Source organism: Nicotiana sylvestris, chromosome 5 (assembly GCF_000393655.2).
Source record: "Nicotiana sylvestris chromosome 5, ASM39365v2, whole genome shotgun sequence".
Classification (NCBI taxonomy): domain Eukaryota; kingdom Viridiplantae; phylum Streptophyta; class Magnoliopsida; order Solanales; family Solanaceae; genus Nicotiana; species Nicotiana sylvestris.
Genome location: NC_091061.1, coordinates 32,262,412 through 32,334,500, shown reverse-complemented (window position 1 = coordinate 32,334,500; position 72,089 = coordinate 32,262,412). Strand labels below are relative to the sequence as shown.

The 72,089-nt window shown below is 38.9% G+C and overlaps 4 protein-coding genes across 4 annotated transcripts; all 4 read right to left on the bottom strand.

The window, feature by feature from the left end:
* Window positions 1–14,375: 14,375 nt before the first annotated feature.
* On the bottom strand, window positions 14,376–15,543 carry LOC138869789 (uncharacterized). The gene is made up of 2 exons (XM_070147459.1): window positions 15,508–15,543; window positions 14,376–15,387 (listed from the first exon to the last, which is right to left on the bottom strand). The coding sequence occupies exons 1-2, from the start codon at window positions 15,515–15,517 to the stop codon at window positions 14,837–14,839; spliced, it is 561 nt and encodes a 186-aa protein (XP_070003560.1). The 5' UTR covers window positions 15,518–15,543; the 3' UTR covers window positions 14,376–14,836.
* Window positions 15,544–20,672: 5,129 nt separating this feature from the next.
* On the bottom strand, window positions 20,673–26,680 carry LOC104237058 (probable protein S-acyltransferase 15). Its single transcript, XM_009791131.2, has 7 exons — window positions 26,383–26,680; window positions 22,539–22,631; window positions 22,352–22,453; window positions 22,198–22,269; window positions 21,530–21,628; window positions 21,351–21,446; window positions 20,673–21,250 (listed from the first exon to the last, which is right to left on the bottom strand). Exons 1-7 carry the CDS (start codon window positions 26,653–26,655, stop codon window positions 21,155–21,157), a joined length of 831 nt encoding a protein of 276 aa, XP_009789433.1. The 5' UTR covers window positions 26,656–26,680; the 3' UTR covers window positions 20,673–21,154.
* Window positions 26,681–47,155: 20,475 nt separating this feature from the next.
* On the bottom strand, window positions 47,156–47,773 carry LOC138868471 (uncharacterized). The gene is made up of 2 exons (XM_070146026.1): window positions 47,315–47,773; window positions 47,156–47,230 (listed from the first exon to the last, which is right to left on the bottom strand). The coding sequence occupies exons 1-2, from the start codon at window positions 47,771–47,773 to the stop codon at window positions 47,156–47,158; spliced, it is 534 nt and encodes a 177-aa protein (XP_070002127.1).
* A 20,916-nt stretch (window positions 47,774–68,689) lies between these two features.
* Window positions 68,690–69,277, bottom strand: LOC104237059 (calmodulin binding protein PICBP-like). Its single transcript, XM_070146025.1, has one exon. It carries the CDS (start codon window positions 69,275–69,277, stop codon window positions 68,690–68,692), a length of 588 nt encoding a protein of 195 aa, XP_070002126.1.
* Between the last annotated feature and the right edge of the window lie 2,812 nt (window positions 69,278–72,089).

The following is a 72,089-nucleotide window of genomic DNA, read 5'->3' as shown; positions in this document are numbered from 1 at the left end:
TTTTTTGTAGCAAAATAAAATGCGATCGGATCCGATGAGGATTGCCTACGTATCACGATACTCACGTGAATCAGATCATTACGTAGTTCGAAAACACGAATGAGCGTGAAAGAAGCAAACTCTTTATTATTGAAGTAGTCTATTACAAACTACATTTTGCAAAAGAAAAAGCAAACTTTGGAAATAAACCTAGACTCAAAAATAGACTAAAAATCACCCTGATGAAAAAAAACAGGCAGAAGATGCTAAGATACAGATTTGACCTATGAATGCATTATGGTTTTAAAAATTGGTTTCCGCGGGGCGTCGTTCGGCCTCGCCGCGGTCCTAGGCGTGAGATCCCTCTCAAGTTGCTCTAGCTCGTGCATAGTCTGCTTGACATAACCCATTACTGCCGAGAGGACGGTAGCGCTGGACATGTTCTCACATCGTAGGCATCGTCTGGTGATGGCATGGGCAATGGCCTTGATCCTATCTCTGGTTTGCTTCTTCTCTACGAGCAGGCGTTTTGTCTGATCGCTGCATATCTTGAAAACTTGAGCATCTTGTACATGCTGATGCTTCAGTCGTCGTACTTCCAACTTCATCTGGGCTATTGAGTCATACCAGTATCTGCTCTCAATTTGGAAATCCTTGGCCTGATTAGCTGTTTTGATCTCAAGTGCAGCCATCTCTCTCTTTATCTTAGCAACAGTCTTCTCATGGTCGCTTTCCAATCGATTCAGGTACCTGCGATGCTTATCCGTTCTTGTATCCCACTGTGCTTTGAGCTCTGCTATGATGTTTTCAGATTTCTCCAAACCATCTCGCCATTCCCTGATTTCACCTTTTAGCCCTTTTATCAGCTGCTCGTCCGATCGACGCCTTGGTTGTCTATCTGCATCCAACCTTATCTGTTTGATCTGGGCTCTGAGCATTTCATTTTCTTGAATCAACCTGTTCCGTTCTCCCAGATCGGTAGCAACTTGCACGTTGTGTTCATATTTCAATTTTTCCACTTGTTGCTTTAACCCGCTGATTTCGGTGCAATAGCCTCTTTCTTTTGCTAACCAATCCCACTGCTTTTGTGATGATTCGGTAAAATTCCGGATGTGGGGTCTCTTAGCTGGCCTTTCGTGCTCGAGTTCCCTTCTGTACCATGCAAGGTAACCTGGCGCCGTTTCTCCTTTGGCTTGATCCCGCACGCAAGTATCTGATTTCAAATATTGACCCTCATTCCAGATTTGGCGAATCTTTGCTTCTGGGAACTGTCCGTTAGGACTTATCTCGATTGCTTGAGTGCTTAGATCTTCCTCATGAGGTACTGTCTGGCATTTTCCGAACTGTCTTAAAACTCGGCCGGGTGCGTAAGGTTGAATGCTCTTAAGCCCCATCAGCAAGAAATGAGTTTTAGTCGCTGACATATATAAGACCTCATCAACGGGCAACCATCCCAACTTCCATTGTATTTGGCTGGCAGTAAGAGCTTGAAAGAACGAGGTCCAAGCCAGGACTCCTTCGGGCAAACTGATCTCTTTGGCTCTTGCGTAAGATTCTTCTATGCGGGTCTTATCCGGGGAACCACGGCTCAAAATCTCGGAATGATGGCAAAGGTGCTCGGTCATCCATATCTGCAGGAGCAAGTTACAACCTTCGAAGAAATTTCCCCCAGCTTTACAAGCTGTGAGAGCTCGAAAGATGTCGGATACCACCATAGGCGCGAGAGTACTGTCACTTTGCGTGAGTAAAGTGCTGACGACCCCCGATATCTTCAAATCAATGTTTCCATCTTTCCTGGGAAATACCAGAAGTCCCAGAAACGTTATCATGAACGCCACCCGTCTGTGCTCGTCCCACTTCTGACGAACTCCTTTGCTGCACAGTTTGTTGATTGGATTATTGAATCCCCCCTCGTGACCGTATCTATCATATATGAAGCATGGAGTACAGAATCCGGCTGCTAGATCCGGGTTGTGGACTGTTCTAGGTATTTTCAATGAATCCAGGAACCGATGTACTGTGACGACTCTTGGGGCGACCAAGTATTTTTCCCTCAGCGGAAGTTCAGTATTCCCGATGTATCCGGCCATTTCTTCTAAAGTTGGGGTGAGCTCAAAATCAGAGAAATGGAAAACATTGTGCGCCGGGTCCCAATAGGTAACCAAAGCTCTTATGATATCTCCCCGAGGCTGGATTTCCAACAGACCCACAAGACCTTTCAGATTTTTCTTAACCTCATTTTGCCCTTCAACACCTAGATCATTCCACCATAGCCGTAACTTGATAGGGATTTTGGTCATTATTGAAAAATGTTCATTTTGCATCGTGCTCATCCTGCACATTTATTAAGGTGATTTTAACAAAAATGACTGACTCAAAATATTTTACAGAGGGGACCAAGCTTTGAACACGGCCTTTAAGCACTTCGGGGAAGAAGATTTTAAGGCTGTGTGGGTCTAAAAATGCTAAGGAAAACCCAAAAAGTGGCTATTTATGCAAAGTCAACCTTCCGGCGTCCCTTTCGGGAACATTCGGCTATTCATGTCAAAACAGCATCACCTGACTTATTTATGACTCTTTAAAAATTTGAAACATATATTTTTTTTTTGATTTTGGCTATTTTAGCAAAATGGGGGTTGAACCCGACGAGGGTTGCCTACGTATCTCACATCCGGTGAGAATCAAACCGGCGTAGTTCGGGGTATCGTAACGTAGGAAAAAAAATCGAATAAACCTAGAAATCAGGAATGCGTATTTTTTACATTTTTTTTGAAAAGAGATAAAGATTAAAGAAACTATATATATTTTTTTTTATATTATTATTTTTTTTTAAGAAAAATTTGGACTATTAGTCTGAATTCATAAAAGGGGTACTACGAAAGAAACAACTCATTTTTTTTGAATTATGAATTTTCGATTTTTTTTTTTTACTCTTAAAATAAATACCTTCCTTTTTTTGATCTTTGAAAGTGATAAAAGAAAAAATTTTTGTATATATATTTTTTTTAATAACTCTCAATAAACAAAACAGTTTTTTTTTAGAAAAATTCCGGCGAGGTTTTGACACTACTTGGACATTGGTTCTATTTTCCAAAAATAAGTAATTATCTCCCCTGCGCTGCTATTTTCCCTTTTTTTAGAACCGGTCGACATGCGGAACCGAAGCAGATAAATGCATAACACAGATAGGAATGCAGCATGATGGTCTTTCCATTTCAGGTTGCCTGTCCTAGACGGACCCAACCCCTGTGTTGAGTCCCCTAAGTCAAATGCCATATGATGCAAATAAGCGTTCCTACTAGGGATCCGGCATGAAGTTTCGTTATACTAGGTTTAAACCTTGGTATTTGCCCTAGACTGTGTACCCGAGCGGACAACTCGAGTCGAGGAGGGGGCTACGTACCGGGGACCCGCGAGATCGTCCGGCTTTGTAACTTGTCCGACCTCTTTCTTATTTCAAGTATTGACACTAACAGAATAGGGAGTCTCGACCAGCGAGCTTCTCCCCGGAGGTAAGAAAAGAAGGGTTTCGGCACAGTTTATATACAGTTCAGATAATATCAAAAGCGGTAAAAGACAACATTTAGCACTTTTATGCAAAACATGTAATAAAGATCAGATAATAAGCCAGATATAACAATTACTCTAAGCTCGAATTCTTGAACCCTGAACCAGTGGTTCTGGGTTTGAAATCCCCAGCAGAGTCGCCAGAGCTGTCACACCTCCTTTTTGCGCGCCCCGCCCCGAGGGGTAAGATGCGCGGGTGGGGTTTTTCCAATTTAAGTGACAATATTCGAAATGGGATTATTTATTTAATTCAGAGTCGCCACTTGAGAAAGGTTTGGTTTTTGGTGTCCCAAGTCACCGGTTTATCTTGAATCCCAAATCGAGGAAATTTTCGACTTTTCCAAATGAAGTCTGCAAACCAGAAATTCTAAGTAAGGAATTCTGTTGACCCGAGGGAAGGTGTTAGGCACCCTCGAATCCCGTGGTTCTAGCACGGTCGCTTAAATTGTTATAATGGCTAAATATCTGATTTAAATACATGTTATGATTTACGTGCTTTTATTAAGTTTTAAACCGCTTTTATTATTATCATTTATTTTTATAGAATCGCCACGTCGTAAAAAATGCATCTCGAACCACGTCACAATCAATGCACCCGTGGTCGTCGACATATTTTGACTCCGTTGAGGTGGATTTGGGCCACATCAATGTGCACCCGTGTTTAAGAAGGTTAAATTATTAAAGGTGCGCCTAAAGCAACTAATGTATTGTTATTTTGGGAAGGCCGTAAAATTCGCTAAACGGCATGTCCCGAATTCTAAATATTTTAATATATACACTTAGAGGGCCCCGAAGCTTGTGCATTTTTGTTTGTCGAGGCTCATCTCATTTTTAGAAGGGTATCCTACAGTGACTACATTTCTACTACGCTTGTTTCTAAAAATAAAAGAAAGGATTACGTGTTGATTACATGCTTGACCCGCTTTGGATCCTTACTTGATTATCCGATTTTTATGAGGCGTGAATTATTCAGTGCCTTATTTCATAGATGAGCACGTTGTTAAATTGTCAGAGGAAATCACCATACAAGATTAATATAACTGTTAAAAAAGGAAGCTTATGATAAACGTTCTTCAGATCTAAGTTTGAAACTTGCCTATTTAAACAAATCAGCAGAATTAAACTTTCGGAACCTATTACTAATAGAATTTGAATGTGAACCTGTGAGCTATCTACAAAGGTTCAATAAAACTAAACATCATATTTGGCAAAACTTAAAGCAATCTTTTCTATACATGCGGAATGTCAGCTAAAAGTTACCTAATTATCTATGTGTTAAAGAAAACTCATGCATTCCTCATTAGACAACCCCTTAAACAAATGAAATCACAGTTTAGGACGAACTAAACTATGGTTAAGTACAAAGCTATCTAAAGTGTTTCTTTATCGAATTACAAGCTAAACAAATTGCACATATCTTAATAACGTTTGTAAAACTGTAACTGCAGCAAACGAATGATTAAACTCCTGCACATCTTTGATTTCATGCTTTCATTGTTACATCAGATGCAAAATCTTAGTATGTACCTGGATGTCGGATACAACAGAAGAAAGCGAGGGGTCAGCAGGACAACAGAAGCAACACCAAACAACAGCAGTAACAGCAGGAACAAATAGGACAACTCCCAGTGCAAGATACAGTTAGAACCGGCAAGAAATGGTAGACAGGTAGCAGCAAAAATGCAGTAGGAACAAAACTCCAAGACAGACCAATCCAGGGGAAACGAACAATAGGAATCGACCAATGAACTCAGCTGATACTTGGAAGAAAACAGAGTTGATTGAAAAGGTGGAACAAGACTGAGAATCAGACCAACAAAGACAGAAAATGATTGCTGATTTTCTGTTTATACCTTTCCCTATTTTCTTTCTTTTCAAGCATCCAATATCAGACTGCTGTTTTGAACTTATACTTATGTTATCAGAAAAAGAGACCTTTTCCAGTTTTTTTTTTACTATTTTTCCCCAGAACTTCAATTCTCAAGATTTCAGTTTAGGCTCCCCTGTGTCTCTCTGTGTATGCCTGTGTGTGTATACTTCTCAGTGTATATTTCAGCTCTCTCTTTCAAAACTCCTCACCTTCTGTGTATTTTCTTTTACAGCTCTCTTTTTCAAAACTTCTCACAGTGTGTGTATTTTTCTTTTTTTCAGTTCTGATTCTCTCTATCTTTTTTCTTATCCTAATTCTGTCCCTCTCTATATCTCTGTGTGTCCTAATATCAGATGGTCCTCTCTTTATAAACCCCAACCTCAAACCTTTTACAGCCTGTTAGATTAATCAGACACCCCTCCCATGTGCCCATTACTTTTCAGTTTCCACTCAACTATTTAAGTATTAATCCCATGACATTCCCTTAGCAGGCTTTAACTTTTTACTTTATTATCAAAAAGCAAGTATGGGCAGTAAAATATATCTGACAGCATATACTGTCAGATTGTTTAAAACTTAAAAGCTTCGTAATGCAGAAAAACAGGCTGTGCACAAGGCACATGAGGTGCACCAATGCACATGCTGTGCACGAGTGCACATGCCTTCCAATTCAGGATTTAAACATAAACAATCCCTTTTTTACATTACTGATCAATTCAACAGCTATAAATGAACAAAATTGGTTCTTAATTGATTCAAAAATGTTTAACAGAAGCAAATCGATTTACTATGCTCAGACAGTTGAAAACTAATTGACGACTCATGTCGACTCGACTATATTAGCATTAACATACACAATCGTAGCCAAAAATCAGACATTCAGAAGTATGGGACACATGACTCAACTTATACTGATTAAAACAGAATTGTACTTTGAGGAATCAGTTAGTCAGTACAAATTCGGAATACCACCAATACACATGCCTTATCAGAATAGGAGGGGAGGGATTCAGACAAACACAGAGGTTCAAACAAAGTGGACAAACAAAAGTTGATAAAATTAAAACAAATATGAACAGTCTTTTAAAACAAATCACACGGACTAAAACAAATAAAGGAAAGAAAGCAGACTCACCTTAAACTTGAAAAGTTAAAAAGTTTGAACCCGGATTTGGACAGACCTTTCTTAAGGCTGAACGAACTTTAATCGAAGTGTTTCTCAGATGAGAAACACTTCGATTAAGGTCCATTAGACCTTAATCTCTTTGGCTCGGACTGGCATGGGCCAGCGATGAAGAACTACAAAGTTCTCAGAACTCAGATCTGGGATTCATGCTTCCCTGGTCAGATTCGGACCAAACCAAGTATGGTTCGGTCACGAGGGGGGTCTGGGGAGTATCTGGTGTGAAGCTGGGGTAAAACCGTGTAGATCGAGTTTGACTCGAATCTTCAAATGAAGATTCGAGGACCTGGGGGGTGATTCGAACCAAACGGCTAACAGGTCTATGTTCAGGGTGGTGAGGAGGTTCCATGGTGTTCAAGTGGAGGTCATCGGCGTTCAGGCCGCCGGGTTTTTGGTGAAGGTGTGCAGGGGCGGCTCTAGGGTTCGTGGGTTTGGGTGAAGACGACGAAGCTGGGGTATTGGATAGGGGGGGTAGGGTAAGGATTTGGGCTTATATAGTTAGTGGGTGGGTTGATCTCAACCGTTAGATCAATCTAGATCTACGGTTTGGATCTGATGGTCTTAAGTGAAACGGTGTCGTTTCAAGTGTTGAGGGTTTGGGTTTGGTCCGGGTGTAAACGGGTCGGGTTTGTTGATGGGTTATGGGGATTGATCTTGGACCGTTGGATCGGCTTGGTTTAAACGGTTGTGATGGGTTGGCATCGAAACGACGTAGTTTTGGTGTTAAGCTACGTCGTTTCATGGCCTGGGGGGTGGGCTGTTTGGACTGGTGGCTTGGGCTGTCCGTTTGGGCTGAGTTTGTTGGGCCAATTTTAACAAATTGGCCCAAGTCCGGAAGGGGTCTTTTCTTTTCTTTTTTTTTTATTTTTCTTTTTCTTATTTATTTTAAAACAAAACTAAGCCAAAAAATCAAATTAAAATTAAATACACACTCAAATACAATTATTTGCACACATACTAAAATATTTCAAAACAGGTAAGGTCAAACCAAATAAAATCACGGACGAAAATGCCTAATCACGATTTTCTATTTAACGACCGGATTACGGTTTGAATTATGCAGGACACATATTTTTTTTGAATTTTATTTTAATAAAGTAAATAAATAAAAATGGGCCAAAGTCATAAATAAATCAACAAAGTGCCGCACAGAAATCCGAAATTGTACAGCAGGGCCAATTTTTGGAGCGATTGTCGTGTGAAACAAAAATCACGTGCTCACACCATATATTGTTCTTTTCTCAGTTGATTTTATCTTCTCTGAAGCCCGAGGAGATACTAAATTTTGTTCAACTGCAACATTCGATGTAGGTTTTTCGTCGCTTGCTTTTGGAGACATTACCTTCTCCTGGTTGTCCGAAAATTTCAGTCTTTGGTTCTTGTTCATTGATGAGATGGTCTTTTTCTCCGGTGTGCCGATACGTGGTGACCTATCAACTATTGGTGTTGATAGTACTTTCCTATCTGGACTATTAGCAAAGAAAAACTATTATATTGCTACAACACATTAATGATCGCAGAAATACTATTAATGCACAGAACCTAAATGCTTCTTAAATTGGCAGACGACATGTTGAATTTGTAATTGGTAATATGATTTTCTATTCACGATACATGATTTAGGCTTCAAAGTATACTAGCTCACCCACAATCAGCAAGATGATTGATTTGTTTTCTTTGATTTTCTGGTGGATATCTTATAGTGTTTGGCTCGATAACATTGTCAATGATTGGGAGATCAATTGTTGTTCTTAATTGGTATGTATTTTATTCTTGTTATACTAAAAGTTATTAGAACTAAAACTAAACTTAAATTAATACAAATGGCAGAGCAATGGAGACGACGTACATTTCTTTATCATACTTACTCTTCACTTTTTTCTCCTTTTTTGGTTCTGGGATAAGATTGAGGTTCTTTAAATATAAGTTCAATCTGGAGAGAAGAGGAGAGAGAGGAGAGAAGAAAAAAAAAGAGCGTAACTAAATCTTTGATTGAAGGCACTAATAATGGATTGAGAGCCTTATAAAGTGGAATGTATATAATTTGTAAGTAAACCTTGTTTAGGGCGGATAATATACAAAATTAGAATAATTTTGGTAAATAAATTTCAAATATTGTATGGGAACGAAAAAATCCCTAGTCAAAAGTAGTTTGTATCTCATGGGTGAATTACAACTTTAGACCATGATCTACAGTTTGATCACAAAAAAAATTAAGTTTCTTCCGCAACTTTAAACCGAGGTCTACAATTTGATCACAAAATTTTCAGTTTCTTCTACAACTTCAACTAGGCATGTTTTTATAGCTCAAAATATTTAAAATTGTCCATTGACAAATGGTGCCAAGTCTGTTTTGTTCATTCAAACATAAAACTTGATGTTAGAATTTTGAAGTGGTCATAATCCATTTTCAGAAAAGGCTCGTCTCAAATCCCGTGTAGAAATGACACCAAGTAGTCATTTTAGAGGGCTGCTATTCAGAAATTAGTCAATGCATTCTAAATTTAAGTTTTCAGTTTAATTTTTTAGGACACAAAGTCCTGAATTTAAGATTTTTAGTTTAATTTTTTAGGACAAAATAAGTAATGACTAAACCCTGAATAGCAGTCCTAAAAATGGCTATTTGTGTACTTCCCCAAATCCCGTTTACGCTCTAAAATATGTTTAAGTATCCAATTGTAACTTATATAATATGTTGCAAATTTTTTGAATTAAGAAATTAATGTCTTAGAATATTATGTACGTATGCATATCATTATATCCAAATGATTAAATTAATTTTTTGTTCCATTTAACAACATTAGCAACACTGATGCGAAGTTAAATTGCAGCTGCTTCAGAAGTTATACTTTGAGCTTGCGTAGTTATACTTGACGGTTAAATTAGTTAAATGGGCAAGTGAGCTATAGTTTCGACTAAGTGCTAATGAATCTCATAATAGTTTAATTATAAGCTTGAGGTATTTACACATTAGCCCTGTTAATTGTTAACTTTAATTACTTAAGAGTCCAATAGAGTTAGTTATACTATTTTGTCTTTTAGGTGATAGTGGGAGCATATATACCTCTATACTCAGACGTTGCATTCATCTATTGAAGAATTATCATTTTATTTCCTTAGTCTTTCTTCGTAGCTGTAGATTTTCTTATTTAAACCCTAGCTGTCGCAACAGTGGCATCAGAGCAATTCCTCGGCTCTGTGGATAAATGTCGACGGAGATGAATGAAGTTATGAACATGCTGCAGAAGATGTCTACTGATATGTCCAACTTCGTGTCTAGACAGAACCAGCTCGAAGCTAACTAGGAACAAAGCGGCAGAAGTCAGGAAGAAGCCTTGAGCGAAATCAGAGAGGTACTCAACGAGATCATTCATGGAGGCAAGAGACCTGAACGAGACAAAAATGTGAGCTGCACTGGGGAGGAGCTATATTCTCCAAACAACAAGCCCTTCGATTTTGGTAAGTTAGCTACCCTTTCTACTACTGGAATTAGTGGTCCTATAGGGGTCACTGGGAATGTGGTATCAACCACTTTCCCTCTTGTTAATGAACAAATACAGGCATCGTTACACCTGCAACAAGCTGGCCCTAGCCATCCTTTATCGGTACCTATTACGCACAGATCTATTGTCCTAAGCAACCAATTCCAGCCACCCATGAGCCAACCCACACCATTTCACACCCAAAGCTTTCAACAACACACTCATCACTAATGAGAACTAACCAAATTCCTCCACAACCCTTTATCGGTCCACCTGACTTGAGCAGACCTGCCCACACAAATCAAAATCAACACCAAAGAACCTTCAACAATAACCAAATGCCTTATAATCTTCATGGTCACAACATGCACTACCCTCCAGCTTATAACTCACCAAACACTCACATGCCACATTCCTTCAACCATCAACTTCCTTATGTACCACAACCACCAACAACCCCACCCTATCAAAACACCCCTACAATTAATACTCAACAAATAGCCCATAACAACCATAATGTTCCCTTGCCTACGATTTTATTCACCAAATATTCTAAAGTCGAATTTCCTAAATTTGATGGTGAGGATCTGAGAACCTGATTGTATAAGGTAGACCAATTCTTTGCTGATGAAGAAGTCACTATACAGTAGAGAATGAAGTTGGTGTCCCTACATTTTGAAGGAGATGCATTATAATGGCATTTGGGGTATATGACGAGTAGAGGGCAATTGCCATTGCCTAGTAGGGATGGGTATATTTGGGCCCTATGTGATAGCTTTGGTGTTGAGTACTCAGATCCAATGACAGAAATTATGAACATTAAGCACACAGGTTCGGTATAGGAATATCAAAAGGCTTTTGTTGGGGTAGTGACTAGATTGGATATCTTAGTGGAGTATGCTATCAACATTTCCTACATAATCTTAAGCCAGAGCTGAGTCATGCAGTCAAGGTGGGGAATCCATGTACCTTACCTCAAGCATACTACCTATCAAGGTTCCACGAGGCCATTTTTGCTGCTCAAAGCAAGGCCATCAAAGCCTCATCATCGAGAGTACAATTCAGGGAATCTGCAAAGAAACAGTAACAATGTTCCCAGGAGACCTATCACATCTAAGCTAGATAACACCAAAAGAAGGAGACTCATCCCTGCAGAAATGGAGGAAAAATGAGCCCAAGGCCTATGTTTCTTCTGTGATGCGAAGTATGTAGCAGGACATAAATATCAAGCTAAAAGGCAATTTTTCTCCTTAGAATTAGAATGGGTTGGAGTGATAGAAGAAGAAGAACATGAGGAGGAACCTGTTAGCGGAAACGTAAAAGAAAGAACACAAGATTTAACGTGGTTCGGATCAAAATAATCCTACGTCCACCAGAGAACAATTGCCTTTTTAATATTAACAAAGGAAGGGGAGAGTTCCCAATTACACTTAAGAGAATTTCTCTCTTAACTCTCTACTCACTACAATGTGTTGTATTATTTTTGGGATGGTTTCTACAAATGAAGGAGTGCATCTATTTATAGAGGTAAAGACCTCCTCTTGATGTCATTGGTGACATCAAACTACCTCCTCTTGATGTCATGGGTGACATCAAAGGAGGAAGCTTCCTCCTAGCATCCACACCAACTCTTTCCACCAACTCTTCCAATTGGCATGCCATTGTTGACTAAACATAAACCAACACCTTCAATCTCCACCTTGGTTTGCGTTTTGAGCGTGCGTGTGAACAACTCTGGCCAAAACTTCTAAGCTTACTGGGCAACCCCGTTGTAAGAAACAAGAAGAATCAAACCATTGTTGAACATACCACCTCCACCTAACAACTGTTCTCTTCGGAGTTGCATCAGTTGATGCACACCCCCGCCAAGTCCTTGCAGTGTGCAAACTTAGCGAGTGGGACTATCTTGGTCAACATATCTGCAGCATTATCGTCTGTGATAACCTTCACGACCTTGATAGTTCCCTCTTCAACAACATCTCGAATAAAATGAAATCTGACATCAATGTGTTTAGTGCGCTCATGAAATCTCTGATTTTTCATTAGATGAATAGCACTCTGACTATCACATCTAAGAGTTGATTCCAGCTGAACCAAACTCAATTCCGCTACTAAACTTTTCAACCAGATAGCTTCCTTTACCGCCTCCGCTGCTGCCATGTATTCTGCTTCTGTCGTAGACAAAGCGACAATCGACTGCAGAGTCGACTTCCAACTAACGGCACTGCCAACGAGGGTAAAGATGTATCCAGTTGTGGACCTTCTTCTGTCAAGATCTCCTGCATAGTCAGAATCTACATAACCGAGAATTGAAATACCTCCACCACTTTTTCGAAAGGTCAGACCAACACCAGAAGCTCCTTTGAGATATCTCAATATCCACTTGACAGCTTCCCAATGCCTCTTTCCTGGGCTGGACATGTATCTACTTACCACACTTACAGATTGAGCAATATCTGGACGTGTGCATACCATAGCATACATAATGCTACCAACTGCACTGGCATAAGGAATCTTTGACATATGCTCCACCTCATCCTCGGACTGAGGCATTTGTAACTCTGAAAGTTTAAAATGAGGAGCTAATGGTGTACTTACAGGCTTGCACGTATGCATATTGAATCTCTTGAGAACCCTTTCAATATACCTCTTCTGAGAAAGATGTACAACACCGTCTTCTCTTGAAATCTCCATACCAAGGATTTTCTTTGCAGCTCCTAAATCCTTCATGTCAAATTCCTTACTCAACAGTTTCTTCAAAGCATTTATCTCTGTAATATTGTTAGCAGCAATAAGCATATCATCAACATACAACAGTAAATAAATCATTGAGTTACCAGACATCTTCTTGTGATACACACAGCTATCAAATGCACTCCTTGAGAATTCATGTGTAGTCATGAATGCATCAAACCTCTTGTACCACTGTCTAGGGGATTGCTTCAAACCATACAAAGACTTCTTTAGTTGGCATACGTGATCTTCTTTTCCCTCAGCTAGGAAACCTTCAGGCTGATCCATATAGATTGTCTCTTCTAGATCACCGTGTAAGAAAGCAGTTTTGACATCAAGCTGTTGAAGCTCCAAGTCAAATTGGGCAACCAATGCTAGTAGCACGCGAATTGAGCTATGCTTCACGACTGGAGAGAAAATCTCATTGTAGTCAATTCCCTCCTTCTGACTGAATCCTTTTGCAACCAATCTCGCCTTGAACCTAGCATCTTCCACTTCAGGAATTCCCTCTTTCTTTCGGTAGACCCACTTGCATCCAACTGTCCTCTTCCCCTTTTGTCTTTTCACTAAGACCCATGTCTGATTCTTGTGAAGAGACTCCATCTCTTCAGTCATGGCTAACCGCCATTGTACAGCATCCTTGCAAGAAGTTGCTTCAATATACGAGGAGGGCTCCAGATCCTTAATCTCTTCTTGTGCAGCTACGAACGCATATGCAATCAAGTTTGCTTGATCTATAAGGCGTTCCGGTTCTCGTGTCTGCCTCTTCTCCCTCCCCTTTGCAATTGTGTATGGTTCATTGACAGCAAGTTCTTCAAGGTCTACATCTTCTGACTCATCTTTAACCTGAGTCTCTTGATCCTTTTCCTTGGCAAGCTCCACCGGAAGCTCCACCTGCTCGTCGTTCTTGTTTCCTGAAAACTCCACGGAAACTTTACGGGGATCAAGTATAGAGGATTCATCAAAGGTGACATCTCTACTAACTATAAATTTGAGTAAAGACAAACACCAAAGTTTGTACCCTTTTACTCCATCCACATACCCTACGAATATGGCCTTCTTAGCCCTTGGTTCAAGCTTTCCTTCATTAACGTGATAATAAGCTGGACACCCAAATACTCGTAAGTATGAATAGTTAGAGGGTTCACCTGACCATACCTCATTCGGAGTCTTAAAGTCAATTGCCGATGCTGGAGATCGATTGACAATATGAGCAGCAGTGTGAACTGCTTCAGCCCAAAATACTTTGGACATTTTGGCTTGTAGGAGCATACAACGAGCCTTTTCAAGAAGAGTTCTGTTCATTCTCTCGGCAACTCCATTCTGCTGTGGGGTATGCCTGACAGTCCTATGTCTTGAGATCCCATGAACCTTGCAGAATTCATTAAACTCTTCATTGCAAAACTCCAAGCCATTGTCTGTGCGAAGATACTTGATTTTCCGCTCCATTTGATTTTCAACCAAAATCTTCCACTCTTTAAATGCTTCAAAAGCATCACTTTTTGCCTTCAAAAAATACACCCAAACCTTTCGTGAGAAATCATCAATAAAAATGAGAAGATACCTCTTTCCGCCCTTCGATGGAAGTTTAGAAGGACCCCATAAATCTGAATGGATGTAGTCTAGCACTCCTCTTGTCTTGTGTTTGCCAGTGCTGAAGCTGACCTTCTTCTGCTTCCCTAGAACGCAGTGCTCACAGAAGTCAAGCGTGCTGATCTTCTCACCTTCCAAAAGTTTACGATTGCTCAACATCTCCAGTCCACGTGCGCTCATATGACCCAGTCTCATGTGCCATAGTCTTGCCTTGTCATCATTAGATAACTGCACTGTAGATGCATTTGCAGAGCCAACAATGGTGCTTCCGGCCAATGTGTAAAGGTCATTCTCCAGCTTGCCTTTCAGCATGACTAAAGAACCTTTAGTCACCTTTATAGTTCCTACTTCGCTCATGTACCTGTAGCCTTGTTCATCCAGAGTACTCAGGGAGATCAAATTCTTCTTCAGATCAGGAATATGACAGACTTATGTAATAGTCCTCACGACTCCATCATGGCAGCGAACCCGAACTGAGCCAATGCCAACTATTGCACAAGTTGCATTATTGCTCATTACTACGGTTCCTCCACTTTTCTCATAGCTGCTAAACCAGTCTTTTCGGAACGTCATATGCAGAGTGCAAGCAGAGTCTAACACCCATTTATTTCCATAACTACTATTATTATTACACGATGTTGTTAGTACATAATCATTATCAAAATCATGTACCTGTTCAACTGTGGATGCACTCGCCTTTTCCTTGGACTTTGACATTGGACAGTCTCGTTCAAAGTGCTCCTTCTTGCCACAACCCCAACACTTTGTATTCTTCTTGTTCACACGAGACTTTGATCTGTGCTTTGATTTGCTCTTTCCCTGTTGGCTAGTCCGGCCTCTCACAAAGAGCCCACTTGCCTGGTCATCTCTATCTCCTTCAATGTGCCTCCGCATATCACTAGAGTTAAGTGCCTGCCGCACTTGCTCAAGCTTGATAGGCTCCTTGCTATACATCATTGAATTCTCAATATCACGATATCCTGAAGTCAATGAAAATAGCAAAGCACATGAAAGCGTCTCCTCCTCCTTTTTAATTCCTGCAATCTGTATGTCCATGACAAGTTTATTGAATGCATCTAAATGATCTTGTAATGAAATACCTGACCCCATCTTAAATGTGTGAAGATGTCGTTGTAACAACATCCTTGTTGTCACTGATTGGTTTTGGTATAGCCCTTCTAGCTTTTCACATAACTGTTTGGTCGTCTCTTCGGTACCCGTACTCACTTCACAAAGCACGTTAGGTGCAAGGGATAGTTGGATTGCACTCAATGCATCCCCTTCAATCTTCTCCTTGTCGGGAGCTGATATATCCTTAGGATACTTTCCGTCAATAGCATGGATTGAACCTTCCTCCGCAGTAACGCCATCATCTGGATCTTCCAGATATTGAAGTTGTTGCGTCCACTGAATCTATCAATTTCAAACTTCATGGAACTCATCTTTGCTTGTTCTTCCTCCTTGGATCGTTAAAGAATCCTGTTGCTCTGATACCAATTGTTAGCGGAAACGTAAAAGAAAGAACACAAGATTTAACGTGGTTCGGATCAAAATAATCCTACGTCCACCAGAGAACAGTTGCCTTTTTAATATTAACAAAGGAAGGGGAGAGTTCCCAATTACACTTAAGAGAATTTCTCTCTTAACTCTCTACTCACTACAATGTGTTGTATTATTTTTGGGATGGTTTCTACAAATGAAGGAGTGCATCTATTTATAGAGGTAAAGACCTCCTCTTGATGTCATTGGTGACATCAAACTACCTCCTCTTGATGTCATGGGTGACATCAAAGGAGGAAGCTTCCTCCTAGCATCCACACCAACTCTTTCCACCAACTCTTCCAATTGGCATGCCATTGTTGACTAAACATAAACCAACATTTTCAATCTCCACCTTGGTTTGCGTTTCGAGCGTGTGAACAACTCTGGCCAAAACTTCTAAGCTTACTGGGCAACCCCGTTGTAAGAAACAAGAAGAATCAAACCATTGTTGAACATACCACCTCCACCTAGCAACTGTTCTCTTCGGAGTTGCATCAGTTGATGCACACCCCCGCCAAGTCCTTGCAGTGTGCAAACTTAGCGAGCGGGACTATCTTGGTCAACATGTCTGCAGCATTATCGTCTGTGATAACCTTCACGACCTTGATAGTTCCCTCATCAATAACATCTCGAATAAAATGAAATCTGACATCAATGTGTTTAGTGCGCTCATGAAATCTCTGATTTTTCATTAGATGAATAGCACTCTGACTATCACATCTAAGAGTTGATTCCAGCTGAACCAAACTCAATTCCGCTACTAAACTTTTCAACCAGATAGCTTCCTTTACCGCCTCCGCTGCTGCCATGTATTCTGCTTCTGTCGTAGACAAAGCGACAATCGACTGCAAAGTCGACTTCCAACTGACGGCACTGCCAACGAGGGTAAAGATGTATCCAGTTGTGGACCTTCTTCTGTCAAGATCTCCTGCATAGTCAGAATCCACATAACCGAGAATTGAAATACCTGTACCACTTTTTCGAAAGGTAAGATACTCACCCCTCCAAAAAGATGTCATTGAGACCATGATTAAAGAGATGCTGAACCAAGGAATTATCCAATACAGTTCAAGTTCTTAGGCATCACTTGTAGTATTAGTAGGAAAAATGATGACTCTTAGAGATTATGTGTAGATTATAGAGCATTAAAACAAGAAAACTGTGAAGGATAAGTTTCCAATTCCAATCATAGAAGAGTTACAAGATGAGCTAGGGGGATCTCAGGTTTATTCTAAAATAGACTTGAGGGTAGGCTATCACCATATAAGAATGGCAACCACAGATATCCCTAAAATAGCCTTCAAAATACACTCTAGCCATTATGAGTACTTGGTCATGTCATTTGTCTTGACCAATGCACCCTCAAGTTTCCAAGGACTGATGAACTATATCTTTCAGGATCACCTCAAAAAATTCATTCTAGTCTTTTTTTACGATATTTTGATCTATAGCAGGAGTTTGAACGAACATATACAACATCTTAAGATGGCATTTGAGTTTCTCATACAACATCACCTTCTATCCAAGAGGAGAAAGTGTGTCTTTGCTGCTAAAAGAGTAGAGTACCTAGGACACTATATCTCAGCACAAGGGGTGTCCAATGATCCAAGAAAAGTGGAAGCTGTGAGGTCTTGGCGTGAACCACTGTCTGTGACACAATTGAGAGGATTTTTGGGCCTTGCAGGGTACTATAGGAGGTTCATCAGGAGTTATGGGATTATTAGCAAACCCCTCATTGACATGCTTAAAAAAGACAGCTTCGATGGAGTGAAGAGGCCAAAGTAGCTTTCAAACGACTTAAGAAGGCACTGACTACATCACTAATCCTTACTCTTCCAAATTTTCCCCTAATGTTTGTGGTTGAGACTGATGCCTGCAACATGAGCATTACGACTGCCTTAATGCAAAAAGGGCACCCTATTGCATTCCTCAGTAAGGGCCTCTCCAAAATATATCAATTCGTGTCTGTCTATGAGAAAGAATTAATGGCCTTAGTGCTAGCTGTGAATAAATGGTCACAATATCTAACATGAAGACCCTTCATTGTAAAGACTGACCAAAAGGCTCTCAAATTCTTATTGGAGCAAAAGTTAGTCACAGGAACTCAACTCAAATGGATCACTAAGCTCATGCAGTTTGAATTTGAGATTGAGTATAGGAAGGGGAAGGAAAACAAGGCAGTTGATGCTTTATCAAGACTTCCTCTAATCAAATTGGATGCAATGACACCGTCAACTATGAAGGAGTTGATAATGAAAAGTTGGGATAAGGATGAAGAACTAGCAACATTAATCCAGGCATTAAAAGAGAAAGGAACTGGGATTAACAGTTACACCTTCATCCATGATCAACTAAGAAGGAAGGGAAGGCTGGTAGTAGGTCCTGATAAGCAACTGAGAAAGGACATCTTACAGCTTTGGCATGATTCCCCAACAGGAGGGCACTTGGTCATTGACAATATTTACAAAAGACTAGCAACACTTTTTTGGTGGAAGAAGATGAAAGAGGAAGTTAAAAACTATGTGAAGGCATGTGATACATGCCAAAGCATAAATATGATAATACTCCTTATCTTGGGCTATTGCAACCTCTCATGGATTTCATAGAAGGTTTGCCTAAATCAAAAGGAAAAACTGTGATTTGGGTGGTGGTAGACAGACTCACAAAATATGTTCATTTCAGCAGTCTTTCTCATCCTTACTCTACTCATGATATAGCTAAACTCTTCATGGAAAATATTTACAAGCTACATGGGGTGACAAAAGATATTACCAGTGACAGGGATCCAATTTTTACAAGTAAGGTCTGGCAGGAGTTATTTTCTATGATGGGAGTAACTTTGAGCACATCTACTGCCTACCACTCTCAGATAAATGGCCAGACAGAAGTGGTAAATAGGTGTCTAGAGACCTATTTGAGGTATTTTTGCTTAGACTCTCAAACCGATTGTGCTCAGTTTCTGGCATCAGCTGAATAGTGTAGAACACCACCTTCCACACCTCAATTCAAAGTACACCTTATAAGGCTTTGTATGGTCAGCCTCCACCTTTATATCTACTCTATGCACCTGGTGATTCAAGATTAGAAGAGATAGACAGAAGCCTATTGACACGTGAATTCAAGGGACAACTACTAAGGTATCATCTTAAAAGAGCACAGCAAACGATGTTGACTCAAGCCAACAAGCATAGGTCTGATAGATAATTTAAAGAGGGAGATTGGGTCTACCTAAAAATTCAACCATACAGACAAATTTCCATGTCGGGTAAATATTTTTCTAAGTTATCTGCTAGACACTATGGTCCTTACCAGGTTCTACAAAAGGTAGGATCTGTAGCCTGTAAACTGTCACTTCCCCATCAACTCCTCTTACATCCAACCTTCCATGTCTCCCAACTGAAACCCCACCATGAGCTCCCATCAACCATTTCTCATTTTTGGAGAGGCAAATGATTCAGAAAGGAAACAAAGCAGTAGCTCAAGTTTTAATCCAAAGGAAGCAATTACCTGCAGAATCTGCTACGTGGGAAGATTATCAAGCACTGAAGATACACTTCCCTACCTTTCTTCCTTGAGGGCAAGGAAGATGTTAACAGGGGGGAACTGATGCGAATTAAAATTGCAGCTGCTTCAGAAGTGCGTAGTTGTACTTGACGGTTAAGTTAGTTAAATAAGCAAGTGAGATTTAGTTTCGACTAAGCGCAAATGAGTCCCATAATAGTTTAAGTATAAGTTTGAGATATTTACAGATTAGCCCTATTAATTGTTAACTTTAATTACTTAGAGTCCAATAAAGTTAGTTATACTATTTTGTCTTTTAGTTGATAGTGGAAGCATATATACCTCTGTATTCAGAGGTTGCAATCATCAATTGAAGAACTATCATTTTATTTCCTTAAGTCTTTCTTCTTAGCTGTAGATTTTCCTCTTTTAACCCTAGCTACCGCAACAAACACCATATGTCACTTGTTCTTATTCAACAACAATAACAATAGCTAGACTCAATTCTAAGCAAGTTGATTTAGTTTGTCTAATATTAAAAGTTTCTATTATATTTTACTGATATAGAACTATAGCCATACTACAAAACTTCTAGCAAATATTGTAACCTAAAGTAAATGTACTAATACAACAAAAACAAACAACATACTCAGTATATTTACACATGTGAAATTTGAGGAGGATGGAAAGATAGTGTGTATGCAGACCTTACCCCTACCCAGTGAAGGTAGAGAGGTTGTTTTCAAATTCCAATAGACAAATGTACTAACACAACTAAAACTTAATCCTCACTAATTGATATCGCTTATATAGATTCTTTTTTCTTCCATGTGGCTTAATTTTCACTAGGTCTGCATGGATTACAAGTGATAGTAATAACAACAGCAGCTCAAGCTCCCTAACCCGGGGCAATCTTGTAGAGTTGTGCACTGGCAATCTTTATGTCAAAGAACCCAAAAGCACTTCTGGAATTCAAAAAAGCAAGGAAATCTGCTTTAAGAAGAAATCGACATTGCGCACCAGTTCAAGCAAAGAGGAATATGGTTGCCGCAGAAGTGTTGCAAAACTTCCATCGTATCCTTAGTCCCTATACTAGTGTGCAACAATTCACCTCACTCATCTTGTTCATGAACACTAAACTATTGCAAGCTTTTGATCATTTGACATACCTTGGAAGGTTTCCCAAGAGATGCCAGCAACCTTATTCTAAATCACTACCTCGTTCAAAAAAATACGATATTAAATTGGCCTCAGAGAACACATGTACATGCAACATGGTATCCCACCAAAAGAATACAGGGGATAAAGTTAAAAGATGTAGTAACAATATGACCATAAGTTCCTGTACAACAATCTCGCTTCTTGCATTCCTTTAACAGACAAACGTATACTGAAAGTTTGCTTCTTGCATTCTTTTACCAGACAAACATATACTGAAAGCTTTGAATGATGCAGCAGTTGACCGACATGCCATTTGAAGATGTCTAAGTTGGTTACTGTGTGTCAGAGGCAATACATACCAAAGTTGAAACTCAAATATTCTTGTAAGTTATAGTGACATCTGAATCTGATGTCGTTAGTTGCCTTCAGTTTCAACATTTTGCTCCGAAAAATAAGAGAAAGTAGATACAGGTAGACCTCTGAAGTGTTGACCTTGGACTAAGATTTACACTTGCTGCTGAAAGTTTTCTGATGGAGACCGTATTATGAGTACTCACGTGAAGTAGGGAAGCTGAGTCCATCTTTTATATGGGAAACCGCAGTGGGGCATAACCATTTTAGCATATTTGGACCTAATACCTGTTAAGAATTAATATACCAACAGATAGTGCATTTTCATAAGAAATTATGGGGAGAGAGAGAGAGAGGAGGAAGAGAAGAGAGAGAGAAAGTGTTGTACCAGACTAATATTTTTATAAGCTCCAACATCATAAAGGTGACGATAATTCAGGCCAGATTTACTTGCCAACCATGCTGCTCGCTTTCCCTCATAGTACTGTTAAAGAGATTGTCTGTGCTTAGCGATTATAATAAAAAGGGGAAATCCATAGAATTTAGAGTTTTCTGCAATGTGATTACCTCAATAGTTGTCATATTATGAATTGTGAGGTAGATATGCCAGCCCAAGAGAGTTCCCAGTGTCAAGCTTAAGCTAATAATTACAACACCAGTTGCAATCTGTTTAAGAACGATATATCAGATTTCTGCAAAGCTAGAGCGAAGGCAAAAATGATTTGGTGAACTCATTGCGAGGCATTATTTTGTAGCCACCTAGTTAGAAAAAATAATACTCCTAGCTAACCATACGTATTAGGGAAGGACCAGATGGAGGAAACACAAAGTCTACGTGAAAATAAAATATCTTATGGAAATATTTTTAAGTCAGGATATATCTAATTGGTGGACGTAGCACCTAGCATAACAATTTGGTAATGTCAAGAATCACACCATATGTGGCTGACGGAAAGGTTCATAATGTGCCCTAATTCCTAGAAGGTGAGGTGCTGAAATTCAACCATTATAACCAAACACTGGAAACATTTTTCTTGAAGAAACATTTCTCGAGAGAGCATTTTTCATCATACCAAACACACTATAATGAACAACGAGTCAATCAGACAATCAATAAACTTAAAGAAACCATCACACCCACACACACACACAAAAAAAAAAAAAAAAAAAAGGAGCAAAACCCAGTAACCTAACCATCTAACATGTTGAATTGTAAAATTTAATAACTGACTCACGTAAAATAGCTTGATAGGAGTCACTTCAACAAAATCCCAGTCCTTATGAAGCGCACTGCTAATCAATATAATCTGAAAAACGTCAAAACATTATAATCACGCAGATTAAGAGAAAATAGCTTAAGTCATATAGTGAGGAGTGAATTAACCATACCGAAGAATAGATTGAAGCAATAGTTGCATAGAACACTAAAGTTGCAAAGGCTTTGTAGTTCCTATGACCAACACAATTGTTTATCCAGGCACAATGGTGATCCTGTTAAAACATTATGGTAAATGAGCAGGCACGTGTATTTTTGTACCAAATAAAATTGGAATCATTGATCTGAGAGAGCACACACCATCCTCAGAATACACCTTCTGCAGACACGACAATGGTGAGCTCGGGGAGGCTTGTATGCGGAACACTTGTCACATTGCTTCTTAAGCAAACCCTGAAATTCGACAATTGTCTAGATGGTGAGTGTATATGCAATAATTACGTACTATTATAGTACATACATTTTTTCTATGTGTGTTCATTTGTTAGTAGAGTTTTTGCTCCGGCACAAAATAACAAGCAATGGATAATGTAATTACAAAAAGAGGTGGGTGATAATTCAACTGATAATGCATAAAATATGCTGAATTGAAGGACCGACCACCTCATCTAAAAGTTTAAACTATCAGAGAAAATACACTTTTATTTATTTAAATATGTCTTCGACATGCTCTCTTACTTTTCATGAGCCAAACATGCAACTTTTTTCAAGAAGAGTACTGGTGAAGCTTTAACCCGCGACATCATGTTGAATCATGTAACCACCTCATTTAAAGCTTAATTTATTAGAGAAGGAACACTTTTTATTCATTTAAGTATGTTTTAACATGCCACTTCACGTGTAGACCTGATTCTTTTACTTGAACCAGACCCATAGAACTTTATTTTTTTATAATGGCGATGGTGAAATTTGAACTAAAGACCCTTGTCCACTCTAATACCAAAAAAAATAAAGTGATCACCTCATCTAAAAATCATAAGCTATCAGAAAAGGGACTCTTTTATTGACTAGATTATGTCTTCAACAAGATAAGATGGCATAGCCTTGTCCTTGCTTCTTCCCTACTTGAGATTAAAGATAAAAGTACCTGGTTTCTATTATTTTAATCTACAACACTATGTAGAAGTGAGCACATAGTACAAAAATGTCATTATACAGCACAAAGGAAGAATCTTCTTTAGCAGGATTGTTGCAGGACCAATACCTTTTTGTTGGCAAAATTTCTCTCTCTAGTGTGTATAGAAAATAGCATTTTATATACACACACAACAACAACTACGCCTCAGTCCCAAACCTATTGGGATCAGCGATATGAATCTGCATTCCTTTTATTTAGCTCAACTCATATCCGCATCATTACCAAAATAAAATAGAAGTGCAAGTAAAAAAGATTCATCTATATCTAATAATGATAATAGTAATAATAATAATAATAACAACAACAACAATCCAAAGCAAGCATCGTGGATGGTTCAGAAAATTTTCAAAGCTAAGAAGTATATAGAGGAGGCAGGGTATACTGAAGTGGATCGACAACACATGAACTCATTCTCAATCAAGCTAATGGGAATGTCCCGAAGGTTGGCTCGAGGAAACTGATTTGCAACAACTTGGGATCCCCCAAGTGAATTTTCATCATGTTTCTGGTGTTACATGGGAAGCTATATACTAGAGATAGGTTAAGCAAGTGGGGAATCACTACTGATGTATCTTGTGTCATGTGTGGCCAAGCACAGGAAAGCATATCCCACTTGTTCTTTGAATGTACTACAGCTGCTGCTGTTTGGAACAAAATACTAGGGTGGCAGGGGATAACAAGGCAAGCTCTGTGTTGGCAAGAAGAACTACTATGGGCTATGGAGAATTGCAAAAGGGGACAGTGTAAACGCTGAGATATTTCGAATGACCCTAGCATGTTGCATTTACTATGTATGACAAGAAAGGAACCAGAGGATCTTCCAGAACTGTACAAGGACAACTGCTATGCTCATCAGAACTATTGTTGAGGAGGTACAATTCAGGGGAAGTCTGAGGCCAAGTATGCAGAAAAGATTAAGGGAGTCGAACTTCTATCCTAGCTGGGATTAGAAAACTAGCATAGAAGCAGGGTAGTTGGTAGAGTACGCTAGTACTGGGGCTTGAAGTCCAGCACTAGTATTCCATTTTGCCTTGTTAATATGTTGTACAGTTTTGAGGTCATAATTAAAATTGTTACTTACCAAAAAAAAAAAAATAATAATAATAATAATATAAGTTTTCTACCAGTCAAAAACCAATACAATTAATAGGTATCACCTATATGGATTTTTCTCATCCATTGTACCCTATCTTTAGCTAAGCCTATTCCAAGAATTCGTAGGTCTTTCGAGACAACTTCCTTGCATGTGATTTTAGGTCTACCTCGTACCATTTTAATACCTTCCCCCACCATAGTTTCACACTTATGGACCGGTGCATCTGTAGGCCGACGCAGGACATGAACAAATCATCTCAAGCGACATTCTCTCATTTTATCTTCAATATATGCTACTTGCACCTTCTATCTAATGTGGTCATTTTTTATCTTAACTAATCTTGTGTGACCACATGTCCATCTTAGCACTCGCATTTCTGCAACACTCATCTTATTGATATGTTGAACTTTAACAACCCAAATTCACTACCATATAACATAGCCGGTGTTTTAGCTGTTCTATAGAACTCTTTCACTTTGATACTTGGGAGGCATCTTTCTATCACATAATACCCCGGTAGCACTTTTGCATTTCAACCATTCGGTGTTAATCTTATGAGTAACATCTTCATCTATCATTTCATTTTCTTGAAACAACGAGCCAAGATATCTAAATTGTTTGCATTTTGGCACCACAATTCCATCTAATCTCACCTCAACTTCGCTTTTCTCATGCTAACTAAACTTGCAGTGCATGCACTCCATCTTACTTCTACTTATCTTTAAACCCTCACTCTCTAAGGTGTTTCTTCATAGCTCAAGCTTTCGGTTGACACCCTCACTAGTTTCGTCAATTAGCACAATATCATTAACAAATAGCATACACATTGGAATTTTTGTTGGTTAGCTCATCCATAACTAGGATAAATAAGTAGGGGCTCAATAGAAACTCCTCTGCATCTCCTACTATTGTTTTCACGCTAGGTTGTATATACACACATACAAACCAATTGTTTTGCACCAAGAAGCAGAAGATATAACACTTATCTTCAAAATAGGTAGTGCTATGCATTTATCTTCAAAGCAATTTTGATTCATTTCCAGCCACATAGACCACATTATGCAAATTTCTTTGCTCTTATTTACACCCTGCATCCTCTCCATACGGGCATTGCCTCCCACAATTTCTTTGCTCTTATTTACACCCTGCATCCTCTCCATACTGCTAAGAGGTCTCATAAAAACACTCAATACTTTTGTCATGGGGCATAATTGAGAAACACATGCATGATTACCACTACCATAAAGCCATCTTCTTCACTAATCTTTCCTTGTTCTTACCACATTGCGGGAGTAGTAACCACCCACCAAGTTGTCTAAAAGGTCTAAAGTTACTGAGATTTCAGCCCCAGCAAGCCGAAGCTTGGCTATGCAGAAAAGACCTTCTTGTCTAACATTGTAATCCTAAACGCTCGGTTCTGCAAACGCGGACATCTTTTTCTAACGATACAGCATCATATCCGACATTGCCTCAACATATAGCCGTCAGAGGCAATAAAAAGTTTCTTTTTCTGATACCCTAAACCCCACTCAAACCTAGTCTATCCAGGAGCCAAACAATGACCTTTTCCCACTTTGCTCCCTTGGTAACTCGAATCGCCCAAACTTAAAATTGGAGGCTAGGGGTCCTTACCACTAAGCAGCTCATCTCGTGGGTAATGACACTCTCTCAATCATCATACAAATGTTAGAACACCAGGACCAATGAATCTAATTCTCTCATTTCAGTCATAGATTTCACAATTTTGATGGGAAAAAAATATACACATTTACTAACAACATAAAAAAGTACTACAAGTCACAATTTTTATAACGAAAAAATTATCAGGAAATGCATGAAAAGAAAAGTTTACTTCCAAATAGTTAAAGGGTATAAAATGAGACTAAGGGAGTATCAAATTAAAGACTTACAGATCTTTTGGATTCTTGATCTGAAGCTTCATGATCTTCAACATCAGGAAGATAAGACGAAGGAACTCCACCTGGGTCTTTAAGAACACAAATAAAGAAACTGAAAACACAAAGGGAAGCCACCAAAGTGAAGATCAAAGCGTGCAATGAGCCAGCTGAGCTCTGTAAACTCAACCAACCATCCAAGAAAATGAATATTGTGATATAGTAAATGAAACCCACAAAAATTAACACACATAAAATGTGAATTGATAGGAATTTTTTGAGTTCCATTGATGTTTTTGAGATGGAAAACAGAAATGCTGAGAGTAGTACTTGAAATTCTTGAACTTCATTACAGCTAATTGGGCTCCTTGGATAGACAAATTTGATGGGCCCTAAGCCCAAATAATAATTTATCCATTTTCTTAAGCCCAGCCCATAGCATTTTAAATTAGTTAATCTAAAGGGTTGCTATTTAAAAATTAGTCAGTGTGTCCTGAATTTTAGTTTTTCAGTTTAAAGTTTCGGGACAAAAATGTTCTGAATTGTCCCAAGATTAAAATTTTTAGTTTGAAATTTCAGGACAAAATAAATACTGGCTAATCTCTAAATAGCATATCTGAAAATAGCTATCTGTGCACTTGCCCCTTTGCCCCTTGATTAGAAGTATGTGAGATTTTTAAAGTATAGCCGCTCAAAATCTTTCTATGATGAAGGAGAAGGGTTGTTGCAGGTTGCATCAATATAAAGTGTAGTAAATTATAATATTTTTTGTATATATATATATATATATATATATATATATATATATATATATATATATATATATATTTGTATGTGATATATAAAAGTTTTATACACTTTTTTCAGCTATCGAATATAAATAGTTTTAAATGTTGGATAAAAGTAATCTTTGCCCATGGATTTACTAGCAAGCCTGTCAGCATGTCCGATACTAGTATATATATAGTCATTCTATGCTTAAACCTCTTTAATTTGAGAAAACTACCTTATATGGCCGTTGAAAAAAAGTATTAGCCCAAAGTTTTGCACGTAACCCGAAATGTACAATCGAATAAAACTAATATCAAATTGTAGCCCATCGGATAAAACCAACAGACAAAAGACAAAAGTAAATTTTGGTACTAACTTTTTTATCTTCCCTAGATATTTTTTCTTCACAATACCAAATTGTTTTCTCTTTCTTAAGTATCACACTTGACTTTTTACTTTTTCTATATTTTTTTACTTTTTTTCTTCAATTCTTTTAATTCTTAACACCTTTTCCCCCACTTTATTCCTGTTAACAATACTACTAAATTTTTTTGATTGAACATAAAACGTTATTAATAAAAATCAAGATCTTTTCATCAACTAGCAATTAATTTACTATTTTCCCAACAGTAATACCTTATTACATTACAATTAAGTCTTTGATTCAATGGAAAACAATAAAAATCAAGACTTCTTATATCAACTTTAAAAAATATCAAGTGTTGCTCCATAACCAAACAAAGGAAAGCTTCTTTTTACAATAAACCACAAGCCAATCCTTTTTTCCCTTCCCTCCAAAATGTTTTCTTTCTTAGGAGTTCTCACACATAATTAGTGGTGATTTTCATCTCCTTTCTTTAGTTAATTTCCAAGTTCAACTTGGTCTTTTTCAATCATATAAGTGGAAAAACAATAGTTGAGAAAAGTTCAATCATATATACATGTATAAGGTGTGTGTGCATATATATGTATGTATAAAGTTGTATATACAGGATAATTTTAATGAATTATAATTTTGTAGAAAAGTTATATATATATATATATTATTTTGCAATGTATAAATATTGTATCCTAAGTTCGACAGTGTATCCTTGGTGTATATTGAGCCTATCTCGAGTGTGCTTGTGTATCTAAAGTGTATATATTTGTGTACCCCAAGTGTATTTTGTATCGTGAATGTATAATCTGTCTGAACAATGTAATGAACAATGTATCAAAATTGTATGTACATGTGTATTTTCTAATATGTAAACATAGTGTATATAAATTATATACATATTTTGTATGTGTAATGTGTGCAAACTGTGTATTTAGAGTGTATAATGTATTTTTGTAAAGTTACCTTCTTTTTTGTATATATTTTGTATAGTTACATCTATTTTGTATATATTTTGTATAGTGACAGTCTATTTTGTATATTTTTTGTATAGTAACTGTCTATTTTGTATATTTTTGTATAATGACAGTCTATTTTATATATGTTTTGTATAATGACAGTCTATTTTGTATATTTGTTGTATAATGACAGTCTATTTTTGTATATTTTTTGTATAGTGAAACTCTATTTAGTATATAGATTGCATAAAATTTATATATAGGGTGTATCATGCATCTTCCAATGTATCCATAATATATTATTAATGTATCCCGAGCGCTTTTGTGTATCCAAAGTGTATAGACTGTTATACAATGTATAAATTTTGTATAATTTAATGTACTAATTTGAATCTTGTTAGTACCATCTTGAAACCCTCTGCAAAAAACAAAACAAAACATCTAAAATGAAAATGAAAAATTCTCTGAATTTAGCATTATTATAAGCCTAAAAGGCTGGAAAACAGACCCGAAGACAACAGTTTGATTAGAAGGTCTGCCATTGGATCCAACAGTAGCCTAATAATACCAAAAGCAAAATTAGATCATAAAAAATTGATTTTTATTGTTTTTTAGAAATTCATTTTAATAAAATTAAGAAAAAAATAGAACAAAAATGAAGGGATTTTACGAGCTGAAAGTAGGTGGAATGCTTAAGATGGGAATTGGAGCTGAGGGACTTGAGAAGAAGCTGCTTCCATGGTGCTGTTGCAGATCTACTCATTTTCGGATTATTTTTTCAAATTCTGAGGAGAATTTTTGTATTTTTGGCTGCTGAAATAAACTGCAATTTTATTTATTCTCCATTTTTCAACAATTTTGCATATTATTTTCAGGTTTGACTATGGCGGATGAAAACATTACTAACGGCGAGGTTTATGACGATGTGCTGTGGAGATCGTCGTCGATGAAACATTCGATGTTGCGTCGAAAACCTTTGCACTGAAACAGAAGATAGCGGCATTGGAGTAAGAGAAATCCCAGCTTCTTCACGAGAACGATGTGATCAAACGAAGAATCGAGAAATTGAAGAGCTCAATCGAGGAATCACAGAACAAAAATTGGAATTGCTGAAGAAAAAAGCAGAAAGCAGTACTTTTGGGCTAGCCACTGGAATTATTTTGGACTATAAAATGTGTATTGTAATTTTGGGCTACCGAATGTTATAGGTTTGGCCCGAATGGCTATAAATGATATTTGCTCCTTTAATTTTGAGCTCTTAACATATTTGGCCTGATTGGCCAAATATAATACCGACGCTAGCCAAATATATAAAGAATATATATTCGCGGACTATTATTTTGAAGGATGATTATACTGTGTAGATTTTCCTCTAATTTCTAGCCTTGGTTGAATATTCTTGAAGTTCATTCCAACTAATTGGGGTCCTTAGATTGACAACCAATGGGCCATGAGCCTACATAATATATCCATTTTCTTAAGGCCAAATTCACAACAATGTGAAATGGGAGCATGTTAATATAATTAGAACCTGTTGATGTAATTAGAATGATTCAACATGGCCATCCTACTTATAATACTTTCTCCTGACTACGTGAGTACACCAAATATCATCAATTAAGACTATGACAAACGGGTCGAGATAAGGCCGAAATACGTTGTTCATCAAATGCATGAATGCTGTTGGGGCATTGGTCAGCCCAAAAGACAACACCAAGAACTTATAATGACCATATCGGGTCCTGAAAGCTGTTTTAAGAATATTCGAGTCCCTGATCTTCAACTGACCAACATATGTTATCAGCACACACCGGTGATATTCCGTATGTCACAATGTTCCCAGTAATCACAACGCCACAATCTGCTATCAACTTAGAAAATTCTACTGTCATTTGTTGTCTTATTTCTTGCATAAGGCTACCATCCTGCCTTCTGAGATTAAACGTTGTCTCCATCTGCATTTGCATTGCATAAGGCTACTATTCTGCCTTTCAATTTGCATAAGGCTGCCACCTTGCCTTCCGAGACTAAACGCCGGCAAATGAAGAGGTTGTGAAGAAGTTTTTTGATAGTCTAAAAATCCTAGTAATTCCTCCCGTGTTTACTAATGCTATTTTTGGGGCAGACATGTTAGAAACTAATTTTACTAGACAGATTTTGGAATTTAATGCTAATTTGGTTGAAATAATTTATGTACTGCCGGAGAGAAATGCTCCTTAACTGTCTATATTTTGAACTATTTTTAATTAATTTTTATCCAGCTTACCAAAAAAATAAAGCAATCAATCAACGGTGGTAATGTTTGCGTGTAAAAAACTAATGAGTTTAAGTTTTATGACGTCGATGTAAAAAGTAAATCTTTTGAAAAGTATTACCATAATAATATGGTAAAAGTGATTATTAACCTATTATCACATATTAAAATATACTAATAGTGTAAAAAATATACTATCAATATATATAACTTGAATCCAAAACAAAAATTATACATAGAAGAGGCAGTGATTTTTTTTGTGACTCTTTTATTCGTATCTATGTTATGAAATACATATTTATGGATGTCCACTAATCAAATATAACTCTCATTACTCTTCTCCGTTATGTAGATAACCCTCACTACTTCTCACCATTATAGTGTAACTTCCATATCTCCATAACCTTCCCATGATCTCTTCTATGTTCTCAAATGTTTAATGCCATGTTTATGGCATTCTTTTGTATACTTCTTCTATGTAATACTATAAATAGAGGATGAGAAGTGATATTGTATACACTTCGAAAACACTTTATGAAATAAGAAAGTTCTCTTTTCCTCTTTACATCTATCGTCTATTTTATTGTTTCATATTGTTACTTTGAACTTAATTTCTTAAAACGTTATCAACACGAGTCTCTAATCAATTGAGTTATAAAGGTCTAATGAATGCGCTAGCGGAGAAACTTTCTAGTGCACAGATACGTTCTTCACCCACCTTTGCATTAAATTGTGTGCAATATGTGTACTCGTTGACGCATGAAGTTTTCTATGTTGGTACATCATGTGAAGTTTTTCTTAATGCTTATGATTAACAGACCATTAGATGTAAATAGGAACTACCTATGACAAGTAATGAAACTTGAGAAGCTATGATTTTTAGATGTGCTACAAATTAGTGCTAACTGATGGGAGCGCTTACATGAGATATGCATGTATTTCACTATAATTATTTCGCATCTATTCAAATTTTGCTATGATATATTTTATATGTGGGAGCCCTGCAATATGGTTGTTTTTAGACGGTAATTTTGGTTTAAATTTCTCTAGTTGGAATGGTGCCTTGCTTTCTTTTACGTGTGAAATCAAGGAAATATAAGTTTTCCTTTATTTTTGGGGTGCTTAGTGATTTGTTACTTATTCTTTTCTTATGAGCTCTCCAATTTAATATTCTAAGTTATGCAGGAAAGTAGGAAAATCTGTTTTGAGCTTTTGGATTGAAGAATGCGGTAGAGAACTTGTGTGGTAATGTGTAAATTAAAGTGTTTGGCCTTCTTGAGGTCTGTACAAGCCTTCTACAAAGGTTTAGTATGAATTTGTCCACCGGCGATGCTTTTCATAATTAAGTCTTGTGACGTGTGATGTCATTAGCATTACAAATTTTAAGAAATTTTTGACCACCATACGTGAAAATATATTTAAAGGCTCGAGGGCGAGTCCTAGTGAATCTTGGCCTATTATACCAAAGATTGAGAGAAAGACAGTGGGTTCAAGTAACGTATTATGTTGATGAAAAGATGTTAGATTCGAGTTCCAACGCATTATAATAACAATAACAACAACAATAATCCAGTATAATCCTATTTAGTGGGGTCTGGGGAGGGTAGTGTGTACGCAGACCTTACCCCTACCCCTACTCTGGGGTAGAGAGGTTGTTTCCAAATAGACCCCCGACATCCTTCCCTCCAAGAACTTCCCACCTTGCTCTTGGGGAGACTTGAACTCACAACCTCTTGGTTGGAACTGGAGGTTGCTTACCATCAGAGCAACCCCTCTTGTCCTCGAGTTCCAACGCATTATGGTCTAACATATCTTTTGGGCAAGGCATTGGATTTGAGTCCCAATGCATCGTAATAAAGATTGAGGTGAACAATGCACTTTTGATGAAAAATTATGAAGCCCGTCCTACTTGATATGCTCCATTCAGTGAAGCGAATGTGGTAACAGTATATGATAAGTCTGAAAGAAGACAAAATAATTTTTCATGACTGTATGAATGTACGAGGGCATGACAAGGGACAAAATAATAATTGTCATCACTATGGTAACTATAAAAGGAGAACAATAAGAGATCTCGAAGTAATCCTTCAAAGGGTGAAGGAAATATTTACCATCAAATTGGTATGAAAAATTTATAAAATACATCGCGATAATTATACTTCATTCTTTGAAGAGAATGTGACTTGTGATATGCATTGAAAATGAAGACTCATTCATGAAGGTGAATATAGCAATATGTGATAAAAGTAATGAATAAAGACGTACAATGCATGACTGGATACATAGTACAACTCACCTCTAAGGAAGGTTTGAGAGAAAGAACGATAATGAATATTACTGTGTAGTTATTTGGATACGTCATTGATCATGTACATGTGATACGCCAAATTTTTTTTGCCATGCCTTACAAAAAATTATTAAAGGCAAAATTAAAGCAAGAAATAATTTTGCCTATGATAATTGACCATGATTATAATAATATAATTTTTTCTGTGGAGGAGATATTCAACAATTGAATATTGTGATAAAAGATCTTGTTGTACAAAATTAATTAAGAGCTCCAGAAGAACTAATTGGTCACTACCCGGATGTATAGAATTATTCATAACATTGATATTGTAGTAAGTCTCAAAAAAACTTTTTGAGTTTCAAATGTATAAGCCAAAGTGGTTGGCATATTGAGACTATAAATGAAAAGAATATTGGATATCTTCATATTACTGTATTCATACCGGATAAATAGAAAAAGTTACCCGACTTTCCTTCTATTTGTACTACACAAGTATAAGCATGATGATGCAATCACATGCCATAAGTAAACTAGAGGTTTACTGAAACAAATATTAGCTGGCATCCCGGTTCAATTATGATGCAAAAATTAATTGAGAATTTACATCAGCATATATTAAAGAAATAGAAGATTCTTCAAGAATTCTCTTGTGCTGCTTATTCTTATGATATACCAGTTAAGGTTGGGACCGAATCCCTTGATTTTTGGAACTAATAAAAGGTGATATATATATATATATATATATATATATATATATATATATATATTACCTTCCATGTGGACCGTTTACTATTATAAGATTTTAATAGATACATCTATTATATGGTCACATGTGCGTTTGTCATCAACTTGCAGTTTGGCTTTTGCAAGGTTGCTTGCTCAAATTATTAGAGTAGAGTTCCAAAATATAAATTATGATGATTTATCTTGATAATGCTTATTTAAATCCAAGTTGGTTTAGCAAAAATTGTATGCCTCCAATTATAGCTAAACCATTGGTTATGAGAACAAAATTCCGAAAAAGAAATTTGGTATGAGGTATATTATTTAATATACGACAACGCTTGTACACATCTAGCCAACAAGTTATGATAAATTCTCCCTATCACAATTGATTTAGGGTCAGGAACCAAATAATTTTCATCTAAATATATGGATGTGCTATATGATTTAATTATTCCACCACAATGCATAAAGATGGGTCCCCAAATAAGGTTAGAATATGTATTGGTGATCCCAACATTAGGGGAAGAAAATGGGGCAGCTGAAAAAGTAATACATGGAATGAATTATTATGAGTACATCTAGATCCTCGTACAAGAAGTGAACTTGAGGTTTAAGTGATAATTCATTTGCAAAATATTTCTAGGCATATTTGCTGACACAAAGTTAAATATCATATTTCAGCTGCTAATGCTCCAAATAGAATAAAGTTCATGTTAGATAGAGTCTATGGCACACATGAAGCGTAATTGACTAATCGGTTCCAAAGATAAAACTCCTTGAAGAAGGAGAGGAGCAAACAATCAAGATGGTCATAATAAGGAGGTAAGTGCTCTAGAAGAACACCACGACATAACACTTTATAAAGACCTCATGGGAGATGCCCATGTACCTCAAAATAATGAGATAAAGAAATCTCAATAAGTTATGTCTTTATTGAGTAATGATGAAACCGATATAAAATGATCGTCGACAATATTGTCGATGTAATATAGCTCAATTTTATTAATATTGACGAGGATCTTAATCTCAAATCTGTCATGGAATATGGACAGATAAAATTTTGGCCAAATGAAAAATACGCAATGAAAATTGACTTCACCTGAAAATATGAAGTTGGACGGATAGTCCATTATGCAAAAAGTGAAATAAAAAATTAAGTCGATAGACATAAAGATGACTTGTGGCACAAGACTTTGGTGGATAAAATTACTTTTAGGTTTTAATATGGCAATATATGAAAAACTTGATATGTGTATAATGAAAATCCTTGAAGGATTTAAGTTGTTCTGAAGCACATATAGGTTCTCGAAAAATTTGTTAAATAAAGTTTCAGCAATCCTTGTATGACATAGATGATTTATTTTATGTCTTAGTGCAATGGGTGCACTTATGTTTCTTGCTAGAAAGTTAAGTATGACGTTATACTAGCAATAGGGGTGTACATGGACCGGGTTGGTTCGATTTTTATCAAAATCGAACCAAACCAACTATATCGGTTTGGATTGGTTCGGTTTTATTAGGGGTTGGGTTTTCGGTTTTTTATTGCATAAATATTATACAATTTTACTTTGTTAATGTTACGACCCGGATTTCTACCCTCGGGAGTCGTGATGACGCCTACTCATAAAAGCTAGGCAATCCAAGTGTTACAGATTTTATTACCCTTTTTCATTAACCTTTTTAACAGTTACAAATTAACATATGATCAACAGCGGAACAATAATAATAAAAAGAAATGCGGAAGACGAAATCTAATAATTCAACTTAATACAAATACGATTCCATAGAAATAATCCACCCAAAACTGGTGTCACAATCTCATAGACTATCTAAGAATACTACAAATAGGGTCTGAACAAAGAAAAATACATGTCTGTCTCTGAAATAAGTAAGAACAGAAAGAAATAGGATAGAAGGGGATGCCAAGACCTGCGGACGTCTGCATGACTACCTCAAGTCTCCGCTGGACTAAATGCAGCAACCTCACTGTGGTCCAAATGCTCCAGCACCAGGATCTGCACACAGTGCAAAGTGTAGTATCAACACAACCGACCCCATATGCTGGTAAGTGTCGAGCCTAACCTCGGCAAAGTAGTGACAAGGCTAGGACAAGACTACCAAATAAACCTGTGCAGTTAAATTATATACGGCAAATAATGATAACAGAAACTAACAGTTAAAGATGGGAAGGGGGAACATGCCACAGGGAATATCAAGTACTAACATAATTCCAGTAGAGAAGCACAAAGAACAACATAATTTCATATCAGCAAGAATAAGAAAAATAGTAACAAATGCACGGCATCACCCTTCGTGTATTTACTCTCGTTCTCATCATAAGAATCAATATTCACTTTTATTCTTTCTTGTTGCGGCGTGCAACCCGATCCCAATCATATAATACTGTTGCGGCGTGCAACCCGATCTCAATCATGTAATGATATTGTGGCGTGCAACCCGACCCCACCTGTCCACCCTTATTACTCCGTGTTGTGACGTGCAACCCGATCCCATATAATATTATTGTGGCGTGCGACCCTATCCCATATAATATTATTGCGGAGTACAACCCGATCCCAATATACAAATCAACACCAATCACAAGAGAATCCCGGCAAGGAAACAGTAGTATAACAACAATATCCCAGCAATGGAAACAATATCATAAGCAATAACACCCCTGCAAGGGAAACAATATCATAAACAATAACATCCCGGCAAGGGAATCAACAATAAACCTCATCTTGTTTCCACCATCACTTCACAAGATAAGTCTCCACTTGAGCCGATGCTCAACAATGGTCAATTACCAAGAATACCTTCATAAGCCTTGTTCAACATTTATAATCATCATATTAAGCACGAACAATACATAACAGGGTCACAACAATCATAGTATAAGACTCACGGGCATGCTTGACACCAACGTATAGATACTCGTGTGACGACCCGGCCGGTCGTCTTAAGAATTCATGTCCTGATCCCCTATTAACTGCTTTTCTCGAGTTTATTTCTGCTATTTTGACTTGCCGGGATGTTCGGTTTTGAGTTTCGGAGAGTTTTGGGACACTTAGTCCCTAAATGAGAGCATAAGTGTTGGAAAATTAACTGTAGTCGGAACAGTGTGAAGACAGCCTTGGAATAGAAATCCGATAGTTTCATTAGCTCTATTGGGTGATTTCGGGCTTAGAGGCATGTACGGATTGTGTTTGGAGGTCTGTAGCTAATTTAGGCTTGAAATGCCGAAAGGTCGAATTTTGAAGTTTCCGGTTCGATAGAAAGATTTTGATCCGAGGGTCGGAATGTAATTTAGGAAGTTGGAGTAGCTCTGTAGTGTTGAATGTGATGTGTGTGCAAAATTTTAGGTCATTCGGACGAGGTTTGATAGACTTTTTGATCGAAAATGTAGTTTTAGAGTTTTTAGAATTCTTAGGCTTGAATCCGATGAAAAATAGGTGTTTTGATGTTGTTTTGAGCGTTCCGAAGGTTGGAACAAGTTTGAATAAAGTTATGGGATATATTTGTAGGTTTGGTTAAGGTCACGGGGGCCTCAGAATGATTTCGGATGGTTGACGGAAGAATTTTGGAGTTTTGAAGTTGTAGCTTCAGCTGTTTTTCTGTCATAACCGCACCTGGGTTTGGGTCCCGCAGGTGCGGCACCACAGAAGCGGCTCTGTGGTCGTAGAGTGAAATTGGAGAGGTCCAGCAGGAGCCGCAGGTGCGAGAGGGGAATCGCACCTGCAAGACCGCAGGTGCGGATGGTCTACCGCAGAAGCAGAAACTGGTTTTAAGTGAGAATTCGCAGATGTGACCCTTGTTCCATAAAAGCGGGACCGCAGATGCGGTAACAGCTGGGGCAGAAATATGAAATTTTGAGGGTTTAGTTTCAAAAGTTGGAAATTCGATTTGGAGCTCGGGAGAGGGCGATTTTGAGAGGAAATTAAAGAGGAGATCAGTGGGTAACAATTCTTTAACCCTTTCTAGTTATATTCCATCAATCTATAATTAGTTTCGTTATTTAATTTCGGATTGGAGGTGAAAATTGGGAAAAAGTTGGAAGAAAGTTCTTAGACCTAAAATTCGACTTTTGATTGGGAATTTGACCTTAGATTTGGATAATTTTGGTATGCATGAACTCGTGAGAATATGAGGATTCTAAAAATATAAATTTTACCCAATTCCGAGATGTGGGCCAGAGGGGCATTTTGGTTATTTTACCTAATTTCGTATATTAGCTTAGAATTTAATTGTAGAATCAGTTACTTGAAGTGTTATTTACATTATGCAATTGAATTGAATAGATTTGGGCCATTTGGAGTCGAGTACTCATGGCAAGAGCGTGGTTTCGGATTGATTATTGAGCCGGTTCGAGGTGAGTGGCTTCTCTAACCTTATGTGGGGGACCTTCGCCTTAGGATTTGGTATGTTTGGTAATTGAAATGCCTTGTACGTGAGGTGACTAGTGCGTACTTATGCTAATTGTTGGAAATCCGATTTTCTTTAAGTAATTACTAGTATGGTTCCTTTCCTGTTTTTATTACTTGCACTATTAAGCATGTTGTTATCTTAGGAAAGCATGTCTAAGTGACTTAATTGCCTTACTTGTTCAAACTGCCTTACCTAAATTCTGTGCAGCATGCTAGGCTAGAATTACTTGTTCGCCTTAATATGAAATTGCCATTTCTGAATATTTTCCTGTTGCTGCTGTGTATTTACATTAGGACTACGGATGTGGGATTCCGATAGCTCCCCCCTTGCCTATTTATTTTAGGACTACGGATGTGGGATTCCGGTAGATCTCCCTTCACAGTTATATGGAACTACGGGAATGCACACGGTAGATTCCTCTAGTATTGGGTATTTACATTTGGGACTACGGAACGAGATTCCGGTAGATCCCCGCGCACTATAAGTTGGACTACGGGACGGGATCCCGGGAGACCCATTGGATATGTATATTTGGGACTACAGGACGATATCCTGGGAGATCCTCAATTGTTACTTTGGTGCTGAACCATATTTTCTTTCTGTGTTTACCTTGTCTCTGTAATAATTGTTGTTGCCCTTTATATCTTGTGTTACTTTTATTGCTGTACTTAATTATACTGTTCTGTTCTACACTGTTGAACTTTATATTTTATTTAACCTTAGTAGGGCCCTGACCTTCCTCGTCACTACCCGACCGAGGTTAGGCTTGACACTTACTGAGTACCGCTATGGTGTACTCATGCCCTTTCTGCGAATGTTTTTCATGTGCAGATCCAGGTACCTTGACTTAGACTTACCATCCTTGAGGCGAGACAACCCTTCGGAGACTTCGAGGTATATCTACCGCATCCGCAGACCGAGGAGTCTCTCTCTATTCTCTCTTGTAGTTATAGCCCTTCTGTATTTACTTGTTTTAGACTATTCTGGAGTTAGAGCACTATGTAATATCCTTAGCTTGTGATTCATGGGTTTTCGGGTCTTGGAAGTATGTATTGATTTGAGAGTTAAATATTGTGTATGCCGAGCGGCACTTTTAAATACTATTTTATCACTCTAATTCTGTCTTAACTCGTTTAATTTACGCAATTTGGTTTATCTTTCGCAATTTAGGCTTACCTAGTCGTAGAGACTAGGTGCCGTCACGATGGTTCTCGGAGGGCGAACCGGGGTCGTGACAACTCGTCACCACACCTATACGTCATACTCAATACTTAGCACATAGAAAATAAGACCACAACTCCTATTCCCTCAAGCTAAAGTTAGGCCAAAAACTTACCTCGATTCCACGAACAAATTAAGCCTCAACTACCGCTTTACCACTCGGTTCCACTTCCAATTCACTTGTATCTAGTCACAATTTACTTAATAACATTAATATATGCTAAATAAACCAATTCTAATGCATGAAAATAGATTTCCCATTGATATCCCCAAAAAGTCAAAAATGGACCCCGGGCCTGCTTGGTCAAAACCCGAAGTTCGAACCAAAACCCGATCACCCATTCACTCACGAACTCAAATATCTATTTAGTTTTGAAATCGGACCTCAAAATCGAGGTCCAAATCCCCAAAATTTGAAAATCCTAAGTTCAACCCAAAATCACCCAATTTCCCATGAAAACCACTTGATTTTGAAATGAAATCATGTAAAAAGATGTTATAGATTGAAGAAAACAAGTTAGAAATTACTTACTAATGATTTGGAGAAGAATCCTTCTTTGGAAAATCGCCTAAGAGAGTTTAGGGTTTGAAAGAGTTTGAAAAATGGATGAAATCCCGTCAAAAATCTCATTTAGCAGGTCTCAGATGTCGCAATTGCGACCAGGGTTCGCAATTGCAAACCCCTTTTGAATCCTGTCATCTTCGCAATTGCAAAGGAAAACATCGCATTTGCGATAGGCAGGCTTCACAATTCCCACCCAGTGCTCGCATTTGCGAAGAGGGCCTGCCCAGGCTTGGTTCGCATTTGCGACGCTTGGGTCGCATTTCCCAAACATGAGAACTTCACATTTGCGAAGCCTGATCTCGCTATTGCGAGATCAGAGTCCTTGGCAAAAATACAGACACCGACTGCAATTTTCTAAGTCCAATTCACCCCGTAGCCTATACAAAACTCATCCGAGCCCTCGGGGCTCCAAACCAAACATGCACGCAAGTCTAAACACATCATACAGACTCGCTCGTGCAATCAAATCATTAAAATAACATCAACAACTACGAATTAAACCTCAAATTCATGAAATTCCTTAAGAACATCAAAATTTCCATTTTCTCAAATATATGTCCGATTTATACCACACGAACTCCGATTCTTACCAAACTTCACGGATTCGACGAAATTATCATTTTAAACCTGTACTGGGCTCCGGAACCAAAATACTGGCCCGATACCATCAAGAAAATGCATTATTTCACTTCTAAAAGCCTTTATATTTTCCAGCAAATAATTTTCTTTAAAAATTCTTTTCTCGGGCTTGGGACCTCGGAATTCGATTCGGGGCATATGCTCAAGTCCCATATTTTACTAGGGACCCTACAGGACCGTCCGATCACGGGTCCAAATCTGTTTACCAAGAATGTTGACCAAAGTCAACTTTAATCAATTTTAAAGGCCAATTTTCTTATTTTACTTAGATTTCACATAAAAGCTTTCCGAAAATGCGCCCGGACTGCGCACGCAAATCGTGGTGAGACAAAAAGAGGTTTTTGAGGCCTTGGAACACAGAATTTACTTTCAAAACGATGGATATAAGAAAAGTATCTAAGTTGGAGAAAAGATGGGGATATCGGCTCCGCATATCGAAGTCGGACTCCCAGTGGATCTCCCGGGATACCGTCCCGTAGTCCATCATATATATGTCCAAAGTATCTCCCAGGATCTCGTCCCGTAGTCCAACTATCAATGCGCGGGGATTTACCGGAATCCCGATCCGTAGTCCCAAATATAAATACCCAGTATTGGGGAATCTACCGGGTGCATTCCTGTAGTTCCATATAACTGTACAGGGGGATCTATCAGGAATCTAACCGCAGTCCCATAGTAAACAGACAAGGGGGAGCTACCAGAATCCCACATCCGTAGTCCGAATGTAAATACACAGCAACAACAAGAAAAATATTCAGAGAAGGGAAATTTCATATTAAGGCAACAAATAATTCTAGCCTAGCATGCTGCACAGAGTTTAGGTATACATATTGAACAATTAAAGCAATTAAATCACTTAGACATCCTTTCCTAAGCTAATGACGGGCTTAATAGTTCAAGTAATAAAAGTAGGAGAAGGAACATACTGATAAGTACTTAAAGAAAACCGGATTTCCAATAATTTGCACAAGTACACACTCGTCACCTCACGTACAAGGCATTTCAATTACCAAATATATCAATCCTAAGGGGAAGATCCCTCACACAAGGTTAGACAAGCCACTTACCTCGAACAAGCTCAAGTCAACCCGAAACCACGCTTTTGCCACGAGTATCTGACTCCAAATGGCTCAAATCTATTCAATTCAATTTCATATTGTAAATAACACCTGAAGTAACTGATTCCACAATTAAATTCTAAGCTAATACGCGAAATTAGGTAAGAATGACCAAAATGCCCCTCGAGCCCACATCTCGGAATCGGGTGAAATTTATATTTTCGGAATCCTCATACTCTCACGAGTCTATGCATAACAAGAACACTAAAATAGGAGTTCAATTGTCCCCTCAAATACCCCTTTTTGTTTCTCTTAAACTCAAGCCCTAATTACCTATTTCTCCCAAAATTTCCACCACTAATCAGGTATTTAATCACAAAAAACGAGTTATGAAGTCAAAAATGTTACCTCCAAGTGATTCCCCTTGAATCCCTCTTTAACCCTCTTCAAAAAGCTTCAAATCGCCTAACAATGGAGGAAACTAGGCTAAAATTCGCGAAATAACCCTTTTTAAACATTTTGCCTAGGTGTTTTAATTCCTTCTTCGCGAACGCGGTCAAGGCCTCGCGTTCGCGAAGCACATAAAGTTGTTGACCAAAAGTCCTCTTACGCGAAAGCAACACTGCTCTCGCGAAAATGATGCTTCCGCTGACCAACCCTTCGCAAACGCGTTACACCTCTCGCGAACGCGAAGAGCAATTCCACCTCGAACCCAGCTGGCCACTTCCTTCTACGCGAACGCGATGCTCAAACATCACCACCCTTTGCGAACACGGAGACTTCCTCGCGAATGCGAGAAGGCAAAATTCCATCAACCCCCCACTGACTCTTCGCGAACGCGAGGGTCCACTCGCGAACGCAAAGGGTAAAATCCCTCTGCAACAGCTGAACAAAAACCTACAACTTTTTAACAACTTGAAATGATCCATTCAGCATCCGAAACACACCCGAGGCCACTGGGACCTCAACCAAAGGCATCAACATATCCTAAAACCTTATTCAAACTTGTACTAATCTACAAAACACTTCAAGCAACATCAAAACAATCAAAACACATCGGATTCAAGCCTAAGTTTCAAAAAATTTCCGAATTCCGCTTTTGATCAAAACCCCCACCAAACCACCTTTGAATGACCTGAAATTTTGCACACACATCCCAAATGACATAACGGAACTACTGCAACTCTCAGAATTCCTTGGATCAAAATCTCACTATCGAACCAGAAACTTCCAAAATTCAACTTTCAGCATTTCAAGCCTAAATTAGCTACGGACCTCCAAAACACAATCCGAACACGCTCCTAACCCCAAAATCACCCAACAGAGCTAACGGAACAATCATATTTCCATTCCGTGGCCGTCTTCACCCTTTTCCGACTACGGTCAACTTTCCAACACTTAAGCTCTCATTTAGGGACTAAGTGTCCCAAAACTCTCCGAAACTCAAAATCGAACATCCCGACAAATCAAAATAGCAGAAATAAACTTGGGGAAAGCAGTTAATAGGAGATCGAGGCGTTAATTCTTAAGACGACCGGCCGGGTCGTCACATCCTCCTACACTTAAACATTCGTTCGTCCTCGAACGAGCATAGAGACATACCTGAAGTAGTAAAAAGATGAGGGTAACGGCTGCGCATATCCTGCTCGGTCTCCCAGGTCGCCTCCTTGACCGGCTGACCCCGCCATTGAACCTTTACTGATGCAATGTTCTTGGACTTCAGCTTTCTAACCTGCCTGTCCAATATCGTAACTGGCTCCTCAACATAGGATAGATCCTTGTCCAACTGGACTGAACTGAAATCTAGCACGTGCGACGGATCACCGTGATACCTCCGGAGCATCGAAACATGAAATATCGGATGAACTCAATCCAAGCTGGGAGGTAAGGCAAGCTCATAAGCAAACTCCCCAACACACCTCAATATCTCAAAAGGGCTAATAAACCTCAGACTCAACTTCTCTTTCTTCCCGAATCTCATAACGCCCTTCATAGGTGAAACCCGAAGCAGAACCCGCTCTCCAACCATATAGTAAACATCATGAACCTTCCGGTCTGCGTAAATTTTCTGTCTGGGCTGGGCTGTGCGGAGTCTATCCCGAATCACCTTAACCTTCTCCAAAGCATCCTGAACTAAGTCTGTGCCCAATAATCTGACATCACCCGACTCAAACCAACCCACCAGGGATCTACACCGTCTCCCATATAAAGCCTCATACGGCGCCATTTGAATGCTGTACTGATAGCTATTGTTATAAGTAAACTCCGCCAATGGAAAGAAGTGATCCCAAGACCCTCCAAACTCAATCACACATGCATGAAGCATATCCTCAAGAATCTGAATAGTGCGTTCGGACTGTCCGTCCGTCTGAGGGTGAAATACTATACTCAACTCTACCCGAGTACCTAACTCATGCTGAACGACCCTCCAGAACCATGATGTGAACTGAGTACCTCTATCTTAAATGATGGAAAACGGAATACCATACAGACGAACGATCTCCCGGATATAGATCTCCGCCAACCGCTCCGAGGAATAAATAGTACACACAGGAATAAAGTGCGCGGACTTGGTCAGCCGATCCACAATTACCCAAATAGCATCAAACTTCCTCAACGTCCGTGGGAGCCCAACTACAAAGTCCATGGTGATCCTCTCCCACTTCCACTCCAAAATCTCTATCTACTGAAGCAACCCACCCGATCTCTGGTGCTCATACTTCACCTGCTAACAGTTGAGACACCGAGCTACGAGTCCAATTATATCTTTCTTCATCCGCCTCCACCAGTAGTGTTGCCTCAAATCCTGATACATTTTCACGACACCAGGATGAATAGAATACCGCGAGCTATGGGCCTCCTCTAGAATCAACTCTCGAAGCCCATCAACATTGGGTACACAAATCCGACCCTACATCCTAAATACCCCATCATCACCAATAGTCACATCCCTAGCATCACCATGCTGAACCTTGTCCTTGAGGACAAGGAAATAAGGGTCATCATACTGCCGCTTCCTGATACAATCAAATAAAGACAACCGAGAAACCACGCAAGCTAGAACCCGACCGGGCTCCGAAAGATCCAATATCACAAACTAGCTGGCTAAGGCCTGAACATCCATCGCCATAGGCCTCTCCGATGCTGGTAAATAAGCCAAACTCCCCAAACTCTCTGCCCGGTGACTCAAAGTATCGGCCACCACATTGTCCTTGCCCGGGTGATACAGAATAGTGATATCATAGTCCTTTAGCAACTCCAACCACCTCCTCTGGCGCAAATTTAGATCCTTTTGCTTGAACAAGTGTTGCAAGCTCCGATGGTCAGTATAAATCTCACAGGGAACTCCTTATAAATAATGGCGCCAAATCTTCAAGGCATGAACAATGTCAGCTAACTTAAGGTCGTGAACAAGGTAGTTCTTGTCATGTATCTTCAACTGTCTGGACGCGTAGGCAGTCACCCTACCATCATGCATCAACACCGCTCCAAGGCCAACCCTCGAGGCATCACAATAGACCGTATAAGACCCCGAACCTGTAGGTAGTATCAAAATTGGGGCTGTGGTCAAAGCTGTCTTGAGCTTCTGAAAGCTCATCTCACACTTCTCCGTCCACTGAAACAGAGCACCCTTCTAGGTTAATCTGGTCATGGGGGCTGCAATCGATGAAAACCCCTCCACAAAATGACGGTAGTAACCTGCCAAACCAAGGAAACTGCGGATCTCTGTAACTGAGGATGGTCTGGGCCAACTTTGCACGACCTCTATCTTCTTCGGATCCACCTGAATACCCTCACTCGATTGCACGTGGCCTAAGAATGCCACTGAATCCAACCAAAACTCACATTTCGAGAACTTAGCATATAATTTCTTCTCTCTCAGAGTCTGAAGCATAGTCCTCAGGTGCTGCTCATGATCTTCCCGACTCCGGGAATACACTAGAATATCATCAATAAAGACAATGACAAACGAGTCAAGATACGGCCGGAACACACTGTGCATCAAATGCATAAAGGCTGCTAGGGCATTGGTCAGCCCAAATGACATAACAAGGAACTCGTAATGACCATACTGAGTCTTGAAAGCAGTCTTCAGGATATCTAGCTCCTAAATCTTCAACTGATGGTAACCTGAGCACAAATCAATCTTAGAAAACACTCATGCGCCCTGAAGCTGGTCAAACAGATCATCAATATGAGGCAAAGGATATCGGTTCTTCATTGTAACCTTGTTCAACTGGCGATAATCAATACACATATGCATAGAACCATCCTTTTTCTTCACAAACAAGACAGGAGCACCCAAGGTGAAACACTAGGTCGAATAAAACCCTTATCAAGCAATTCCTGTAATTGACCCTTCAACTCCTTCAACTCAGGAGGAGCCATACGATACAGAGGAACAGAAATGGGCTGAGTGCCTGGCAACAGATCAATGCCAAAATCAATATCTCTATCAGGCAGCATGCCTAAAAGATCAGTTGGAAACACATCAAGAAAATCCCGTACTACTGGAACTGAATCAACTGAAGGGGTATCAATACTGACATCTCTCACATAAGCTAAATACGCGTCACACCCCTTCTCAACCATACACTGAGCTTTAAGAAAAGAAATAACTCTACTGAGAGTGTGATCTAAAGTACCCTTCCACTCAACATGCGGTACACCTGGCATAGCCAGTGTCACAGTTTTGGCGTGATAATCAAGAATAGCATAATGGGGAGACAACCAGTCCATGCCCAAGATAATATCGAAGTCAACCATACTAAGTAACAATAAATCGGCTCTGGTCTCAAAACTACTAAGAGCAACCAAACACGACCGATAAACACCGTCTACAACGAGAGAATCTCCCATAGGAGTAATAACATAAACAGAGGAACTCAAAGAATCCTGAGGTACAACCAAATGCAGAGCAAAATAAGAAGACACATAAGAGTAAGTAGAGCCTAGATCGAATAGAACCGATGCATATCTATGGAAAACCAATATAATACCTATGATGACAGAATCAGAGGCAACAACCTCGGTACGGGCAGGAAGGGCATAGTATCTGGCCTGGTCTCCCCCTCTAGGGCGACCTCTACCTCCTCGACCTCCTCCTCTAGCTGGCTGAGCAGGTGGGGTAGCAGCTGGAGCTATAACCATAGCCTGAGAACTCTACGGGGCACGCTGTGGCTGAGAAGTTTGTGGAGGTGCACCCCTCCCAAGTCTGGGGCAATCCCTCACCATATGACGTGTGTCACCACACTTAAAACAAGCTCTGGTAGGACGTGGTGGTTGTGACTAGCTAGGGCCAGGTCTGTTGGACTGACTTTTGAAAGCACCCCGCATAGGAGGCATGCTAGATACCGGTGGTGTATATAAGGCTCCTGAGGTCTAGGAGGAGCTGGAATACCACTGGCTACTAGAAGCGCTATATGAATAGGGCAACTCATATAACCCCTACCATGATGACCTACAGCTGGGGTACAGGCACCAGAATAATGGCCCGACTCTCAAGACCTCTTGGACTCCCTCTCCTTTCTCTCCCTAGCGTGCATACCCTCGATCCTCCTAGCAATGCTCATCACCTGCTAATAAGAAATCTCCATCTCTAACTCACGAGCCATGCTAGATCTGATGCTGGGAATAAGGCCCTCAATAAACCGGCGAACCCTCTCGTGGATAGTAGAAACCAAGGCTAATGCATGCCTAGCCAAACTGGTGTAACAGAAAACATACTCTAAGACAGTCATAGCGCCCTGACACAAATGCTCAAACTTTGGGCGCCATGCGTCCCCGAGGCTCTGAGGAATATACTCTCTCAGGAACAGATCTGAAAACCGATTCCAAGTCAGTGAAGCAGCGTCATCTGGACTGTCTAACTCATAGGTGCGCCACCACTCATAGGCGGCTCCTCGAAGCTGGAAGGTAGTGAAAGAAACCCCGCTTGATCCTGAGATGCCCATGGGATGGAGAATGCGGTAACACTCATCAAGAAATCCCAGAGCATCCTCTGATGCTAGACCACTAAAGACATGGGGCTTGTACTTTTTGAAACTCTCAAGCCTCAACTGCTCATCCTCGAAAGCCGTTGCCCTGTACTCAGGTTGAACTGGCACTGCAGGTGGCATAGGAATAATCTTAGGGACCTGCTCAACATGCACTCGCTGCTCAGGAGTGCGGGCGGTGGGAGTCTATGCTCCTCCCCCGGCCTGAGATATAGCTGCAGCAAGGGGAAGCAACCCTGCTTGAGCCATAGTGGTGTACATGCTCATGAACTATGCCAAAATCTCCTGAAGAACTGGATTAGTAGTAGTAGGCGTGTCAGGTTCCTGAACTCCGGCTGTATCTGCTGGTGGTACCTCGGCGGAAGCTCGCGCAAGTACTCTGGCTTCACCACGTCCACAGCCTCGGCCTCTACCCCGGCCCCAGCCTCTGACGGCTGCAGTAGGGGCTCGGGTGCCTGATCATCTCGGGTAGCACGTGTCCTCACCATCTGTGAGAGAATAGAAGACAGAAGTTTAGAATTGTGATGTCAAAATATCGCACGACAAAGAAATCAAATGAAGTGGAAGTTTTCCTAACGGTTACATAGCCTCTTATAGATAAGTACAGACGTCTCCGTACTGATCAACGAGACTCTAATAAACCGGCTTGTGATCTATGACTCCTACGAACCTAGAGCTCTGATACAAACTTGTTAAGACCCCAGTTCGACCTCTGTGAACCATCATGACAACACCTAGTCTCTACGACTAGGTAAGCCTAAATTGCGGAAGAAAACCAAAATTTGCGAAAGTAAACAATTTAAAAACAGAGATAAGGTAATAACAATGTTTAAATGTGCCGCTCGGCATACACCATATATATAAATTTCAAAACCAATAACCAAATCCAAGACCTGGGAAACCACGAATCACAAGCTAAGAAAAAGAAATACTACATAGCTCTAACTCCGGAATTTGTCTAATAAGAACAGAACATATAGAAGGGCTAAATACTAAAAAGCAGGAATAGAAAGGGACTCCTCGGTCTGCGGACACGGCAGATATACCTCGAAGTCTCAAAGTAGTCGCCTCCCTCAAGGATGGTAGGCCTGAGTAGAAGTACCTGGATCTGCACATGAAAAACATGCGCAGAAGGGGCATGAGTTCACCACATCGGTACTTAGTAAGTGTCAAGCCTAACCTCGGTTGGGTAGTGACGAGGAAGGTCAGGGCCCTACTGAGGTTAAATACAATATAAGGGTTAACAGTGTGGAATAAAATAGTATAAATAAGTGCAACAGTAAGAAATAACATAGAATCGAAAGAACCCACAACAACTAGAATAGAGATAAACAAACCATGGAAAGAAATACAGCTCAATATAGAGATAACAACTAGGGCACCTTCCAGGATACCATCCTGTGGTCCCAATTACAACTATCTAGTGGATCTCCCAGAATACCATCCCGTAGTCCATCATATATATGTCCGAAGGATCTCCCGAAATCCCGTCTTGTAGTCCAACTATCAATGCACGGGGATCTACCGGAATCCCAATCCGTAGTCCCAAATGTAAATACCCAGTACTAGGGGAATCTACCGGGTGCATTTCCGTAGTTCCATATAACTGTGCAAGGGGATCTATCGGGAATCTAACCTGCAGTCCCATAGTAAACAGACAAGGGGGAGCTACCGGGATCCCACATCCGTAGTCCCAATGTAAATACACAGCAACAACAAGAAAAATATTCAGAGAAGGGAAATTTCATATTAAGGCAACAAATAATTCTAGCCTAGCATGCTGCACAGAGTTCAGGTAAACAGATTGAATAATTAAAGCAATTAAATCACTTAGACATGATTTCCTAAGCTAATGACGTGCTTAATAGTTCAAGTAATAAAAGTAGGAGAAGGAACATACTGATAAGTACTTAAAGAAAACCGGATTTCCAATAATTTGCACAAGTACGCACTCGTCACCTCACGTACAAGGCATTTCAATTACCAAATATATCAATCCTAAGGGGAAGATCCCTCACACAAGGTTAGACAAGCCACTTACCTCGAACAAGCTCAAGTCAACCCGAAACCACGCTTTTGCCACGAGTATCCGACTCCAAATGGCTCAAATCTATTCAATTCAATTTCATATTGTAAATAACACCTGAAGTAACTGATTCCACAATTAAATTCTAAGCTAATACGTGAAATTAGGTAAGAATGACCAAAATTCCCTCGGGCCCACATTCCGGAATCGGGTAAAATTTATATTTTCAGAATCCTCATACTCTCACGAGTCTATGCATAACAAGAACACTAAAATAGGAGTTCAATTGACCCCTCAAATACCCCTTTTTGTTTCTCTTAAACTCAAGCCCTAATTACCTATTTCTCCCAAATTTTCCACCACTAATCAGGTATTTAATCAAATACAAACGAGTTATGAAGTCAAAAATGTTACCTCCAAGTGACTCCCCTTGAATCCCTCTCTAACCCTCTTCAAAAAGCTTCAAATCGCCTAACAATGGAGGAAACTAGGCTAAAATTCGCGAAATAACCCTTTTTAAACATTCTGCCCAGATGTTTTAATTCCTTCTTCGCGAACGCGGTCAAGGCCTCGCGTTCGCGAAGCACATAAAGTCGTTGACCAAAAGTCCTCTTACGCGAAAGCGACACTCCTCTCGCGAACACGATGCTTCCTCTGACCAACTCTTCGCAAGCGCATTACACCTCTCGCGAACACGAAGAGCAATTCCACCTCGAACCCAGCTGACCACTTCCTTCTACACGAACGCGATATCCTTCCCGCGAACGCGATGCTCAAACATCACCACCCTTTGCAAATGCGGAGACTTCCTCGCGAACGCGAAGGCAAAATTCCATCAACCCCCCACTGACTCTTCGCGAACGCGAAGGATAAAATCCCTCTGCAACACCTGAACAAAAACCTGCAACTTTTTAATAACTTGAAATGATCCGTTGAGCATCCGAATCACACCCGAAGCTCCCGGGACCTCAACCAAAGGCATCAACATATCCTAAAACCTTATTCAAACTTGTACCAATCTACAAAACACTTCAAACAACATCAAAACAACCAAAACACATCGGATTCAAGCCTAAGTTTCAAAAATCTTCCGAATTCCGTTTTTGATCAAAAACCCCACCAAACCACCTCCAAATGACCTAAAACTTTGCACACACACATCGCAAATGATATAATTGAACTACTGCAACTCTTGGAATTCCTTTTCTACCCTCGGATCAAAATATCACTATCAAATCGGAAACTTCCAAAATTCAACTTTCGGCATTTCAAGCCTAAATTAGCTATAGACCTCCAAAACACAATCCGAACACGCTCTTAACCCCAAAATTACCCAACAGAGCTAACAGAACCATCAGATTTCCATTCCAAGGCCGTCTTCACACTGTTCCAACTACGGTCAACTTTCCAACACTTAAGCTCTCATTTAGGGACTAAGTGTCCCAAAACTCTCCAAAACTTAAAATAGAACATCCCGACAAATCAAAATAGTAGAAATAAACTTGGGAAAGCAGTTAATAGGGGATCAGGGCATTAATCATAAGACAACTGGCCGGGTCGTCACACAAACCGACCACTATTTTCAAAACTGACAAATTTTTCTTTGTGTGAAACAGGAGCAAAGCAGTGCAAGGAGAGTGGTTAAAAAAAAGAGAAAAAAAACAAAAAAAAAGAGAAGAAAAAGAAAAGAAGAAATGAGCCGACAAAGGGAAGTTTCTCAAATCTTTTCCTTTATTTATCTTGCTAGTGTGCACAAATTTTGCCATTGTTCTTCACATTTTTCCTCCTAGGATAAAAATTTCTTGTCTGATGGATTTTCCTCCCAATAAAAATTTTAGTCTGATGAATCTTTCCCCTAAGGTCAAAATCTTAGTATGATGAATCTTTCTCCTAAGATACCAAAAAAAGTGACTTAGTCTGATGAACTTTCTCCTAGGATCAAATCTTAGTCTGATGAATTTTTCTCCTAAGATAGAAGACCTAGTCTGACGAATTTTCTCCTAAGATCAAAATCTTAGTCTGATGAATCTTTCTCCTAAGATAGAAACCTAGTCTGACGAATTTCTCCTAGGATAATTTGAAAGAAAAGGAAGGCTGGATTTGAAAAAAAAGGGGTCAACCTTAGTTTCTTAATTTATTAATGTTTAGTTTTCTTGAAATCGGGGGTCCCGCCTGGAGAATGGGGTCAGTCTTTACTTTAGTCAAGCTTAGTTTATAGTTTTCCGCAAGCTCAATCACTTTTAGGAGACGTACATTCTAGTCGAGTCATTACTTTTACTTTCATCATTGCATCAATAACATAAGTGGTTTACAGTTTTGCTAACAACTCATAAATCTTCCGAGTGCAAACTGGGGCAGGAAATTTTGTTTGTTTTGATTACAGGCACCCACCTGGAGAACAAGGGAAGACAGTTCATGTTTCAAGGGAAAACGAGTCAAGTTTCGAGGGAAAAGCAGTACAAGTGTTAGAAATCAGGAGTCCACCTGGAGAACAAAGGGAAAACAACAATGTTCAAGGGAAGACAATTCAAAAGAAAAGCAGTTTCAAGAAGAGGACAATTCAGGTTCAACAATGAGGCACCCACCTAGAGAAATAAGGGAAAACAACACGAGTTTCAAGAGTAGAAAGCAGTTCAGGTTCAAGCAATCAGGTACCCACCTGGAGAAACAAGGGAAGACGGTTCCAAGAAAAAGCGGTCTCAAGAGAAAGCAGTTCAGGTTCAGCAATCAGGAGCCCATCTGGAGAACAAAGGAAAAGCAATACAAGTGTTGGAAATTAGGATCCCACCTGGAGAACAAAGGGAAAGCAATTCAAGTATTGGTAATGAGGAGCCCACCTGGAGAACAAAGAGAAGCAGTTCAAGTTCCGAGGAAAAACAGTTCAAGTGTTGGAAATCAAGAGCCCACCTGGAGAACAAGGGAAGTCATTTTAGAATCCGATTTAAGTTAGAAGTAGCAGAAGCTCGTCTCAAAAATGCGGGTCGACAGGGGTCCGAGATAACAAAAAAGAAGTCTAAATCAAGAATAAAATGAAAAAAGTGAATCCAAAGTGCAGAAGTGGAGAAAAGATGTGGTCTGCTCAAGACATAATTGAAGTCACAAGCTCTGCATGTCCCGTCTTGATTTGAAAAGCTGAAGAAGATTGAACTAACACCTGTAGCTAACAAGCATCAAGATTCAGATCAGAGTCCGCATGAAGAACCAAGAAAGACTCAAGATCAAGCTTTAGAAGACTCATAGATAGGAATCTTGTAACTCGTAGCTGATGGGCTTAGTTAGTCTTTTTCATTTTTGATTTTGATGTAATAACAGGATCGTGGACCGGAACCTCGACGACACCTCAATCGACTCTCCACCTCGGTACTCTATCACCTCATTCACTTCTGAACTACACGTGGCCTGATTCCTTTATAGCCAAGGATATGTAGGTAGCTCAGATACCAGGGCTCGGTCACATTCTCCTTTCTTTTAGTTTTGGTCTCTCCAAATAAGGGTCAGGTCAAAAAACCTGTCTCGTCATTCTTTGTCTTAAAACTCTTCATGTTTTCAGTCAAAGAGGGGTAGCTGTAGACATGTGAATTTTTGATTTTGATGTAATAACAGGATCGTGGACCGGAACCTCGACAACACCTCAATCGACTCTCCACCTCGGTACTCTATCACCTCATTCACTTCTGAACTACATGTGGCCTGATTCCTTTATAGTCAAGGATATGTAGGCAGCTCAGATACCAGAGCTCGGTCACATTCTCCTTTCTTTTAGTTTTGGTCTCTCCAAATAAGGGTCAGGTCAAAAAACCTGTCTCGTCGTTCTTTGTCTGAAAACTCTTCGTCTTTTCAGTCAAAGAGGGGCAGCTGTAGACATGTGAATTTTGACCCTCCCCAAGATTTTTTATATTTCAGCATGTAAATATTTAGTTTAGGCCTAATATCTTTATTTCAACTAATTTTGACTCTTTTACTTTATTTTATTACAAGAAAAATAAAAATTGCAAAAAATAATTTCATTAATATTTTGTAGTCATTTTTAATCTTGAAAAATACCAAAAAAATAGTTTATTTTAACGGTCAGTCTTATTTTAACAGTTATTTTACTTAAGTAGGACTAATTAATAAATGAGATTGTATTTTAATCTCGTTCGCGGGGATAGAATAAACTTGGGCTCGAGCAACCAATTTTTAGGCCTAATTTTTGGACATAGCCCATAATTCCCAAGCCCAATACCCCTAAAACCCTAGACTTAGACTATAAAAAGACCTACACCCTAAAAACCTAGAGAGATACACTTAAAATCCGCCGTTTCATCAACCATAGACCCCCAGCCTTGGCTTTGTTCTTCTTTGATACATTTCTCCATAAAAGCCTCTGCTGCAGCAATACAAAGAAGAAAATCAGTCGAAAAACTAAAAGAAAAGGACCTAGGGACTTGAGCTGACAACATTATTTGACATAAGAAAAAAAAGCCAAAACTTAGGCATGAGGCAGTGCCGTCTTCTCTGAAAAAAGCTAAAAGAAAATACACAAAAAACAAGAGACAAAAAGAGAGGGAATTAGTCGAAAAAGGGACACAAAAAACCAATGCCAAAAGCTAAAAAATCAGAAAAAGCAAGACCCCATGACCTAAAGAATTAAGCGCCGTTTTTGTTGACCTTGAGACCCCCCCCTTATCGGAAAATCCCTCACACCCAACAATGTTCTTTTTGGAGCAGAGGATTTGGAATCACAATTTTTGCAACTTCTCTGCTCCTAACGATTCTTGTTTGATTGAGGTCGCATTTGGTTTCGAATTTTCCGACGAGCTTTTCGGGTGAGTTTCGAGGTTCCGATATGGTTTTTGGTTAGCGGGTCTGTTCACTGTTGGCTTCTTCAGCGTGTCTTTTTTTTTTCGTATACTTCGAAAGCTAATAAAAGGTCTGTTCTAAATTCTTCTTAACCTTTAAGTTGCTTTGTTCTATCGAGTGATGGTGTAGTTTTATTTGCTAACAATAATAAATTGGAACATAATTCATTTCATTACTTGTGGAAAAACCATAGCCGTGGCTATTCTGTTCTTTCGTTAATGACTGTTGCTTTTGTTTTAAATAAAATTTCCCTATATGTTTCCTAATTTGTTTAAAGCTAATTTAGTTTCTTGCTTTAGAAAAAATAGTTTGTTTTGCCATGTTAGTTTATAGTTCATGTTGGTTTAGTGTTCCATTTGTTTATTCACAAATCATCGTGACTATGGGTACGGTTCCCGTGGCATGGTCTCGATACGTAATCCCCAGTTCGGGTGTGCATTTCATGTAACTTGATCATACTCCGAACAATAATAATAAAATAAACATGTTGTAAACTGCGGGTGCATTTCATGTGATGCGATTCGTAATGTGTACAAAACAGACGAGCGTGCGCAATCGCGACTCGTTCAAATAAATTTCATAAATCCTAAAAAGTAGTTAAAAATAATTAGAAGCGGTTTTAAAAGGTTAAAAATGCACAATAGGTTTAAAACACGTAATAAATCAGATAATGAGGCCAATTATTAATAGTTTAAGCGACCGTGCTAGAACCACAGAACCTGAGAATGCCTAACACCTTCTCCCCTGTTAATAGAATCCCTTACTTAGAATTTCTGGTTCGCAGACTTTTAAAATAAAGTCGAAATTTCCTCGATTTGGGATTTTAAAATAAACCGGTGACTTGGGACACCATAAAATTATTTCAAGTGGCGACTCTGAGAAAATAAATAAAATAATCTCATTTCAATTAATGTCACTTTAATTGGAAAAACTCTCTTGTACCCTCTGGGGTGGTAAAAAGGAGTTGTGACCCGGCTCCTCCTCATAAGTTAAATCCTTGTCCAACTGGATAGAGATGAAATCTAACATGTGGGATGGATGACCGTGATACTTCCGAAGCATGGACACATGGAAAACCGGATGAACCGCTGATAAACTAGGTGGCAATGCAAACTTGTAAGCCACCTCACCCACTCTCTGAAGAATATCAAAAAGTCAGATATACCTAGGGCTCAACTTGCACTTCTTTTCGAACCTCATCACACCCTTAATGGGTGAAACCCGGAGCAACACTCTCTCTCCGACCATGAATGCAACATCACAAACTCTACTGTCGGCATAACTCTTCTACCTAGACTGAGCTGTGCAAAGTCGATCCTGAATAATCTTGACCTTATCCAAGGCATCCTGTGGCAAATCTTTACCCAACAACCGAGCCTCCCCCAGTTCGAACCATCCAGCTGGCGAACGGCACCTCCTCCCCTATAATGCCTCATAGGGAGCCATGTGAATGCTCGACTGGTTACTGTTATTATAGGCAAACTCCACAAGTGGCAAGAACTGATCCCAAGAACCTTCGAAGTCTATAACACAGGCACGAAGCATATCCTCTAATATCTGAATAGTGCGCTCGGACTGTCCGTCTATCTGAGGATGAAATGATGTGCTCAATTCAACCTGCATCCCTAAATTATGCAGTATTGCCCTCCAGAAACGCGAGGTGAACTGCGTACCTCAATCAAAAATGATAAACATGGGCACACCGTGAAGATGGACAATCTCGCGGATATAAATCTCTACCAACCGCTCTGAAGAATAGGTAACTACCAAGGGAATGAAATGCCCTAACTTGGTCAGCCTGTCCACAATGACCCAAACTGCATCGAATTTCCTCTAAGTCTGTGGGAGTCCAACAACGAAATCCATAGTGATACACTCCTACTTCCACTCAGGAATCTCTAACTTCTGAAGCAAACCACCAGATCTCTGATGCTCATATTTAACTTGCTAATGATAAGTTGGTATTTTATCAACTTATCTCTTCTTGATACTTAGGGTTTTGTATGATTTTATTGAGAAACTAAGGCATTTATTGAGGTTAAGTAGCATATTTCAGGTATCAAGTGATTTGGAGGAAATATGGAAGAAACCAAGTCAATATGTGCAAAATTGAAGAAAAATAACTGTCACACCTCCTTTTTCCTAACCCGGAAGGGTATAAGGGAGTTTTTTCCAATTTAAGTGACAATCGAAACGAGATTATTTATTTAAAATTCAGAGTCGCCACTTGGGATAATTTATGGTGTCCCAAGTCACCGGTTTAAATCTCGAATCGAGGAAGGATTGACTCTGTTTATAGTCCGCGAACACAGAAATCAGGGTAAGGAATTCTGTTAACCCGGGAGAAGGTTCGGGTTCTGTGGTTTTAGAACAGTCGCTCAACTGTTATTATTGGCCTGATTATCTGATTTTAAAACACTTTTAAACCTATGTGCAGTCTTAAATTTAAAATCGGTTTTATTTATTATTTTTTAGGAAGATTCAACGTTATTTAAAACACGCCTTGAACCACGCCACATGAAATGCACCCGTGGTCCATGAAACATTTTATTTAACATTTTTGAGAATTGGAGTTGGGTCACATGAAATGCACACCCGAGTTTAAGGAAATTAATTTAAATAGCGTGCCTAAAGCAACTACGCACTTTCAAGTTTGCGAGGGCCATGGAAAATTCAGCTAATGGCACACCTCGAGTCTAGTTTTAAAGGATGTTTGAACTACTCTTTTGAGAGCCATAAATTATATGTTTTGTTGAAATGGCACACCCCAACCTAATTACAAAAGGTCATTTTAACTAAGCCTAGATGGTTTGGTATTAAAGCGTTATTAATTGTGAGCACAAACGGACCATGAGTTGTTTCAAAGAAATAGCCAACGTATGCATTCCTTGACTTGTAAAAGTCAGATGGCCAAATTAATTCACAACATGACAGAAGGGCCAGGCCTTTGGGGAAAAGGCTCCAACACGCGAGATGAATATGGGCCCGACTGTTTTAGAGATGTGGTTCAACATTCAAATAAATGAGTAACCCAAACATTAATCTATATTAGACTTAACTGATCTTGTTAAATCAAGTAAAACATATTCTCCACCTACTTTTAAAACCAGATTGCAAAGCATTCAGACATTATATACTCAATGAACATCCAGGATATATGTGCTTAAAAATCAAAACTAATACTAATTGATGTTAACTTCATACGCATGGTGGTTCTATCAATGGAATACCCCAAACATTTGAGCCAAACATCAACATACAACATCATGCTTCTGGATTTATTCTGATACTGTACCCACATATGAGACAGTAAAGAAACCCATGAACAGAGTTAACTATGAACTAAAAATCATTACCAGCTTGAAACAAATACAATCAAAACCTAACAAGGGCAATTCTTCGTCTCAGTTGAGACCATCTCATGACAGTCCAACACTAATCACATGACAGAAAAGTTCAACTCAAATTGAAATCAGAATGACAAATTTAAAGTCCAAATACAACCCCAGTATAATTTGTAATGTCCTTAGCATGAGTAACTACAACGAATAATGTAATGAAACATAGTTTAATGTAGAACAAAGGTGAGTTTTCAACAACATGAATTGATATTCAGCCAAGTAAAGTGTACATATCCACATGCTTCATATTCATGCTTAACATGTTAATAAAGTCCAAGAGGTACCTGATTTCAGCAGAAGTAACAAAGAAAAACAAGCCCGAAGTTAGGAAGAAATAACAGCAAAAGACCAGTAGCAAGGAGAAACAACCAACAACTTCTAATTCAAACCATGTTCAGTTTGTGCAAACTAAAAACAAACCCAGGAATTCCAGAATAGAAACTTTTTAAACAAAACTCTAATGAAAGCAAGAAATGGGCAAAGTTCAGGGAATCACAAAACTTAATCGCGGAGAAGTTTTTCAGGTTTATTAGGGCGAGAGTCCGTGTGTGATGGACTAGGGGAGGGTCTTATTTATACAACAGAAATCTGTTGTGTGCCCTCCAAGGCAAGGCAATAGGATTTTTCCAAAATACCCTCACAAGGCATCTTTTAAAACTGATTTATGTACATCTGTCCCTTTCCTTTCAGATATTTTCATTTTTCAGCCTGTTTTCCTAACAATTTTGGGTAGCTGTCCATTTAGGAAGCTTCCCAATCAGTTACTAAAGATTCCCCAGGTTAAACAATCCCCAAACTACCCCTAAAGTTCCTAATTGTTCAATTACCCCCTAAAGTTCTGAATACTTACAATCATAACAAACAGAAAACAAACGAGCTAATACCTTTAGATGGATTGAAAACAAATTAACTTCAAAGCTAAGAATGCGTCTAACAACTGGTGCATCTCATTAATTCATGAAGGATTGGTCTGCTACAAGAACTCTACATGGAATATTCAAAAATGATAGAAAACTACTGATTTCAAAAACATGCTCGAATCTACCATCCAATACAATTGCACCTTGAATCAAACCTAAGTCATTCTCACACAAACATAAACTCAGAAAATACTATTGGAACAAAGTTAATGCAAATGATAAACTATACTGACTATCATCAATGCTTAAACTCCGGAATTAATATAACAAATCTGAAATGAAACCTAAAACTATTGATTGACTAGCATGAATTAAAAGAACAGAAAAATGAAAACCTCATGAATTGAAACCAAACTAAAAGAATCCCCCTATGAAACCGATTATTATTAACAATTAGGCACATAAACTATCTAACGAACCTAAAGCCATAAACCTAAGTCATGCAATCAGACAAGAACCAAAACTTATGAGGAAAGAAACTAGAAGAAGAAGAGGAGAAGATCAGAGGGAAACCAATCGACACAAAGTAAAAGAAAATTACCCCAAACCTATTTCAGGCAGAACCCCGTATGAACTTGAATAACCTCTTTGCAGAAGAAAGTGAATCTTAACTTTCATTAATCGATTGTCCTTAACAAAGGACAAACAATTAATGACGGTTTGGGTTCACTCGACCTTGTACTGCCCAGAAAAGAACAAAAGGGCAAACCCTAAGCCCTTTCAGACCCTTGCTTCAATATTGACAGGCTGATTTGAGAGGAAACAAGAACTTATTTGGGGAGGTAAAGAGGTGAGGGATTGCATGGTATAAATTTGGGTAGATTTGGGGATTTTAGGATTTGTGCTCCAATCTTCGATCTAAAATTCGATGAGCTCGGCTATGATTCAAAAGTAACGGGCTGGAGATTTGGGATGAGGGGGCGACGAGGGTTCCAGGGTATTATTTTTGGGTGGATTAGAGTGGTGTAAGGCGTCGCCGCCGGCGGAGGGTCTTAGGGCGGCGTCTCTAGGGTTCCTGAGGTTAAAGACAATAATAGGGGTAGAGAGAGGTTTAGACGGGGGGGGGGGGGGGCGCATTGGCTTCGAACAGATTTATACGTGGGGGGAGGGGTCGAGTTCCGGTCAGTCGGATCGAATAAAATCAACGGTTGAGATGGGAGGTGGTGGAACAACGTCGTTTTGATTAGTAAAAGGGGCAGACCGGGTTAGGGTGGTTTGGGCCTGGACTCTGAGCGGGTTTGGGAGGGGGAAATTCATTTGGGCCTGCTGAATTGGCCCAAGACAGCCTTTGCTTCAATTTCTTTTCTTTTCCTTTTTTTTTCAAATTCAATTTTCCTTTTCTTTTCAAATTAAAATTAAAACCTAAATTAACTCTTAAAACTGAATTAACTCACCAAATTAAAATAATTACTAGTCATAGGTTTTACAAAAATTAAATAACTCCTAAGTTAAAAGAAAAACTATAAAATTTAAAATTAAAAAGTTAAAGACGCAAAATGAGTTATTTTTGTGATTTTCTATTTTTGTAAAACAACTAAATTACTAATTATCCAAAAATGCAAAATTAAATCTTAAATACAAATGCAATGTATTTTTTGTATTTTTCATGAATTAAATAAAATTAAACATGCACAGACAAATGCAAACAATTAACCAAATGCTACAAAAATCTAAAAGAAATTGCAAATAATTGGAGAAATTTACTTTTCTTGAATTTATGGGAGTAATTTACATAGGGCAAAAATCACGTACTCACAGCTGCCCCTGTTTGCTCGGAAACACGAAGAGTTTCGTGGAAAGATAAAGTGAGCGCATACAAACGATTTTTACCCGTTTGAATATTCCGTGGGAAACATTTTTGAAAGATTTGACCGCACCCTGCTTCTGAGGTTGCCTACATATCCTTGGCTATAAAGGAATCAGGTCAGTGTAGTTCGGGAAGTTTCGGTAGCTAGGACTACCAGGAAGCTGTGATTTCACTGTCGCTGCTGCTGCTATTGCTTGTTGAACCCCTTATTACACCAAGATAAAATAAAAGAAGCTATACTAAACTATGATCTATGAATTACAAGAATCCTATCTATATCTTCAAACTTGTCTTGCAATTTCTGTAGCACTGTTGGCTCGTACTCTCCAGGTGAAATTCCTTTGTTGCTGACTTGAATTGTAATCTGAGATGCTTTCCCTTTTCTCCAGGTGGACGCCTGATTGCTGAACTTGAACCGTATTCTTTTGACCATTGTAGCCTTCCCTTTGTTCTCCAGGTGGGCTCCTGATTTCCAACACTTGAATTATCTTCCTTTCCTTCGAAACTTACCTTGTTCTCCCTTTGTTCTCCAGGTGGGCTCTTAATTGCTGTCTTCCTTTGAACATTGCTTCTTCCCTTAGTTCTCCAGGTAGGCTCCTGATTACCAACACTTGCGCTGCTTTTCCTCGAAACTTGAATTGCTTCCCTTTGTTCTTCAGGTGGGCTCCTAATTGCTGAACTCCTTTGAACATTGTTGCTTTCCCTTTGTTCTCCAGGTGGGCTCCTGATTTCCAACACTCGTACTGCTTTTCCCTTTTGTTCTCCAGGCGAGCTCTTGATTACCAACACTTGAACTGCTTTCCTTTTGTTCTCCAAGTGTGCTCTTGATTCCCAACACTTGAGTTGCTTTTTCCTTTGTTCTCCAGGCGGGCTCCTGATTACCAACAGTTGACTTGCATTCCCTTTGTTCTCCAGGTGGGCTCCTAATTACCAACACTTGAATTGCTTTCCCTTTATTCTCTAGGTGGGCTCCTGATTACCGATACTAGAATTACTTTCCCTTGGAACTTGATTTGTTTTTCCTTTGTTCTCTAGGTGGGCTCCTAATTGCCAAAACTCTAACCGTATTCCCTTGCTCTCCAGGTGGGCGCCTGATTTCCAAAACTTTAATTGCTCTTCCTCGGAATTTGATTTGTTTTCCCTTTGTTCTCCAGGGGGGCTCCTGATTGCTGAACTTTAACTACTTCTTCTTGCGACTACTTTTCCTTTGAATTATCTTCCCTTATTTTTCTAGGTGGGTACCTGATTGCTTGAGCCTGAACAACTTTCCATTCTTGAAACTCGTGTTGTTTTTTCCTATTCTCCAGATGGGTGCCTGATTTCAACAAAATAGCCACAACAAAGAAAATTTCCTGCCCTAGTTTGGTAGCTGGGCATATCGGTGAGTGTTAATTGAATCATGTTACCAAATATTCCTAAGAATTTACAAGCTAGATCCCAATGACAATTTTAAAGCTAAATTATCTTCTAAAGGTATGACTTACGCTAAATCTTGTTATCTAAGACAGTCTTAAAACTACATCCCATTATCCAGGAGGATCCTGAAAATTAAAATCAAATCTTATCTTAAGAGTGATAACTTTAAGGCTAAATTATATTTCCTTAGGGCATAACTTACACTAAATCCTATTATCTAATGGAGGTCTTAAATTTACGTCCCAATATTCAAGAGGGTCCTGAAAATTAAAATCGAATCGCATCCTAAGAGTGAAAACTTCAAAGCTAAATTCAACTTCCTAACGGTGAAACTATGCTAAATCTCATCATCTAATAAAGGTCTTAAACTAAGTCCCATTATTCAGGAGGGTCCTGAAAATTTCAAGTTGAATCTCATCCTAAGCATGAAAACTTCAAAGCCAACTTATATTTCCTCAAGGTAGAGCCTATGCTAGATCTTGCTACTCATGAATGTTTTGAATTTTTAAATAAGTCCCATTGTCCAGGAGGGTCCTAAGAACCCCTTTTTTTTCTTCTTTAAAGAAATTAAATCTCATTAGGAGGGCCCTGAAAATTTTAAATTAAGTTTCATCTTAAGAGTGAAAACTTTAAAGCTAAACTATGTTTCCTAAAGGTAAAACTTACGCTAAATCTTCTTATCTATGAAGGTCATAAAAACTTAAAACTAGATCTCATTATCCAGGAGGGTCCTGAGAACTTTAAATTAATCCCATTATCCAGGAGGGTCCTGAACACTTAAATTAAGTCTCAATATCCAGGAGGGTCCTGAGAGGCCGAGAATGAGCTTACCTGAGCCGCGCTCTCTTCCTGAAGATCTTTGTAGACTGAACAAAATTTCTTGCCCCTGAACCATGCTTTTCCTTATGGATGGTTCATATAGATCGAACAAATTTTTCTTTCCCCTTTCTCAAATCGCCTTTTGTGCTGACAAAATTTGGGCACGACACTTGGAAAAATTCAAACTTCCAAGCTTTGATTTGGACACAATTTTCGTCCTTGTTTCAAACAAAGAGAACTTATGAGTTTATATATATGGTGGTTGGTTTGTGGCCTTGACTTTGAGGGAGATTGCTCCTTCACTTCCCATGATAACTTTGATTTCAAATCGAAAGACCTTGCTGGTTTATTGACTAACCACTTTCTCTGTCACCCTTATCACGGAAAATACCTCTGATCCTTTCAAACCCAATACCATTCATTTGTTGTATTGTGCTCAGGCATTGACTTTGTGTTTCACATGAATCCCAAAGCACGTCAATTGCCACCTACTCAGCACACATGCTGTTCTTTCCTGACTTAACCCACTGGCCTTGGCCTTGAGGTCTATTGCCCTTTCACTTGCCACGATAACTTTGATTTCCGCTTGGAAGACCTTGCTTGTCATTGGTTAACCATTTTCTCTGTCAACCTTATCACCAAAAGTACCTTTGATCCGTTCAAACCCAATACCCTCTATCTGTTGCATTACTTATGAATCGACCCATATCGAACCTTTGTACTTTACATGAATCCCAAAACACATTGAGTGTTGCCAACTCAGTGTGTCTACTGTTCTTTCTTTGACTTATGCCACTTTGATGTGCCAGACATATTCCGTTTGTGTAATTGGAAAGCTGGTAGCAAATTTTGTAGTCACTGTTCCATCCAAACAGACTTAGGAAGAGGAAGTAAACAAGACAAAAGGAATAGAGTAAGGGACAATGGAAGGAGATGATTCCTAACAAAAAAACTACAAAGTAGAAACTTATCGGATGTGGATACCAACTCTAATGACCATAAATGCATTTTTGGATTAATGACCTAATCTGTCAAGAAAGTCTAATGTTCAACTCTTGTTGTACCTTTTTGCCGTGAAACTGGGCTTCAATGCTCCGATTATTCTATCTGATTCACGATCCCTGTTCGACTTGTGGTGCCCGAAGGGTTTTTACCATCAAGTCTCTCTCATTCTGTGCTTTCTCTCAACTCACCATCGCCTTATGGTGCCTATGAAGGTTTTCACCAATAAGATTCTCTCATTTTTCTTTTATTCATTTTTTTATTCTGCAGGTGACAAGGCATTAACATGGTAAAAACAGCATATACTCTTGGCATGTCTAAATTCAGCACTCTCAAAGATTCTCTGGGAGGTCTTTTTTGGACTGTAATGTGGCCTTTGGACACGGTTGGAAAGAAAGGATATCATAAAGGCTCAAAATTACGAAAACAGCAGGGTTAATTTATTTACAACTTTTGGAATCCCTTTCAAAACTTTGCCCCAATTTCTAAAACAAAAGAATTTGATTCTTTTTTTTCTTTTAATGGAGTTACTAAGAAAGATTGCCCCACTCTCGAATTCATGGGATTATAAAATATTTATTTGGTATGACTGAACCATAAGGTTGCCTACGTATCTTGTAGTGACAAGAATCAGGTAAAACGTAGTTCGCAAAACTACTTTTTGTTACTATTTGCCTTTTCTTTTCCTTTTCTTTTTTTTTTCTCTTTTTGTTTTTTCTTTTTCCTTATTTTTTTCCTTTTTTTCTTCTTTATCTCTATTTTTATCTCCCTTTTTTTTGAATTTGCCTTTTGGAATGAACTTTGTAAAATAAACCTATGGGGACATGAATTCTTCCCTTTTTTTTTCCCTTTTTTTTTCATATGACTCTAACTCGATTCCAAAAGAGGGGTGGTCAAAGAAATTAATACAGGCTCAAAAGGGTATCAAATGGTATAAGTGTTTGGGTAGCTGAAGGGGGCCTCCCAATCCATGAAAATGCCAAGTACAACACATGCAACTTGAAATGAAAATTGAAGATCATGCACAATATTTCTTTTGCGGCTTCAGCATTGATATTAATGATATGCCTTCCACTCTTCTTTAGCGCCTTGTCAAGTACAAAACCCTCGTTGGGTGATTCCCTTTTCACAATGGATATCCTCCGTCAATTCGGAGAAAACTTCCTTGACTTTATTTTGTAACTTGAGATGCATTCGAACTCAAAGTTACTTGCTTCAAATTGTCTGGGATGCACTCTCCTTTAATGAATTCTTGCCACCCTATTAACTTCCCAAATTATCTGCCCATGTTTCACATGGTTCGGGCTTCAAATGATCTCAAAATGTCCAAATTTGTACTTATTTGCCTCAAATGTCCCTATCATCTTCAAAATTGTTTTATTGCTTCATGATTAAATTAACTTTAAAACCAGGCCTAGAATTATGTGTGTATGTCATGTCACTAGAGCCAGTATGAGAAAAAAACTATAAAAGGAGAAGAGAGCTAAACAAAAATGACCAGAAATAACAGAAAATAGGAAATTGCATTAGACAGACGGTGAAAGGGTTTGAACAATAAGACGAGCAAAATAAACTGGGGTACAACCCTGGAACAAAACTAGACGACACTAAACGAGCTACTACGACCAAACAAACTAGGCAAAATAAAAGGAGAGAAGGGTTTGAGTCACAAGACAATATCCGGATTACAACCCTAAAAATAACCCAGACAACAGAAATGACAATAAAATAAACCACCACAAGTCCTCCCCGGGCTAACCAAGAATGGAGCGTCTTTCCAATTACCAAGCACGGCATCTTAGCCATTGGGTTTTGCATCACCATTACTAGGACCTTCACAAGTCTCCATCATATTGACTTTAGCGAATTGCGGTGTGGTCCCTTTTGAGATCAAACTTTGATAGCGCTGAAAACTTCGCAGCACGTGGACCTCCGAGGACCTCAGAAGAATTCTAATATTCCTTTTCAAAACAAATCATACCTACCATATACGTCTCATTATGAATAGGCGATGGACTTTGGCTAGTGTCTACTACATCTGGATTTTGCACGACAATGTCACCTATGTCAATAAGCTTCTGAATTGCTTTTTTCAGGTGCCAACATTTTTCTGTGCTGTGACCCGGGGCATCGGAGCAATATGCACACCTTTGAGAAAAATCAAACTTCTTTGGCAGAGGGTTTGACATTTTTATCTGAATCGGCTTCAACATGTCCAATTGTCTCAACCTTTGGAACAAACTGGCATATGATTCTCCAATAGGAGTGAAAGCCTTTTCTTTTTTCTGTTGTCTTTTCAGTTTGTATTCTGGCCTCGGTTGGAACCTTTTGCAGGCAGGTGGCTGATATGCTTGAGGGGGCGAGTAAGACATTTAGGGAAGTGGTGCAGGCCATCGCGGGCCTCGCGGGTGTGAAGCATATGGTGGTGCTTTGTGGACAGGGTACTGGGAAGGTGATGTACGACTTTGGGGTTTCTGTGGAGAGAAGTAGCATTGGGGAGGATCATCTGGTGCACAAGGATATCCATGAGGTCGATGTCGAGGCTGAAATCATTGAGCAGGAATGCCTAGCGGATCATCTTTTCTATTTCACTTTCTTCCACCCAAACTTACCGGGTTGTTCTGAATGTCTTCCGTAGTATCTTTCAATGCCGAATAACTTATGATTTTGCCTGACTTGATTCCCTCTTCTACCATCTCCCCCATTTTTACCACATCATTGAAAGGTTTACCCAAGGTCGGAATCAAATGACTGAAGTAGGTGGGCCCCTGGTCTTGTAGGAAAAGCTCAACCATTTCTTTTTTACCAATTGGAGGACTGACTCAGCAGCTTGCTCCCTCAATCTGAGCCCAAACTCCTTAAAGCTTTCCTCCGGTTTCTTTTCTATCTTATATAGGGATGAGTGGTCTGGGGTAATGTCTAATTTGTATTGAAAGTGTCGAACAAAATCTTGAGCCATGTCGCCCAATGTATGCCACTTACCGACATCTTGATGATTATGCCATTCCAAAGCTGTCCCAGTCAAGCTCTCACTGAAATACGCCATCAACAAATCATCTTTCTCACTAACACTTCTCATTTCCCTGCAATAACCCCTCAGATGGGCTATCGGATCTCCACGCCCCTCATACAAGTTGAACTTTGGCACTTTAAACCCCGCATGCAAATGAACATCAGGGAACATATGAATCTGATTTCTCATCCCTTGCATGCTCCTTAAGGACTGTTCTATACCTTTCACCTTCCTGGATATTTCATCTCGCCCTTCTTTCCCTATGACCTTTTCATTTTCAGCATGAGGCTCATTTCGAGGGCTCTGCTTGTATGAGTCAAGAACCTTGTGGGACATCTCTGAGGGATAGTATTAGGCATCATGAGCTTTAAGTGGGTATTCATTGTTGGGGATAGTGGATATGACAAGAGGGCAACTTTGGGGAAAGGTAATTGGAGGACGAGTGATGGAGCTACTAGGGTGGTTGGGAAAGCTATGATAAGCGGGAAAATCTGGAGAGTATGGGGAATCATCTGGCACTATAACCGGAGTTTGGGTAAGGGTAGCATCTAGAAAGGTAAGTGGTGGCGGGGGGGGGGGGTGCCTTCCCAGTCATCCAAGCCCGATACATGTCCGCCATGTGTTGTCTTAACATCCTCACCTCTTCAACCAACCCATTGTCCTGTTCAACCAATTGCTTTTGGGCACCCGTATCAACCAACTCAGTTCTATTGTCATCTGCCATTGCCTTTCAACTTTATATTATAGATAAGAGTTACCACTTTAAGAATCACAAATCAACCACCTTTCTGCTATAATGAAGATAACAAAAGAACAAAATGAAGTCATCACGTTAGTGTTAGGGCATTTAACATAAGATAATCTCACTTTATGTGTAATGCACCTAGCCACAGTTATCGGTTCTAAAATAACTTCGAGGGTACGAAGGTTAGTTGGCATCATCCCAATTTGTTCATCTCAATCCTCTCTTTTCTTTGCTTTTCTAGCACTTGCTTGCTCATTTTCCTTCCTTTTTTTTTTGCTAATTATCACTCTCTTATTTCCTCTCATTTCTCACATCCCATCATTTCATCCCTTTTTTTTCTTTTCTTTTTTTCCTTTTGTATTTTCATAAAAATAAAAAATTTCGATTGAACCCTATGTAGGTTGCCTACGTATCATGACGCCGTATGAATCAGATCTTTGCGTAGTTCGGAAAAATCGGGAATAAAGTAAACAAACTAACGTTGTTTTTTTTCTTTTTCCCTTTTTTTACCTTAATGACTAATCTGACGAGAAAAAGGAAATAAAAGAAACAAATCTTTTTTTTTGAGTTTTCTAGACTTAATGTTCTACAATCTATTTTTTTTTCCAGATGAAGATCATGGTATCATAACATTTCATGGATACATACATGAAATATTAGCCTACTGTAGCTAAAGCCATAGATGAAAATACATAAAACCCTTAACAACACTAAAGCATGGATAGGCATCATCCTCGACAAATAAGCATAATAGCAGGTTCTATTAAATAGCAGGTTCTATCAAATTATCGAGAATCCATAATGATGTTTTCCATCATTCAATCCCAATCAACTCTCTTAATGCCATTAAGCTGAAATCTTTGCACACGCTGGAGGATTGTGACCTGTGAGCAGCAAGCCAGTTGTTCCTGGACCCAAACAAACAGTTGCTCCTGGTCCAAAGATTCTTGTTGGCTCCTAGAAATGTATTTTGTCTTGGGCTTTCTTGGTCTGACAAGCTTAATTTATAAAGAACTTGCTCCCCGCTGATGTCCACCTTGAACTGGCATCAGCGACAAGCTTGAATTGGTCTAGAATGTGCAAATCCTGCTGCGCTGCGCCTGAGGTGAGATTCCCATTTAGATGTTGGAGTGACTGTTTCAAAAGCTTCCACGAGCAATGCTACCTTTCTCTTGCGATCTGGTGCAAGTTTGTCCACTACTCGTCGGAGTGCAAAATCAACCTTCCAGTCCTCTGCATTTTTCCTGTCATCCATCATCTGATGCTTGAGATCAACTTTCTCTACTTCTGGATCTGCCTCCACTGACAGGAAATTTGGGGCTCGTGGATTGAATTCTTTTGATTCCCCTGGCTCCTCAATGTCAATGCGCCTGGCTATGCCTCTCAGGTTTGTGTAGCTCTCAGACAGTTCTACACTCGAATCATATTTATGTGTCTTCTTATCTTTAAATATTGGTGCATCTTTGATTTGGTTCAGCTTTTCCTCACATGCCTCAGTTGTTGAATCTGCTTTGACACCAGAAATGCTTTCAGTTCTCTTGAGATCTGCATCCACTACCAATTGTTTATCATTACTGCCATGATCATTTTCATTTCCTTGTTCATAGCAATCTATTTTTGTTTTCGCGTCTTCCATCTTGACAACAATGTTTTCATCAGAACTTTTTTGATTGTCCTTGCATGTTTCATCTTGTACTTCATTGAAATTTCAAACATCTAGCTCTTGATACCCCATAAGTGTAGTTGCATCATCATCTTGAAGAGTTGTATAGTCCTCGCAAGAAGCTGAAATTTCATCTTCTAGACAGAAGGTAACAACAATATGATTATCCATTGTTGCTGCCTCGCCGTCTGCTAGACAGGGACCGCGCTCATCTTCTGGCTTCTCAGCTATTTCCTGTTCCAGAAAGAAAGTGGCATCCAGAGAGTTATTTGAGGTGTCCTCAGACGCTTCAACACACTCATCAATGTCAAATTCTGTGTGCGAACAGGCAGATTGTGAGTCATCATAATCATAACTTATTCTAGAGATGATACTTCCGTTATCCAAGGCCTCTTCCAGAATAGATGATTTTTCCATAAATTCGTCACTGCCAACTGAATCATCAACCAGTGTGATGGGATTTATATCATTTGAGATTGAACCTGTTTCGCCTTTGCTGTTTGCATAATACTTCTCTACATCCCAGTCCATATCGGAAGCTTCAGGCTCTTCTATATCTAATTCACTATGCATACTCAAGGATTCACAATCTGCCTCTTCAGTAGCACCTTCATTTAGATTCTCTGTAAGAGAGAAGCCAAGGATGTTAATTTTTGCTGAAATATCTTCTCTCTTTTGATCAAGATTGCCCTCTGCATCATCTGCTGCCACTTCACTGCCTTCATTCGAAGTTACTAGATCATCTGCCGAGTTTGTGTTTTACTAATGTTATCAGCCATCTCTTCCCTTTCTTTGTTATAAATTTCGATAAAAAAATCTCTGTCGCCGTCTTTATTTGTCAGAGGATCTACCTCTGTAGGATTCACTATTGGTTTTCGTACATTAGCATTCAAGCCTAATCCATGGGATTAGCTCAACGAGGAGATAGGCATCCAAACTTGAAGTTCCTCTGAGTCTTTAATGCACGCCTTTTAGCTGACAAGAAACACTTTAATGGAGGCAAAGAAGGGTGATGATGGCCATTAAGAGAGCAATATGTGTAGGGGCAGACCTTAAAAACAGAAGTTCCATATGATTCTGTTGCTCCGGGACTAAGTTCAAGGTATGAAGGAAACTTAGCTTCTTTCAAAGTTGATGAACATGTTGCTCTTTCAACGTGGAAGTTTTCACACAGAACAACAGCTGGGGAACATGATTTCTTGGTTGAAGCTCTTACTGGTTTAAAACTGGGAGTTTTTGTCAGGGTAGTCCTCACTAGTTTCAAACTAGAAGTTCTAGCTAAACTTCTTGTTGGTTTATTAACAGAAGAACCTGAGCTTAACTTTGAGTTATTTGAATCTTTCTGCTAGAACTTTGAGAATAAGTTTGAGGGCTCCTTGAACTAACCTGAGACTGCTCTTCCCTTGCAACAGAACTGCTGGTGGACTTCATATAATTTGGAGTTGACTTCTTTGGTGTTGAAGAATTAGTAGTGCTATGGACAAGAGGTGGTGGCTTTCCTGGCTGAGGAACATGCCTTCTGAATTTGGGTGAGTGACGGATTTCATATTCTAAGAGCTTGGTTTTGCCTGATTTCTTCATCATCTTTGTCTTGAGGTCAACTCCTCTGTTGTTGATATCATGTTTTGGTGATATTGGTAAAGATGGTTTGAGGTTCATCATTTGTTTGTTGGCTTTAATATGATCAGCTTTGATATCAAGCTTGTTTGGAACCTTTCTTTGCACCATCTTAGTTGGTTGGAATAAGATATATTCTTTTCAAAGGAAAACCACAAGGATTTTTGGTTATGAGGTGAGGTTTTCTTGGGTGTTTCTTTTTCTTGAGATAGAGGACTTTGAGATAATGAAGAAAGGCAGTTTTTGAAATCTCAACTACCAGAGATTCCAAGTTTTTACAACAACCTATTCTAAACTCAAGTTTAAAGAATTTTTTTTTTGAAACAAATACTCTATTAAGGAAAAACCCTAAAAAAGAAAAATATTTTTTGATTCTTTTTTTAAGAAGGAAATCTAAAGAATAAACCAAAGAAAAATATTTTAAATTTTCACCTGATATCCTGAAGAAAAACAAGAAATAAAAAAGATAAAAAATATTTTTGGGTTTCAGTTTTTGACTACCTAATGGAGAAACTCTAAAGATAAAGTATGTTTTTTTTTCTATGTACAATGTTCTAAAGTTATAGCAAAAATAAAAAGAAATTTTTTTTCTATTCATTTTTCATTAATTTCCCAAAAGAAGAACCTCAAAAGAATTTTTTTTTTTGAAATTTTGGAATTAATATCTTTAAGAAAACTTTTAAATGGGTGTTAAAAGAAAATTCTCTCTTTTTTTTTTTGAATTTTTTGTTCTTAATAACTAAAGGAAATATAAAAGTACTTTTTTTTAAGTTTGAGTTCTAAATATTAACTTCCTAAGGAAAACCACCTCAAAAGATTTTTTTTAATTTCTAGAATTAATATTCTAAAGAAAATTTATAACGGAAATATAAAACGCAAAATCTTTTTTTTTTGGATTTTTGAGTTACACCACACTTTTTCAAATACAAAATAGAAAGTACAATAACAAAAACTCGACATTAATGTACAAAACTAGAAAGTAAAAGACGACAAAAAAAATAGACTCGAAACATAAAAAAGAAAATCTCCTTTTAATCTACTCCTGAATGAGCGATCCTGACTAGATGATTGGGGCACTGTCATGTTCAAACTCTGGTAAGTAAACCCACACCTGTATGAGAAAATCAAGACCAAATAAAGTTAAATATTTAGACCACTACGTGAGATA

What these genes read in the sequence shown, in the direction of transcription:
- LOC104237058 (XM_009791131.2), bottom strand. Translation starts at nt 26,655, where the DNA reads ATGGAACTCAAAAAATTCCTATCAATTCACATTTTATGTGTGTTAATT. An exon ending in ATCAAGAATCCAAAAGATCT is followed by an intron (nt 22,632 to 26,382) that starts GTAAGTCTTTAA and finishes GTCGAATTTCAG; the next exon opens with GGTTTGCTTAAGAAGCAATG. An exon ending in GAAGGTGTATTCTGAGGATG is followed by an intron (nt 22,454 to 22,538) that starts GTGTGTGCTCTC and finishes ATGTTTTAACAG; the next exon opens with GATCACCATTGTGCCTGGAT.
- LOC138868471 (XM_070146026.1), bottom strand. Translation starts at nt 47,773, where the DNA reads ATGCCACCTGCAGTGCCAGTTCAACCTGAGTACAGGGCAACGGCTTTC. An exon ending in TTTCTACTATCCACGAGAGG is followed by an intron (nt 47,231 to 47,314) that starts GTTCGCCGGTTT and finishes TCTTATTAGCAG; the next exon opens with GTGATGAGCATTGCTAGGAG.
- LOC104237059 (XM_070146025.1), bottom strand. Translation starts at nt 69,277, where the DNA reads ATGGAAGACGCGAAAACAAAAATAGATTGCTATGAACAAGGAAATGAA.